The following is a 59,888-nucleotide window of genomic DNA, read 5'->3' on the forward strand; positions in this document are numbered from 1 at the left end:
ATATACTTAATACCACAAGATACACAAAGACGATGAAGGTTTGAAGGTTTTTCTAGTTCGTTGTTGTGTTCATGTTTGAACTGTTTCTGACCCTTTCCTTTAATAAAATTAGGATTTCTGTATTTTGTCAAGTATCTATTGCACGGATATTCTGTTTAATATTCTGTGTCCATACAGGAGTAGGCATGCCAAGAACGAACACACCTTGCATCATAAACCCAAGTCAATTGGTCCTGATTAGGCACTTTATGAAAACTAAAACGCTTACTGCCTTCTCATTGGCCTTATCAGGACCCAGGCCGCACAGGTTCACCACCTGCCTCAGCTGCCTGTAGTCCTTTAGAGTATAGACCTGTGAGAGAGCGAGAGAGAGAGAGAGAGAGAGAGAATATTTATGCAGAAGAATTAAAAGAAAAACCCAAACGTTTGCGCCGCCGTCTGTTACAGCAGTAGCATTCCCCCCCATTACCACAGGAGGACAATTTAAATCCATTTCCTTCTCTTGTCTGGAATTTGTTGGGCTGAAATTAGAGCGGTCCATTAAAAGAGTCTATTTGTAGAAACATCCAGTGATAGTGCAGCGGGGCGGCTGATGGAGTCGAGTGATGACAGACGGATGAATGATGGTTGCAGCCAGTGGCAAAATGGAGCCACTTTGTGAACCCCGTCAGCCCAACCACACCACACCACCACCACCCCTCCAACACAAAGACCTGATCATGTACTCTCTGTCCTGCTCACTTTTGCCATCTCGCCTCTTGGCTCCATTTTGAAGTTAGTGCTTAGACACACATGTGCACAGACAGACACAAAAATACCCAAATATTCACACACACACACAGACAAACACAGTCACACTGTGCACAGCTCACAGGGGCACACATACGTTGTGATATAAACACACACAGAACCAACAATACATAAATCAAGATTATTTCACTCAGTATTTTGGGGCAAAATTTGACTATTTCAGGATTTGTCCATTAGTGCTTCTTCACTGGATCCTTGAGGGTCAGGGGAAGACAGGTCACTTCTTCCGCCTCTCCTTTAAATGTGTGTGTGTGTGTGTGTGTGTGTGTGTGTGTGTGTGTGTGTGTGTGTGTGTGTGTGTGTGCGTGTGTGTGTTCACGCCATGAGTCATACACCTATCTTGGCCATAACATCAACATTGCGGGTGAGTGGGGGGAGCAGGCACAGTAGCTATGTTGTGCCTATAAGAACAGAATCGATCTAATTGATTCCTCCCCACTCCCTGTAGTCATGAAACTGGACGCTATCAGAGAGGTGGCCCTGGCGAGGGTACAACACCTCTTTGCAAACGTCCACATCCAGCAAAATGTCTTACGGGAAATGAACAATAAAACAGTCCAGGCTGTCCGAAAGTGACTAGGGCTGAACTCACACTCTACCAGGGATCTCATCTTCCTCTCACATAAAGAGGGGGGGCTGGGTGTCCCAAATGTGGAATGGGTATACACTGCTACCAGGCTGACACACCTCATCAGCATGCTCAACAATGATGATGCCGCTGTCAGAGAGCTGGCCTTGCCAAAGCAGGCCAGGACAGCTTCCTAGGCGTTGGGAGGAAAAGCAGTGGGAAACTGGACACACAAGCTGCAGGCTTTGGAGTTCGGTCGGACTGGCCGGACCTAAATGATCCGTGCAACAGAATGACAGTCAAACTGGAATGGACACAACACAACTCACACAGCACCACAGGCATCTGATGCAGTTGTCACCGACCCATCTGTAACCGCAGAGGCTACTGTATACCACAACGAGGCAAAACACACACTACAGAACACAACAGCAAGGAGATTCCTTCTTAACATAAAACAAACAGAGACCAAACAACACTGGACTGGACTTAGAATGCAGGGAAAGCTAGCATGCCTAGACTTTGCAGACCACTCTGCTTCCCAATCCATGTACAGAAATGCTGCTGTTGGGGAGGACATCCTCTGTTTTACTGCCAAAACTAGACTGCAGGTGCTACCTACCAAATACAATCTGGCATTATGGTATCCTGCACACCACCATCCACACTGTATAATGCACTCTGGCCATCAACTTGAATCAGTTGCCCATATTGTGAATGGCTGTACTATGTACAAAGGACTGTATATTGCACGCCATGACCGACTTGTCAATCTTATTTCCAGCAATGTTAAAGAAGTATTTCTAGAAAATGTGACCATGTACAAACATTCACGTATCATGCCAGAATGGTTTAACAGCTCTATTGATGTGTTTTGTAACATCCCAAATACCCCTGATGTTGTGTTTTTAAACAAAGACAGAAGGGAAGTGCTCCTACTTGAGATAGGCTGTGTGTTTGATCTGTACATGGAAATTGCTTTCAACGATAAAATCCTTAAGTACCAGCCCATTCTGGAAATACTAAGGGACCTAGGCTACCATTGCAAGCTAATAGTGTTTATTTTTGGCAGCTTGGGGCATGTCCACAACCGTGTTTCCAGTGGGTTAAGGCTGGCAGGGCTCTCCAGCAGAAAATCTGTCTGGCTGTCTGGCAGTGTAGCGGAGGAGATGTTTTTTGTACCCTTGAACAAAGACCTATCTCATCTCTGAAATATTTGAATCCTGTCTCTTGTAATGTGATTGGTGGATTCAAATAAAGAATTAAAATTGTGTGTGTGTATGTGTGTGTGTGTGTGTGTGTGTGTGTGTGTGTGTGTGTGTGTGTGTGTGTTGGTCAAACAAGAGTGTGTGCGTGTGTGTGTGTGTGTGTGTGTATGTGTGTGTGTGTGTGTTTGTGTGTGTGTGTGATGGTCAAACAAGAGTGTGTGCGTGTGTGTGTGTGTGTGCGTGTGTGTGTGTGTGTGTGTTTGTGTGTGTGTGTGATGGTCAAACAAGAGTGTGTGTGTGCGTGTGTGTGTGTGTGTGTGTTTGTGTGTGTGTGTGATGGTCAAACAAGAGTGTGTGTGTGTGTTGTGTGTGTGTGCAGCAGCAGGCGTGGGGGGCATGGGGTGGTGGCGGTCCACAGCCTGACCCAGACAAAGGGAGGCTAATCATTCCAGATTGGGCTAGCTGACTCTCAAGGGGGATCAGTTCACCCAAGAATTAGCTGCTGGTCATGGACCCAACAGGGAGCCCCCCTCTGCTCTCGCTCTCTCTCTCTCTCTCTCTCTCTCTCTCTCTCTCTCTCTCTCTCTCGCTCTCTCTCTCTCTCTCGCTCTCTCTCTCTCTCTCGCTCTCTCTCTCTCTCTCTCTCTCTCTCTCTCTCTCTCTCTCTCTCTCTCTCTCGCTCTCTCTCTCTCTCTCTCTCTCTCTCTCTCTCTCTCTCTCTCTCTCTCTCACACACACACATCTCGTTTGACAACCCTCTTAAGTCGTGCTCGTCTCCTTTCATGGCCGGCCATGATGAACCGCGCTGGTTTAGGAATTTTAAACCAGTAATCTTGTCAAGTAGCCATAGCTAACTTCACAGAGGGAGAGACAAAGTGACAGTTATGCAATGGGTACACGTAAAAAAAACCTCTAAGCTAGGACAGATACTCACACATACTGAAAATACTCATCATGAATGTAGGAAAAATGTACTATTTTCCATCTTTGAGTCACTAAAGAACACTTACACATACAGAAAATATGCCTTTTCTCGAGGGACCAAACACATGAGCTCCCCTGAGTTTGCTAATCGGTTTGCATCTCGTGAGGGGAGATCTACATGACTCCTTTACAGAAGTGTGTGTTTGTCATTTTCCTCTCTAGGGCCCACCTGCCAGGGGACAGGGAGCCAACCACGGTAGCGGAGAGAGATGGGGGGGGGGGGCAGAAAACCCAGAGAACTAAACAAGGGACAAATCATTAGATGCAAATAAGCATGTTAAGGGTCCCTGTGCCTTCACAGACAACCTATTATCCATCTTGTAATCACCTTATCCTCTCGTCCGATGCTTTTCAGCGGCCACCAATCACAGCGCAGCGATCCCGTGTCGCCGTCGTCTCGTGGCGATTAAGTGTATCTCACCGCGGCCGGACAATTAAGATGATGTTTTTTCTATCCTCCACTCTCCCCCTCCTGTGCCTTTAGTCAACGACAGGCCTCTCGTGTTGGATTAACGCGCGTGTAGACAGAGAGGAGGCGCGCAGGGAGTGGCGGAGAGAAGGAGGAGGATTATGCTAAGGCTTCAAAGGAATATTTATTTGGGCAATCTCTTGTGTAGGTGGGGGTTAAAGGGACAAGAAACAGGGGGGATGGGGGGGGGGAGGCTGCGGGGGTAAGGGTTTGGGGGTCAACTGTGATGTTTTCATTTGCGTCTGTTTACGTGATGCAATATGTAAACGCATTGTTTATTTTACTGCACACATTGGAATTTTACGGCCTTTAGTGTCTGGTTTCCATGGCTACTTTGGAGGGAGAACAAAGTCATCATCTTGCGCCCATGGAAGCACGGATAACACGCACACACACACACACACACACACACACACACGAAAAACACACACACGTGCACCCACAAACACACCCCCACCTTGTAGGCAACTCTCTCCTTGAGCTGCCTCTGCCTCTCCATCTGTGCCAGGTAGCCGCTGGGGCAGGGGGGCTCGGAGATCCTCCTCAGGGGGCTGACGGACCCGGAGGGTGGCTGGGGCTGCCCCCCGCCACCCGACCGCCCGTCGTAACCTATGGGTGGCAGGACCGGGTGGGAGCCCGAGCGCCGGAGCTGCACCTCTCCCGTCCACCTGCAGCCGTCTTGGGTGAGGATGTCCTCGTCTACGTCGGGAGGATGGATCAGGCAATGCTCCCGGTCGTGGGAGAGCGCCCTTTGCGGTGCTTGGGCCCTGAGACACAGAATGTGAACAATTTGAGTGCGGCTTTATTAGAGGCACACGGTAAACAACCACCCAACACAGCCCTTATTACTTCAGTGTTTTAGTTTTACCGTTGCACTCTCCACACTGGGGTGGCCTTGTTCTGGAAGCCCAGCGGTGGATACCCTCTCTGGGGTTGGGAGTAGCCAAGCGCCACGAGACCCCGCCCACCGGTGTCAGGCAGCGGTTGCATGAAAGCGCGGGCGTCCCCGGGGAACTGGGCGTCAAAGTACCCGACCACGGTCTGGGGGTCCTGGTGAGGGGCCTTGTGGAGACCCTGAGGCGCGCCTGTGCTGGAGAAGGTCCCGGTGCCGTTGGCCATAGGTGACGGCGATGTCACCGGCGTCTGAGAGTAGGCGGAGTCACCAGAGGAGGAAATGGGCGGCAAAACCTCAGGGGGCGTGTTCTTGCAGATCAGTTCCTTCCTAGCATGTGGTCGAGCACCACCGCCATCAACGCCACCACCGCCACCACCGCCGCCACCGCCGCCACCGCCGCCACCGCCGCCACCACCACCACCGCCACCAGGGGGGGGGCGGAGCCGGGGCCCGGGCCTGTCTGCGGCCCCAGGGCGGGGAGCTCCGGTGGGTCTCCGGGGGCTGGGGTTCCCCTTCTGCTTGGGCCTGTCCCTTCTGGAGGACTGGTAGGCCTGCGGTGCAGAGAAGGATCAGGGAGGAAGATAACATTGGTCCCTGCTGAGTGACGGAACAATAGCGGGGAGACTTAAGCAGGGTTTAGTCATTTCCTCCGAGATCTTCCTTAAACACCCAAAAGAAAACAAGGGAAATAATCGGATAATCTCAAAACGCCAAACAGGAATTATTTTGGATGTTATTTTGTCATGTGTGTTCTATAAGCATGTTATATTGTTTTTTATTTTAGCATATTGATTTCAGAAAGGGGGTTGAAAAACAGAATCCCTCCCATGCCAATGGATGTTGCACAAACCGGAATATTTCTATCATTTAAATATATAAACTAAATAGTTTTGAGTATCAAATGTTTAAAAACTGATTGCATGTTAATGATGCATCAAACTTTATTATTTTTCGACATTCTTAAAAAAATCTAAAAATAAAAATATTTGACTAATTTCATCACGCACTAAATAGCACCGTGCACACACACATCAGCATCGTGCACATCAGCAGCATTCACAACAGCAACGCGCACATCAGCACCGTGCACACACACATCAGCACCATTCAAATCAGCCCCGTGCACATCAGAACTGTGCAAACGTACATCAGCACCGTGCACATCAGCACAAATCAGCACCGTGCACATCAGCACCGTGCACACACACATCAGCACCGTGCACATCAGCAACATGCACACACACATCAGCACCATGCACACACACGAGCACCGTGCACACACCAACATAATGCCCCTCATACACGCCTAAGCACTGCTTCCGGAAAACAGTCATAAGGGAACACTGATTTGTATGTATAAAAGCCCTTTCAGAAGGGCCAGACTGAAGCTGGGCCCTAAAAGACGACTATAAAGATGGGACAAACGCGAGCTGCGGTCGATAGGTGTGATTCTGTATGAAACATGAGCAGGACTAGCGCTCCTCTTTGCATGATTTGGACAAATTATCCTGCTAGCCCCCGCTGGCCTGCGCCTCCCTGCATCTAATGCCACTGATTTACCAGACGCAAGCTCTGCTTATTCCGGTGTGCCTGTGTGCGTGTGTGCTGATATTCGTCCTCATGGCAGAGTTAGGGCTGCCATTCAAGTGCTCAAGAAATAATAATGCTCTCCTGCTCGCCCCCTCCCAACACACACAAAGTCAGACACAAAAAAATAAAGAGTGTGTGTGTGTGTGTGTGTGTGTGTGTGTGTGTGTGTGTGTGTGTGTGTGTGTGTGTGTGTGTGTGTGTGTGAGAGAGAAATGCTGGTACCTTCAGCTGCTGTGTTTTCTGGAGCCACCTTAGATCCTGGTCTAAACCTTCCTCCACTGTGCACTCGGCTCCATGCCAGATGACCTCGTCCTTCTCCTCCTCCTCCTCCTCTTCCTCCTCTGGAGCCTCCCACCTCTTGCCGAATCAAAAAAGTGAATAGAGGATGAATGAAAGTCATCTCTGTAGGCAACAGGATCGGTAATGAACAGTGAAACTGAATGATGATGCACTTAGTGAATTATACTTAGTTATAGTGAAATACACATTGTGAATGTAAAAGTCATAATATGCGAGACGAAATAACAGTGTTCTGTCCATGTTAACGGGCTTTGTAACTGTGTGACGCAAACTTTCGCAGCTAGTGAGTGGGACGGGCTTTTGGAGTATCAATAGCAAGTTTCTTGTAAACAGAGGAAGGGGCTGGCAAGCATTTTTATTTGTAGAATATACCAGTCGATTTTATTGAAAATTGTTCAAATCAATATGGATCAGCAATGACTACAGATATGTCCAGGTAGCTACGAGCTAGTTTAAATCTTTCAAATTGCGACTTTAATAATCTCACTTTTTTGACATGGAGAATATAATGCTTATCTCTCAGTCATAAATATTTGGAGGGCCCTGGTCCAAAAATACCTCCTAGGTAGGTCACAGCACGACCGGTTTGGGGAACCCCTGGCCAAATGAATGTATTCATTTCGAATATAAGGTAGTCTTTTTGTAACATAAAAGGTGAAAAAAGTGTGACCTAGGTCTGGGCCACAGTAAGTACTCAACACTGAAACTGATTGAGGAGGATTTGACCACAGAATCATGCAATGCAATTATTGCAGCACACAACAACTGCTACAGCACTCAACCCCCAGGGCTGACGTAATCATCTACTACACCCACGGCAGGGAAGGCCTTCACCTAGGTGTGCTCACTCGCAGCTCATTTGCTACTTAAACTCTCATCTCCTCCAACCACTGCGTATTATGAGATCAATGCACTGTGTCAGTGGTCCCCGACGTACCCATTTGCGACAGGGAAATATCCTGTGTTAACGCTGTAATGAAAATCATTTAGTTAGCTCGACGCCTCCCCCCCTCCTACGGCTGCTAAGGACAATCTGAGTGGATCGATGGTATTGACGGCCAGAGGACTTCTGCGCTGAATGCAGCTAATTCCGTGCGCTTCAATAGGTGAAGGTCAGTGCAGACGGAGTGGGTGCGGTAGTTATGTAGCCATCAATACACGTGTTTGCCACGTCATCGCGTCTAATGGCTTCAAAGGCCAGCGGAGGAGTGAGTTGTTTGGGGGTTTTGACATGACAAGAAGTGTATGGGGCCTCGTCTGGTCAGACACGGCAATAGGCGTCGACCCTATGGAAATAAGCAGAAGATACTAAATGTCCCTGATGTGCAAAACATGTACAACTCTGTTGTGGAGTTGTATTTCTCAGGTATTAGTTGGCACACAAAAAAATATGCTGTAGAGCTAAATACAATTTTAGTTCTGATGAGCGAATTTGGTTTCTCACGAGAATTGGAGACTTTCAACGGTTTCTTTGAACGATTGGTCCTAAGCCATGGCCACAGCTGCTGTTGATAGTGTCTCAGTTGGGAGACCAGTAACAGGTGTTAGGACTTTGTGTCCGACAGGGCTCACAAACACACCATCCACACAAACACAACCACACACACATGCACTTGAGTTAAGACCTCTGCCTATCCACCATGCTGTTGCCTTTTGCTGCCCATTACGAAGAATCCCAATCAGTTGGGCTAAAGGATCTGGCCCATATTACTTTCCGAGCATGGTAAGCTGTGTAATATCTTTTCGGATAAATTGGAAGGCCCGTAATTGCCTCTCAGCAATACGATGTCACAACAAAGTCCGGCAATTTCAGCTCGCCGTATTACCTCCTGTACCCAGGGAAACATCTGCTTTTTTCCCCAATGATGACTTCAAAGGATCCGCAGATCTTGAATTGCATTTAGCTTCCATTGTTGCGGGCCCAGGTAATCTTGATTAGGTGTTTAGACTGAGGTAGGGTATACAGTGGCACATGGGCCTCCCAACGAATGCTTTGGTCTAAAGCTATTAAAAGATTGTACATTATGCTCCCTTGGCTTTGAAGTGATGGCCCTGCAAAAGGAGCGGAGGCCTCGGAGGGCTGAGTGCAATAGCACAAGATTGATCTGATACTTCTGTCTTTATCAAAGGAGCGGCTGACCCCCGCCCCCCCCCCTCCCCCCTGGCCAATCATCGCTCCCGCCACTCGCTCCACTTGGTCTTTCTAAGCATTTGCGGCATTAGGATATTGTGCGCATTTAATAACACAGCTAATTGTCGCAAGTTACTTTCCGAAGTCCTCTGTTAAAAAAAAGAATAGGGAAGAAAAAAAATGACAAAGCGGGATTCAAAAGAAAGCCACAGACGACGAGGCATTGTGCTGAACGGAGCTGGCGAGGATTAGCCGTAATTGATGCGATTTGGGCCCGATGGTCGCCATCTTTTTAAAGGAACTGATCACATGCCCGACTAGCGAGCTAACGTGATGTGCCCCTGTATGTTGGACCCAGGCACAGTACACAGGCATTTTTATATCTTACAATTTTGCGGTATCCCCTATATTTTACACATAATGATACAAAAACGACATCTCTTTGATCATTATAATTGTCATTTCATTTTTTCGTGGTACATATGTGGGTTTTTGGCCACAGATGACCTCCTTCACAGGCACTGTTACACAGAGGGAAATCTTATCGAAAAATCTTATAATTTAGATGTGGCCTATATGTGATTGAACCTCAAAAACTACAAAAACTAAACCAATAAATGGTTGGTTGTGTTTTTTCTTGTGCTAGCTAGTTATCGCCTTTGAAATGCAATCTTGTTCAAGAATAATACTAACTTAGATAACCCTTGGTTGATAGAAATCCTCTTTTAGACTGTTTTTTAGTCATCAGTCATTTTTGGTTATCCAGATCATAAAGAGTTATCCTGTTTTGGGTTTTTCTGCATTTCAACAATGTCATCTTTTTTAATATATATATATATATATATATAAGTTTGAGCAAATACTACACAATTATAATTCATGTTTAAGATGGCCAACAACAGGCGATGTTCAATAGAGATACCAGTGTTCTGATCTCAATTAACTGTTCTGCTACACCATAATATTGTGCTATCACTCCATGTTTTGTCCTTAACCTTATGTCCAAATGGGGAAGATAAACAAATGCAAATGGATGCCCTGTGCTTCTATGCCATGTCCCCGCCATTAAGTGAGACAAATCTTGTGTATGGGAACTAATAAGCGAATTCAAAGGGAAATGACAAAACACAAGGCTTCAGGAGAGCAAAAGGACTCGGGAGACTCCATTTACCATTGCACAAAGCTAACTGCTCTTGACTATGTAAATGGGGATGATATGAGACATTGTACTGGGTCGGGGCTCAGATGGGTGAACAGAGTTGGTGGGGGGATGGGGATGGGCTATGGGGGGGTATTATAGCCAACAAGCAGTCGTCGCATGCACCGGCAAATGGGGAATGTGGGACATCACGGCCAATTATGCCACTGTGCCAGGTGCAGGGATACCTAAGAGCCTATTGGTAGCAGGGCTTCTCTGATGTTGTTGTACACATCAACTCAATAATAGGCACTGTATAGTCTACCGCCCCCCCCCCCCCCCCTTTCCCCCCCACCCACCCACCCCCACCCCCTTCCGCCTTGACATGGTGGAGGGGCAGGGGCAATGGAAAGTGACCTGGCTCCTTTCCCTTAATGCATTTCCAGGCCCCGGTCAGAACGTAGGAAAGGATATTGCCTGAGCTTCTCGTCGTCTGGGTCGTCCCAACATGAAAAGATATAACGGGGGGCTCATAATACAGAATAAATGAGAATGCGCTTGGCTGATGTGGAATCAATCGGTTAGGCCCATGTCAATGTTGGACGACTCCAAAGGATAGACGCTGAAGTGCTCTGCCGCTGAGATGGCAAAGCTTTCACATGAAAATACATAGAAAGAAAGGTTTTGGCGCATGGCTTGCTCACAATCAACTACAATTTTCCAAGTCGGCCATATAGGATAAACACCTGAAAAACATGCCTTGCAGGACTACAAATAAGGACTGACGAGATCAACTAGACCAGGAACTTACTTTTCGAATTTGAAGCGTCTATGTCAGGATAAAACAGGAAATGGTTGCAATGATTCACTGCGATAGTTGCCATTCACATACAAACATCTCCAACAACCAGGACTACAGACCACTACTAAACCAAACCTGTGAGCAGATATTCTATTTCCTTTATCCGCACTGAATAATTAATTATTATAATAAATAAATGTTTAATGTCTACTACAGTAGGCTAATTGGGTGAGCATTTAGAATTTGTACCCAAACTGTCACACAGTACCATTAGTGCATATATTTTTAGCATATGGGAATTGCACCCCTAACCACTGGCAATGTTGAGCTTTTCAGAGTCAGGACCATGTTAATTCTTCCATTCTTGGAACCACTGAAGCCTATTTAGAAACCATACTTAAGTGACGCTTAATGCTGTACTTTGATATTATAACTCCATCTCTACAGGACAATAGTATCCAGCTGCAGCCTCGGAGAACAACACCCTGGCGTGACAACAACAACCCAGGCACAACGGAAGTACTCTGGTGTGACGGAAGTGATTTATTTGTGAGACTGTCAATATGCTTAATATATTGAGTAATATTCATGTTAACTCTCACTTACTTCCATGAACGAGGTGCAGCAAATTTTTCAAAAAGGGCACGGTAATATTATATTCGAATTTGGCGAAAAGTAAATAAACCACAGCAGGGCTTTAACATGAATATTACTCAATATTTTAATCATATTGACAGTCTCACTTCCATGGTTGATCTTTGGTTTCTGATAGCGGTGTGTAAAAAAGGTTTAAAAAATAAATCACTTCCGTCACACCAGAGTACTTCCGTTGCGCCTGGGTTGTTGTTGTCACGCCAGGGTGTTGTTCTCCGGGGCTGCAGCTGGACCCTACTCCTACAGGATGCCAATCCGAAAGATCAGTCAATAAATTACAGAATAAAAAGAAAAAACCTTTCCAACTCAAATCTGCAATATTGTCCCGCAAACCGAGGGGAGAACTCTGTCACCCAAGATGTTTAAGCTCCACCGGAGCTCGACCCAATTAAACAGGTACGAAACACTGTGAATACAAGCTACTGGCCCCCATAACCTAGAAGCCATAACCTATGAAACTAGGCTAGTGTGGCTCCTTGTGGCTGCATCTGTAACTGCAACCCGCAGAGTGAGAGGAAAGAGGGAAGAGCAGACAGGATGTGAGATATATCTCCTCTTGTTACCACATTTCAATCATGGTGTTGAACCTTCAAGCAGGAATAAAATAGAAAGAAGGACAACACTGTTTTTGTTATTTTCATTCTTCACATACCGTCATATCGTCTGTTTCCTGCTTGTGAGCGTGAGCCTTTAGATAGGAGCCATATTTGGATGTGTTTCGCCCAAGGGTGATTTTGTTGCGCTCGACAATGTCCTCTCTCGTGCCTTCAAGATTTCTGTTCGCCAGAAGAGGACTCTTATATTTTGAAGTATTCTTGTACAGTTTCCCGACCGCCGCCAACTCTTGTGCTTCCGGTATGTTCTGGCTTGGCTGAGCAGGGACTTTGCGGTATTTCCCGATGTCCCTGTGGCTATAATCCCGTTGGAAGGCCGTGTCTCCCTTCCCAAGCGTCTGGTTCCCTACAGGGAGAAAGAGGACTCGGGATCCGGGATGGCCTGGATGGCCTGGATTGCCAGATATGCCTCTGGTGGCCGGGCTGGGCTGAGGGTGCAGATGGTAGGACCCTTGGGCTTCATCCTGGGCCACGCTCGGCGGGCCGGGGGGAAGAGAGGGACTGGAGGTGACGACGTACTCGTAGCCTCCTTTTATGACCAGCTCTTCTCCCGTACCCCCAGACCTCCGTGGGGAGCCCGGCCGATGTGGCCGATGCTCCTCTTGGTGCAGGGGGCTGTCGCTGAAGCGCTCCGAAGCCTCGAGATTGGAGCGCCAGTCGGGGTCATAGCGCAGGTCCGAGTAGGCGTCAGAGGGCAGGTCTCGGTGGAGCCTACAAATGGAGCAAAAGCAAACTGATGGGGACGTCAAGAGGATGGCTGGGTCATGCTCTGCCTCTTACCTCTGGGAAAACCGACAGGAAAGTGTAAGAACATTTGACAAGATCAAAAGGAGATAGTCTGGGCTTCTACGTCTGAGATAGTCCTACATTTTGGTCCAATCTAGTTATGTTTGCAGACATCAGGATTTACAGAAATGCAGAAGTATCCGGCACACGACTAGGAACCAATGCGCAGCAGGCCGGTACCGAGGGGTCTGGGTCAAAAGGACAAGAGCCATTACACCGTTATTGGATCGATGATGCGCTCAAACAAAGACGGCTGCATCTCGTCCCAAGAATAAAAGCGGCCCTGTGAAATCGAAACAGACGGGGAGTGGTGCTGTCTATGGGGCTGTATTTAAATATAATTTAAGTAATTTCACCTCCGGGCTCACTAATGAGAGCATGTTTGAGTACTGGTAGCGGGGAAAATGGCTCACAAACGGCAATTTTCAGCTTATGAGATGGCTCGAAAATGATGGGCTAAAATGCTCCTTCTGATGGTGATGAAAAGATCTCATTAAAATAAATAGAAGAGTGCCTCTTTGTTGTGCTTGCTGGGAGGACGAGGGGAGCCGTGATGCCGGAGGCGGGAGTTGTCGAGGTGTAGGGCCCTTCACTTCTATAAGGCCAAAAGAGTAAGGGATGGCCCGCTAATGATCAGATTCAAACAAGTAGGAGAATGCATTATTGGCAAGCACAGCAGCTGGGGCAACCAATGCCCTAAACATTGGCAAAATACAGCGGTCTATTATCCCTCACCCACCGTACAGATGCCCACATATAAAAAGGACACATGATATTGTGACCAACAAAAAAAACAAGCAAAGGAGCGGGGCAAATTGAAAAATAGGTTATGGGGAATACACTCTTTCTCGAGGGAAATGAAAAAGGGGGAAACTATGATACAGAGAGGGAGATGAAAAGCGTTGCTTGAATAAGAAATCCTTTGGCTTGAATGAGGAGTGGCCGTTGGGCTTGCAAACTACGCGGAAACTGAAACTATTGTGTGGAAAAGGGGCTCACCTGCTTTGATGGGGCTGCTGGGGAAGAGGGGACGGCGAGACTGTGACGATGGGGAAAGGGATTGCGCCTCTAATGGAGTCTTTTGTGGGAATATGTCATGGTCATATTTCTACTGAAACAATGCACTCAAAAAATGAATGCAAACTCACTCTAGTGAGGACCAATCTCCACAGGTTAATGCCGTAAAAAATGAAGAGGTGCTAGTTATTTTTGTTGCCGTTTTTTCAAATATTATTCATAGAAAAACATAATAGATGACGGTGGCTGGGGAGCGGAAAAAAGAGCCAACTGTTTGATTAAATTACTGGGGAGGCGGGGGCGGATGAGTCGGTGTCATGGATTCCTATGTCGGACCCATTCAGACTGAGACGGAAAAACAGACACAGAGAGGGGGAGAGATGTTCTTTGTAATGACGATGATCCTTGTTAATGGACTAAAGAGTGACCACTTATTGTGATCCTGTCCAAACAAAACCCAGATCTAATACCCCTTAAATGAAAGCAGTTATACTAAAAGCACTGAATTAGACCATTCTTACAACTGCAAACTGTCAGCGCTCCCATCTCATTAAATGAGTGACATTGTCGCATTGTTGGGGGATCAATGAGGGCTATCTTTCTTTTATCCATATGCACTGTTTGGAAGTAAAAGGGTTTCTGATGGTGGAGATTCTGCCTTTTGTGTTGCACCCAAGCAGCATAATTACTTTTCAATGTTTTATGTATCACTAGAAAATAGTGGCCTTTGAATGCAATAGGTTGCTTGAATAAAGAATCATCAAAAAATCCCAACATAATATTGTAAGAATAGTATTGATATGGAGTGACGAATAGTAGTGACTCGGTCCATCTATCTTAATACAAATGTTTTCATAGGCTCGATTTGTATTCATATCTTTGGACTCTTATGGTCACTTCATCACAACAAAGTGTATTTTTCATTCTTTCGAGAAAGAAATGAAAGAAGTTAAGCATGTAGGCGGTCGTAGCACAGGTCTGGAAATGCAGAAGTACATGCAGGTTAGAAATATAGGTGCCCCCTCCGTTAACGACCTTGTAACGCCATCTAGTGTCTGAACTACAAAGGTCGTCTACACATATAACAAGCAGCCAAGCGAGCACGCGAATGGGCGCCTGAAATTTCTTAATACCTAGTCTCAGTAGTACCCGGATAAGTTATAGTTGTGATTATCAATGAGAATGGTGATGCATATGCATAAGTTGAATTATCAAACAAAATTACCCTGTTGCTTGTGTTCCACCAATTTCCTGATAGGCATCTTCATCTCTGGTGGGGAAAGGTGTTGAACTCCTCACTTCAAACCGCTCTTCAGTAGACCTCTCGAGGCTTCTCCCTTCACCCTGGTGCATCTCCGACCTTTCTCCCGTTTCAGCCTCCAGGCTGTCCCCAATATCCATGCATCGCACCGTGCGAGCTTCACCGTGGTGCACTGCTTGTCGGTGGTAGGCCCTATCCTGGACCAGGCTCTCCGTGTCAGAGTTTGGCGGAGATTGCGTTGAAGGTGGTTTTGATGGTTCTTTTTGCAGCATTCCCATTTCCTCTCCCTTCGAGAACATTTCCATCGTGTATTTGTTTACATCTCATTTATCTGTGGTCAGATGCCTATGCACAAAGAAATAACATGTTACAGGTTTACAAAATGAAGGGATGGAGGTGAGTGAACAGCGTTGCCCACTTTCTGCTGATGTGTAGACCTGCGTTTCATTTGACGTTGTATCCAATAGCCTACCGGACATATGTTGTCAACATCCCTCACAATTCCAACAAATGTCCACGGATCAGTATGAGCAGTGTGATAAACAAAAGCCAAGTCGGTGTAGTTATGTAGAAATATCTACACGATAACTCCTTGTCAAATACGAAACAGTTCGTTTAATTTAAACACATGTATAACTCACCCACCTCTCCTTCCAACATTTACACAGCGACAATCCTGCAGCCATGGAAACCAAAATGCAAACGCAAGGCGCATGCGCAAGATTTGGTATGTCACCAAATGTGGCCGCGTATAGCTACTTTTTAAATGTATTGTAGCACATAAGTCATCAACCCTCATGTTATTTATCTTTACTTGATCTGTCCCACAGGTTTGTACACTGGTTAACAATCAAGCTCATTAGCTGTTCGTTCAATGATGCCAGTCAAAAGATTACAAAGTTTAGGGTTTCAAGATTTATTGTGTCATTGCTAAAACTGGTATACAAAATATTTGTGGGGAATTGGCAACTTCTTTAAACAAATTTGATCCCTGTAGTGAGGCAAACTAACAGTACAAATACAAATGTGATCCCTTGAACCCTATTTTTTTATTTAGATGACACTCAACAACTCAAATGATGGCAAGACTCAAGCATTGAGGGTTACACTTTAGTGATCTCTTCACTAGTTGCTGGGTTCGATGTTTAGTCGACCTCTTCAATGGTGGGGCCAGATGAGCCACCGCCGCCTGGGGCAGCACCGCCAGCACCGGGGAAGCCACCGGGCATACCGTCGGGCATGCCACCGGGCATACCACCGGCACCCTGGTACAGCTTGGTGACGATGGGGTTGCAGACCTTCTCCAGCTCCTTCTGCTGGTGCTCATACTCTTCTTTTTCGGCAGTCTGAAATTTACAAAGATCTGTGGTTAGCCAGAGTTCCTAAAAACAAGCCAGAAGCCTTGACTGAACATATGCCATTTCCTTTACCTGGTTCTTGTCTAGCCAGCTGATGACTTCGTTGCACTTCTCCATGATCTTCTGCTTGTCCTCGTCGCTGATCTTGCCGGTAAGCTTCTCATCCTCCACGGTGGACTTCATGTTGAAGGCGTACGACTCCAGAGAGTTCTTGGAGGAGACCTTGTCACGCTGGGAATCATCTTCAGCCTTGTATTTCTCAGCATCCTGCACCATGCGCTCAATGTCTTCCTTGCTGAGGCGACCTGGGGTGGTATGGGTAAACGTTTAGTACCATTTCAAGACACTAGTTATAATACTTTAAGACAACCAGATATATGCAAAACCTACCCTTATCGTTGGTGATGGTGATCTTGTTCTCCTTGCCAGTGCTCTTGTCAGCAGCGGACACATTCATGATACCGTTGGCATCAATGTCGAACGTGACCTCAATCTGAGGAACACCACGAGGAGCGGGAGGGATGCCCGTCAGCTCAAACTTGCCCAGAAGGTTGTTGTCCCTCGTCATGGCACGCTCGCCTTCGTACACCTATAAAGAATGGTTTGGTTAGTAAAATGATCATGGCTTCAGATCGGTCAATTGAAGCCTCCATTAAATCAGACCACACTTCGCTCAGACATCCAAGGAAGGGCTGAAAAGCCATCTTTGGTTTTTAAACCTCAGGTGCAAACTGCGAATGTTAGGAGTTACTTCATCACAGCGAAGTATGTTGGTCAGTACACCAATGAAGAGCTCTCACCTGGATGAGCACACCGGGCTGGTTGTCAGAGTATGTGGTGAAGGTCTGAGTCTGCTTGGTGGGGATGGTGGTGTTACGCTTGATCAGGACAGTCATGACACCTCCAGCGGTCTCAATACCCAGAGACAGAGGAGTAACGTCGAGAAGGAGCAGATCCTGGACATTCTCGGACTTGTCCCCAGAGAGGATGGCCGCCTGCACAGCTGAAGAAAGAGCAACCTGGTTGGAACTTGTGGATGAGCCCGATAAGGTTGATTATACAGCAACATTAAGAACTATTTGTATAACCGTTACACTGTTGACACTTACCAGCGCCGTAGGCCACAGCTTCATCAGGGTTGATGCTCTTGTTGAGCTCCTTTCCATTGAAGTAGTCCTGCAGCAGCTTCTGGATCTTTGGGATACGAGTGGAACCACCAACCAGGACGATGTCATGGACCTGACCCTTGTCCATCTTGGCGTCACGGAGAGACTTCTCGACTGGGTCCAGGGTGCCACGGAAGAGATCAGCATTGAGCTCCTCGAAGCGAGCCCTGGTGATGGAGGTGTAGAAGTCAACTCCCTCGTACAGGGAGTCGATCTCGATGCTGGCCTGGGTGCTGGAGGACAGCGTGCGCTTTGCCCTCTCGCAAGCGGTGCGCAGACGACGGACAGCCCTCTTGTTGTCGCTGATGTCCTTCTTGTACTTGCGCTTGAACTCTGCGATGAAGTGGTTCACCATGCGGTTGTCGAAATCTTCCCCACCAAGATGAGTGTCACCAGCGGTGGACTTGACCTCAAAGATACCATCTTCAATGGTCAAGATGGACACGTCGAAGGTACCGCCACCGAGATCGAAGATGAGGACGTTCCTCTCAGCTCCAACCTACAAGAACAAACAAAAATGATATCAGGATTATAATTTTGGAACCATGGGCAAGTCTAAAAATAAGAACCACCATATGATCCACATTTGCGTACCTTCTTGTCAAGGCCATAGGCAATGGCTGCGGCTGTTGGTTCGTTGATGATGCGGAGAACATTGAGGCCAGAGATGGTACCAGCATCCTTGGTGGCTTGACGCTGGGAGTCATTGAAGTAGGCAGGCACAGTAACAACTGCATTGTTTACAGTCTGAAAGTTGGGGAGAAAGCAGTCGACCGGTTGGTTAACAAATTCTATTACCTTAACTTAAATTTCCTCATGGAATGAATGAAGTACCCATCAAAGATTCCCTCCCATACCTTTCCGAGGTAGGCTTCTGCAATCTCCTTCATCTTAACCAGCACCATTGAAGAGACCTCTTCTGGGTAGAAGGACTTGGTCTCGCCCTTGTATTCAACCTGGACCTTTGGGCGGGTGTTGTCGTTGATGACTTCAAATGGCCAATGCTTCATGTCCGACTGCACAACTGCGTCATCAAACCTGCGTCCAATCAGTCTCTTGGCATCTGCAAAATAAAAATATACGCTTAGCTTAACAAGCACTTCGAAAGAAAATTGACCTGTTCTCCCTCACCCCGTCATCCCCAATTGCACGAAGCACAGAAATCAAATGATTATCTGGAACAATGCAATACCCAAGTAGCTACTTTAGTACCTAAAGGACTGTTGTGCAAGTGAACTTATCAATATGGATGCTTCTCAATGTTGAATTGAACCAATTAGTCTTTAACATACTAGTCAAGCAATATAATTCTGTATACTTCCTAAACTGATAAGATAACCAAGCTCATCACCACCTTCCATATCAATACATTTAGTTAAATTTAAGTAAAATGTCCATTCAGTGGGAATCAAAATTCCATAGTCTTACCGAAGACTGTGTTTGTTGGGTTCATGGCAACCTGATTCTTGGCAGCATCTCCGATGAGCCTCTCAGAATCGGTAAAGGCCACGTAGCTGGGAGTGGTCCTGTTGCCCTGGTCGTTGGCAATGATCTCCACTTTGCCATGCTGGAACACACCTACACAGGAGTAGGTGGTCCCGAGATCGATCCCGACTGCTGGTCCCTTGGACATTCTGTGAATGAACCCAAAACAACATTAATTAAACTAATATAGAAAATTATTACAATCCACCAGCGGCCGAAAATAGTTGGTTGCCATCAACCTTCTTCACAACACCGTCCAGTCTTGACCTCTAGTCAATAGTACATGTCTTGACATACAATAACGTCGATACACAGTATTAGGCCAAAAAACTCGCCGACTCGACCCTTTGTTGATTAGCAGTTATCGTTTCAGGATATCGATGTGGGTGGCTAGAGAACTGCACCGATCCGAGTAGTGAAAGAGAATGTAAAGTCACGTGATCAGGACGGTCCCCGAGCTAGATGAGCATGAACTCAAAAACGCCTCGTCCAATAAAGAATTTTAACAGAAGCGCGATGCAATAAACTGCCGTGATAGTCATAGACAAGGGGTGAAAACTAAATCGTAACGTTAACACATTCGGACAAAATGGCCATCACCGGTTAGTCAACGGCCATGTATGAGTCACGACCTAACCGCCTGTAAGTGCACAGGAAACGCCGAAATGTTGAGGAAAAACCCATGATTTCATATCATTCGCCAACTACAAATAGACTTATCGAGTCGACTGTACCAATTCGCATAAGCCATTATTAGATTATAGAGTAAATTAACAATTACAGCGAGATTTTCGCTGATTTGACTGACTTCGACGAAGAGTAGATTTTAGACAATACCGAAATAAATAACGTAATAACCATTTCACAGTAATTTTAATAATTGTAAAATTCCAGAGTACTTCACTTTATACAAAATCCAAATATTTTTTCCACGATGATTTACGACGTTGATGATTTACGACCATGTGACTGGAGCCTTGTTCTAGAACATTCTGAAGGAACCCTCACGCGACAGCACACATGCGCAATCCTTTAAGGGCAATAACGACGATGCAACATTCGATAAATGCGTCGTGTTTTGTTACAGCAAACCCGATTATACATCAGATACTGACGATTACCTAAGAAGTGTCGTGTTAAAACGCGAAGTAGATAACCATGTTCCAACAAAGGCCTAGTCAAGCTATGCTAAATTAGCATGTGGACGAATTACATTACATACTCGATAAAGGGAATCGTTGCTTAGATATTTAAATTACTTAACATTAGCAGTAAACGTAATCTTACATAACCGGTGGGTTTGAGAATCAATTCTTACTTTGTATTTGACGCGATGTTAATGAGATGTTCTTGTTGCGCAATGGAAAGGCCGGCTTGTCCTCGCCTGAAAGAGAAAGACTGTCTTATGCGCGTTAAGGCTTCTATATCGGGCCAAGCAACCAATCAGACGCCGATTCTTCAGCTGTTCTCGAACAATCCACCAATAGCAAACCGGATGGGCCATACGTCCTCCGATTTCATTATCTTTTCATGGTAGTTTCGTAATGCCATTGCAGTGGCCGATAATGATCTTGGAAATCATCTACCTAGGGTTTTGCCCGAAATATGATAACAAATAGTATGTATTAGTATCTAATTTAATCTTGTCTAAATGTACTGACACACACACAAAGACGAACACACTCTATTCGAGTGTGTGCATTTTCGTATCTCATTAAAAGTGCAAATTAAGGCTGTAAAAAGTATGTACATGTATGCTGAAATATGTAAATAAATAAGTTATATGAACAGAACAGTGGTGATGAATACGTTAAAATATGTACAGAAGACTATGAACATGATATCACACTATAGGTGAGATATTATTTAACAGTATGGAAAGTAGTACAAAAGAAGAGTCTAGTGCAAATATTCAGTGGCGGGAGGAAGGCTGTTAGCGGTCCAGGGCATGGACCCTCTTAAAGAAGGGTCACTGGGTCCAGGGTCGCTGGAGGGGAGAAAAGTTCAATCACTGGAGTAAGGTGGATGGGGGTAGGGTGGGGGTATCAACCATGGACCTATTAAAGAAAGGAACGCGGATTAAAAATTGGTACCCATTCATTCCTATGAAAAGTGCTCAATGGCGCAGGGCAAACATGGACCTATTAAAGAATCACCGTGGTGCGGAGCGCATTGTGACAGCCAAGACGAACAAGCTGTTCCTGTACCAGAACCGGCTACTCCTAGACTGGGTAGCCCCGCCCATTCTGCCGGCAATTTGAGTTCGCCCTGCTGTGTTCCAATATCCATACTATCCGCATTCGTTATACTTAGTTTGAGTATGTAGGGCGTTCCAATTAAGATCGGCGCGAAGAGTGTACTGAAAGGACCCGGATGGTATACTCAAAACGGTCAAACCGCTGAGTGTGGATTGATGTACACTTTTCGTACTCTAGGGCAGCCTTCTTAGCTACGTAGCGGAAGAGGCGGAGCCAGGCTGAGCCAACGTCGGAGCATTTTCTTTAATAGGTCCATCAATTTTCCACATAGCCTGCATTAATGGAGCCATACACTGACATCTGAAAATCAGCGCACTTAGTGAGTGCGAATAGTGTACTACGTTTAAGTGTACTCATGGAAGTATGGATATCGGAACACAGCACTGCTGGTCTAGAGAAGAAGCTTCTGATACGTTTTTGCGGGAGCCAATCACCAAGCTGGCTTTTCCCCTTGTCGCGCTATTGGCTGGTTTAACACAATGACGACAGGGAAGCGACAGCAAGCAGCCAATCGCGTACAGAGTCAGTTGAACAACTAGGCCCGTTGGTCATGCCTCTTGTGCTACAATTGCGCTACTCCTATGAAATCGCGCGCAAGGCAGTATGGGTATATCCAGTTTAGGCTACTCCGAGAACGGTGAGTCCTGCTGCAGCGCCTCCCAGGCGGGAGGAGGTGAAACAGTATGTGGCTTGGATGGGAGCCTTCCCTGACGATAATGCACGTCCTCAGCAGACCTCGCACGCTAAGGATAGCCTCAATTTTGGGAGTGAGGCAGCGGTATTTGGCAGTGCAAGAGCCATAATTAGTCAATGACTCATTAGAATGTTTTGGGTTATTTTTTTGTAGTAAATATAATTATTAAGTTTGCATATTAGCATGGACCCATAAGGCTTCCCTTTTTACTAGTAAAATATCAAACTGTTGGTTAGGAAGTCCACTATGCAGTTGCAGAGGGAGGTCACAGAGTTTGGACTCCCTACTTTGGAGGGGCTGATGGTGTTAAATGCTGAGCCTTAATCAATGAACAGCATTCTCATCTAGAGGTTACTGGTGTCAAGAGCGGGGGGTGGAGTGTAACGCCGTGGAGATGGCGTCCTCCATACTCCTGTTATACTCTCTCTCTCTCTCTCTCTCTCTCTCTCTCTCTCTCTCTCTCTCTCTCTCTCTCTCTCTCTCTCTCTATATATATATATATAGTATTATCGGCCTATAGCATATATAATAAGTAGCAAAAAACTTTTAAAGGTAGCATGATGGCACATGGAAATTATTCCTTTCAGAAAAGGGAGTAAAACATTAACAAATATTTATTTACATATGAGCATACATTGACCAAAAATATATTATGTACAAATCTGACAGTTTCTTAATACAAATTTGAATAAAAAAACATCAAGCAATCATAAAAACAATAACATTTTAAAAAGTATTTAAAAAGGAAGCAATGAAGTGATAAACTATAGCTCTGTCTCCTTAACAGGGGCCGGAGCATCATAATGTGGGCTAAAATGACTTGGAGAAGCCTCCACTGGTGGGAGGTTAACTCTGGTTGGCATTGCATCTGGGGTTGTTACAATGGAAACTCCTGTGGGCTCCTCAGTTGCATACTTTGTGAAGGCAATATTGAAAATCCCTGAAAAAAAACACAGGAGTTCTGTTAGAACAGATGTACAAGGGGCTGCTTTGTAGCTCATTCATGTCTGATTCAAATTTTATTTTGGTTAAATCTTTGAAATACCTCTGCACTTTTGACCCATCCACCATCTCTCCTCGTCACTTGATTTTGATTTGTTGCTCTCAATTGACGGAACCGAGTCTTCGTTTTCTGATCAAAAACAATCAACAATGAGAACTCCAGAGGCATTTTTTTTAATACAAACTTTACATCATACAAACCATCAAGATGTTTGCCTTAGATGTTTGCGTCAGTGTTTGCCTCAGTGCTGATAGTAATCTTTTGTGAATACATTTGGTGATTTTGAATGAAAGGCCTGTTTCAGGAATGGAGCGTATACGTATAGATGGTATAACCCCAATGCTTACCTCGCTTCCAGTGAATGTGAGCTCTCCTGAGCTTGATGGCCAGAAAGAGAACAACCACGGAAAGAGCGACTATCAGGCATGTGACAAGGAATATGATCAATGAGCCATTTCTTTGTCCATTTCGTTTTTCCATCTCTTCCAAGTTACCTGGCAACATGTCAAAACACATTTTTGCTGAATTTGGGTTTTCATCATTGGTGTTGTCAGCCTGCTAGTGCATGTTTGAAGTATTGGTTGGAATTGTCATGCGTTGTATTTATGACAATTATATGTAAGCACACTTACTTTTGGTTTTGTTGCCCTCCGTACTATTATGGGATGTGTATACAGTTATGTTCTTATCTGGTGACTCAGTGACTGGTACATGTGCACCTGCGAGAAATACCAAAGAAAGAGGTTACAACCATAGATTGTAAGAAGGTAAAAATGTACAAATACTTTGATCAGCATAACTGATCTTAGCCAAAGGGATACTTGTGATTGATAACAGATCTTAAAAACAGCTCATATAATGTGTGTATGACTTTTATTGAGATACTGCCCCAGTTATCTGACAAGCTTGATTCGAGAGTATGTTCACACAACTTTATGATCCCAGTTCAGATGTGTGATAGGAAACCCAAGTGTAGTTGCTAGGCAACCAAACGTTGTTCGTAAGCCCCAGTTCATATATGTTCACACAGTTCACATGTGTTCATTCGGTTCCGCTTTTACATCTTGGGCTTTTGTGTTGTTTTTTTTAATACATAACTACATAAGGTTAATGCTATGATTTACTTACTAATGTCATTATTGTTTGTCTTGTGATATAATTTATAATGTACATATTATAATAACATGAACTAAAACAATTGGACTCACTAGTGCTGGGAGTCCATCCAGTTGACACCACTGTCTCTGTAATTGTTCCTCTCCAGGAGTCTGTCGGCCCTTGGGATTGGTCTACAGCAGAATGAAAATCCCCTTAAATTCCAAAATCAATGTATCACAACATATAGCATTTACTCGAAGTTAAGCTGATCAACATTCCAAACGATGTGTAATAAAGCAACTTCAACCCGATGACAAAGTAAAAATGTGACCCTTTTTCAGTACATCTACTTTTTTCTTATATTTCAATGGTGTTTCTGCAGGTTGGGTTTCTTCCTGTAATTGTAAAAAACAAAAACAACAATGACTCACTCATAGACACAGTGTTGCCAGCAGTGGCCTCCAGAGTTGTGGCCTCAGGTGAAGCCTTGATCAGGTTGATGGCTTTAATTGTGACTGCGGTGCTCTGGTCCTTTTCAGGCCAAGTTGTCATACTCTGCAAGTCTGTTGATCCTTGAGGTTCTGTAGGTGACCAATTTGTTGTTTTTGGAGGATTTTCTTTGGCTGTGATAGAAAGGTGTAATGATTATTCATCGCATATTTATATTTAATTGTCTAAGGCAGAATAGTGATCACATGCATTTTATTATTCATAAACTATATTAACATTATTGTATTTTCACTATTACTATTTAATTATATCTTTTAAATGGTGTTCATTTCACACCACGTGAGGAATCTGGACTTAGGATTTACTTGAAATTCCAACATGAATAAAGAGGAAATGAAAGAGTTGACATTTTGGTAAGTGAAATTCATGCCAAACCAAATCATGTGTTCCCAGAGCAAAACATTAGAAGGTCAAGTAAGAAGTGAGTGAGAGGGTGATATTGTTTACACTACGAAGTTTTGGAGAAACCCAGTTTGCAATTGCAATGGGGACTTTCACTACTTCATTATTTTATATCATCTAAGTCATTATTTTTTTATCAAATTGTCCAATGTATCAAAGCTGTTTCAAGGAAAATAAAAGATGTTTACTCACAAGTTGGTCCGACTTTGACACAGTTCCTCAGAGGTTCAGTCTTTAGATGTGGGTGCTGCACAATGCAACACAATGTGTCTCTCTTGAGAGACTTGAAACTCAACATGTCCTCAGAGTTGTATTTCCCTGAATGGTTTTCATATGTGTAGTGTGGTTTTGCTGTGATACAGAGCGCATGGGAGGGATAAAATTAAATATAATTAACATACAAAAAGGCTTGCAGTGAAGCACTCTGAAAAGTTTACTTGCTTATTATTACACTTATTTCTTAAAGCTCATATAGTGTTGATATAATCAACCATACCCTTCATAATATTGACCATAGAATTTTGCGAAACCTACCATCAAATTGGATCCCATCACCTATTTGCCAGGAGATTTGCGGAGGATGAGAGCTTGCCCCTGCCATGCATTTAATGATTGTCCTGTTGATCTCAACAAGCTGCACTGGACCTTGAAAAGTACAAATTAAAAAAATACTTAATAAATAAGATCTGTTTAGTTTCATGGGCCTTGTTTGCCTTTGGATTAAATTAAAGAAAACAAAATTGTCCTTGATTATCCTAGATTATACTAGTATTATACTTCACTACTGTAAACATGTTATTTTTATATAAATAACATTGGAATGTAATGTGACATTTTGCAACCTACAAATAAATAATTAAATTAACATTATAACCCCAACCAAAGATGGTATGCTTATTGCAAAAACTCACCGAGCACTGTCACTCTAAAAACCTTCGTCGTGACCACATTGCCGTACTGAGTGCATCTGTAGTCGCCGCCATCTTTGTAGGTGACGTCAGACACGCTGATATTGAACCATGTAATGGACAGCTTTTCTATTCTGAAACGCCTGTCCTTTACACCTAAACCTCAAGTAAAAAAAGAAAAATAAGCAAATACTTTAAAACCCATAAATTCACAACAATCCATCGGCATGAACAAACTCCCTTATTCTTTATCACTCTCTCCCAATAAATATAAATGTATTCCTTTACCGTACCTTTGATGGCATTGAAGAACATGATGCCATGGGGGTTCTGCCACTCCGCACTGCTGGCATTGTCCAGGGGACAGTTCAGGGTCAACGTGCTGCCCTTCATCAAGGTTACGCTCTCCCACATGGCCAGACACGCTGGACAGGAAAGAAAACAACACTCACTCGTTACACCAGCTCACCATTGCATGCATGCCGTGGGCAGATGCATTCATTCATATACGCCCAGTGCCCGATGCACGAGGATTGGACAAAAACAACCCCTTCATCTTGAGCGGTGTAATTGTATGTGTAATTGATTTAAGATGTTATATGGGGGGGGGGGGGGGGTAATGTAATGTAATGTGATGTAAGTTTGAGTGTGGGGGTGGTAGATAGGTTCGATGCTGGGAAATGAATCATCTAAATGTGGGTTAGTAAAACCCACTGAGAAGGTGCCGTAGTTCAAACTTTCCTTGACCTGGCACAACCTTTAGAGAATGGAATCATGAGCAGCCCAACCTCCATACACAAACACACAGATGCAAATTAATTGATTTTGACGCATAGGACTTGCATTTGCACCTCTTCGGGGGTTGTTCAGGAAATTGTGGTAAGCAAAAGTTTCCTTTTTTGGTTGCGGATGAATGTGAAGAGCCCTTTGCACCAGCCAATGATGAGACAAGTACTTCAATTGGTCTGCCCATATATCTCTGACAGGAAGTCATGTGGTCAGTCAGCCAAGAAGTAAAAGAGAAAGCAAGAAAAGGTAGGCCGATACTTTGTCTCTGTTGAAGTTTACTTTTGATTTTCTTTCCGATGGCTTTCCAATGACATTGTGTTTGGAAACTCTGTGTGTGTGTGTGTGTGTGTGTGTGTGTGTGTGTGTGTGTGTGTGTGTGTGTGTGTGTGTGTGTGTGTGTGTGTGCCACAAGGTTATTTACTGCAATTTCCTTTCGTATGTGTAGGAGTTGTGAACAATTTCACTGCACTGCAACCCGTTCCACGTCTGACCGTATCCCTTATAGCATCTGTGAATGCCTGAAGACATTATTCTACCCGGTATCACGCTTTGGCATGATACCGGGTTGCATTATTTACATGATTTCTTGTAGATTTGTAGTTGCACTGCAAATGTTTGTTTCTGGGTCTACTCTAAAGCGTAAATCATTTCAAGTGCATCACATTTGCACTATTTCAGAAGCATAAATCCATTACTTTTAATAAAAAAACATACATCCATTAAGATCTGTGGTTTATAAGAAGACTTGTTAGAGTTTGTTTATCTTTTTGTTTTGTTTGTTTTTGTAGAAGTACCCTGTTCATGTCTATATAATTCTGATTTTATGTACTTTTACTAAGCATCAATGATGTTATTGAAAACACATCCGTTCGTTGAAGACATTGTTAGGCATATTTTTTCCCCCATAACCATAGCCGAATGCCATTAAAAATAAGAATGTATTGTTCAAATTGAAAGGCTGTTTTGAGGGGTTATTTCCCAAATACTTTCAATAAACAAAATGACAATCCTGTCACATGAAATTTACACATTTCATCATTCAAACAATAACTCAATAGCAGCTTCCTAATACACATATCAAATAAATGTTTCAAACCAAATACATACATTCTGATTGGTTAAGGCATCATTAAAGTACTCACAGTTTGTGAATAACATCAGTAAGGTAAGCTGGGTGGTTGTCGCCATGGTTGTAGCACTTGACAATGCCTGCCGCCTGCCTTCTGCACCACTTCCTCTCTGACTTCAGCTCTTCGTACACTCGTGTGAAAGGGGGCCTTCCGTGACATCACTATATTATTGGTTTTGTGTAGTTTCCACAGGAGATCATCTCACATGATCATTCCTTATAAAGTAAAACCCCACCATTGGTCAGATGCTACCAACAAGCAAAACTCAAACACAAGCGATTTCCTGAATATGATGAAACTACTGGACTTAAGAGGTCAAACGACACCACTGGACACTCCTTGTCTATAGATAAATAACGTTTTTCTGAATATTTTTTGTAGTTCTCGCCCATTTTATAATTTTAAAATCTATTTTCAATTACTGTCATGTACTTCTGCTGTGACACCACCACTTCCCACTAGGATTAATAAAGAACATCTTATCTAGTCATGTACAACTAGGGGCCAGGTTTGTTCACTGGTCTCCAAATGCAATAAAGCCTAGATATTCTTTTTCTTCATGTCAGGAAAAGATAATAAAGTGGTGATTGAATGATGTTGCTCTTAATTATTGGTTGTTCCTAATCCAATAAAACATGATAGCCAAAACCGTTTACAACAAATGTGAAAACATATGGCAAGAATAAGGTCTCCTTTATACATTAAGGACCGTTGTTGGGAGAAAACATAAAAAAGCTGTCAAGAGCCCCGTCCATGTCCATCCCCTAACATCGGTTTCTAATTTCTATAATATATCTTATTCATCACACAATTCTTATATAATGCCCTTATATTTCCTTCCTTATAATGCCCTGAAACAATCCTGCTATTTCTGTCTCTAATCTCAGCGTGACCTCTCTTTATTCTTTATTTAGTGAATACCATGTGTTGCACCTTCGAACCAATCACAACATGACGGAATAAACTGACCCAGAGATAGTGAAAGCGAAAGGGCGTCATCTCATGGCACAGGGCATGCCATATGCAGATCTGACTGTAGGCCAGTTTCACCCTGTTGGAATATTCTGGAAGACCTCTTTTATTTTTTCTACTGCAACCCTATTGGCTCAAAGACATCCGGAAGGTTTTGACTCGCCGGCATTTTACTGTCCTCATTCAGTCTGCAGCAGAAAGAGTGAGCATCACCAGACAAACCTTCCTTCAGGTAGGAAAAAAGAACATTTAAACTTACAATGTTTATCTTCAACGTCAATGTTATTAGAAATCGAACTCTATAAAGAAGATACATGAAATTATACGATTATCTCGGGCAATTCTAAGGATGGTTTAGCCCATATTAATACGATATTAACAAAATACCGTCAACAAAACCATAGTTTTGGAAGTAGATAGTAATGGAAAAAATCGATTCTTGAAACCAGATATGGCATTTTATATAGAGAGGTTAAGACGCAACTTTGCGCATAGATGCGGGAGATGAGCCAGCAGCCTAGGCTGTGCTGCAGCAGCGGAACTTCGCCCTTCAGACTGACAGCTGGGCGGAGCTCCCGATGCTCCCAGATGGTCGGGGATCATCTTTGATAATTCGCTTAAGGGAACTGCGTGATGTTGCAAATGACTACTGTTACCACGGACTACCTTGGCCGAAGCGCCATTTTTAAATCGTTGAAATTGACGTCGGAATTGAATGAGTTGACCCACATATCCATTCTGATTTATAACCGGTTATTCCATCAACATATTTTCTTTATAGATTGCTTTATTGCATCGGGCCTGTAAATCATTTGCTCTCACCTAAAAACCATATAAAAAAAAACATATTTTCTATGGTTATTTCAGCAGGTTATTTTTGGCAGCGTTTCATAGGCTCTGTCCATCGCAGCCTAATCTTTCTGTTGCAGCAACAGCTTTAACATATAAACTGTTACAAGGATGCTGTAGGTCTATGAGTAGGAACCAAACATTTTTTTGAAAGGCACTGTATATCAGGACTGTTGCTCCGAGTCCATTCCAAACTAAAATTTATTAATTGTATTTTAGAAAAGCCATGTCCAAGGGAACGGCAGTCGGGATCGATCTCGGGACCACCTACTCCTGTGTAGGTGTGTTCCAGCATGGCAAAGTGGAGATCATTGCCAACGACCAGGGCAACAGGACCACTCCCAGCTACGTGGCCTTCACAGATTCTGAGAGGCTCATCGGAGATGCTGCCAAGAATCAGGTTGCCATGAACCCAACAAACACAGTCTTCGGTAAGGCTCAAGCTGGTCGTAAAGGATATGCGGCATGAATCATTGATTCACTTTGTACACCGCAGTACTCAGTTTCCTGCCTGGATCGCCGATGAATGATTGATTTTTGGTTACCTAATGTCACCATGTGATATGCATTATCAAATGTTGCGATCCAGCCAAACTAATTTAGTTTCTACTTTTGACAATCTAGATGCCAAGCGGTTGATCGGGAGGCGATTTGAGGACACTGTGGTGCAGTCTGATATGAAACACTGGCCATTCAATGTCATCAGCGACAGTGGACGCCCAAAAGTAGAGGTTGATTACAAGGGGGAGACCAAAAGCTTTTACCCCGAGGAGATCTCATCCATGGTGTTAGTGAAAATGAAGGAGATCGCTGAGGCTTATCTTGGAAAGGTACAGAAAAATAAAAGCAGTTTATAGATCAAGAATATGATATATAAGTCTCTAATAACACTGTTCCTGTTCTTTCTTATAGACTGTGTCCAATGCTGTCGTCACAGTACCCGCGTACTTCAATGACTCTCAGCGTCAAGCAACCAAAGACGCCGGAACCATCTCTGGTTTAAACGTACTGCGAATCATTAATGAGCCCACTGCAGCTGCTATAGCATATGGTCTGGACAAGAAGGTAAGCCTCAATATCAGTCTTATATAACGATGTGTCCCACTTTCTGTACAGGAGAAGGCTAGTTTTAATTTTTTTTTATAATTACCATCCCCCAATGAAATGACCAAAGCATTGGACAAAACGGGGTTATAGCCTGGATGGCAAAGTGCTTAATACAATTGTTTTTTGTTGCAGAAAGACGTTGAATAATGCCAGCCTTATACTTTGGACACCTGTAAAATGTTATTACTTCCTGTGTTAGGTTGGGTCAGAGAGGAACGTCCTCATCTTCGATCTCGGTGGCGGTACCTTCGACGTGTCCATCTTGACCATTGAAGATGGTATCTTTGAGGTCAAGTCCACCGCTGGTGACACTCATCTTGGTGGGGAAGATTTCGACAACCGCATGGTGAACCACTTCATCGCAGAGTTCAAGCGCAAGTACAAGAAGGACATCAGCGACAACAAGAGGGCTGTCCGTCGTCTGCGCACCGCTTGCGAGAGGGCAAAGCGCACGCTGTCCTCCAGCACCCAGGCCAGCATCGAGATCGACTCCCTGTACGAGGGAGTTGACTTCTACACCTCCATCACCAGGGCTCGCTTCGAGGAGCTCAATGCTGACCTCTTCCGTGGCACCCTGGACCCAGTCGAGAAGTCTCTCCGTGACGCCAAGATGGACAAGGCTCAGGTCCATGACATCGTCCTGGTTGGTGGTTCCACTCGTATCCCAAAGATCCAGAAGCTGCTGCAAGACTTTTTCAATGGCAAGGAGCTCAACAAGAGCATCAACCCTGATGAGGCTGTGGCCTACGGCGCTGGTAAGTGTCAACAGTAACAGTAACATTTAACAGTAACTGTTAAATAGACCTTAATGTTGCTATATACTCAACCTTATCGGGCTCATCCACAAGTTCCAACCAGTTTGCTCTTTCTTCAGCTGTGCAGGCGGCCATCCTCTCTGGGGACAAGTCCGAGAATGTCCAGGATCTGCTCCTTCTCGATGTTACTCCTCTGTCTCTGGGTATTGAGACCGCTGGAGGTGTCATGACTGTCCTGATCAAGCGTAACACCACCATCCCCACCAAGCAGACTCAGACCTTCACCACATACTCTGACAACCAGCCCGGTGTGCTCATCCAGGTGAGAGCCCTTCATTGGTGTACTGACCAACATACTTCGCTGTGATGAAGTAACTCCTAACATTCGCAGTTTGCACCTGAGGTTTAAAAACCAAAGATGGCTTTTCAGCCCTTCCTTGGATGTCTAAGCGATGTATTGTGGGTTGCTTTCGTCTATTTAAAGTTTCTGTGTTACTAATGCCCCTTATAGGTCTATGAAGGTGAGCGTGCCATGACCAAGGACAACAACCTTCTGGGCAAGTTTGAGCTGACGGGCATCCCTCCCGCTCCTCGTGGTGTTCCTCAGATCGAGGTCACGTTTGACATTGATGCAAACGGCATCCTCAATGTCTCGGCCGTCGACAAGAGCACTGGCAAGGAAAACAAGATCACCATCACCAACGACAAGGGTAAGTCACAGAGAAAACCTGCAGGCAAACAATCTTCAGCATGTCTCAGTCATTGCATGCTAACCATATCTGACTTGTCATAGGTCGCCTGAGCAAGGAAGACATTGAGCGCATGGTGCAGGAGGCTGAGAAATACAAGAACGAAGATGATGTCCAGCGTGACAAGGTCTCCTCCAAGAACTCTCTGGAGTCGTACGCCTTCAACATGAAGTCCACCGTGGAGGATGAGAAGCTTGCGGGCAAGATCAGCGATGAGGACAAGCAGAAGATCATGGACAAATGTAATGAAATCATTGGCTGGCTTGACAAGAACCAGGTAAGACATGGGGTCATAAACTTTTCAATGCATTGGGCTGAATTTGTGTTGACACTGTTGACACTCAATTTAATTATTTTATTAAATTTAATTTAACTTAATAAATTATTCAGAATTAACTGAGGCTGCCTCTTCCAAGGGGTATTATACATCTCAGAAATAAAGAAATTGCTTCAAAAGTCTGACACTTTTACTATAATTAAAAATGGCATTTAAATATTGTTAAACTCTAATGGTTTAAGTATGCCTCAGGGTTGTTTGTTCAAGAGAGCTATGTCAACACAAACCTTTACAGTTGCAGGCCTATATTGGAAAACTGAACCATCTGGAAAAACTAGTATAGTGACATAGCATATAAACGCTGCCCCAGTAGAATATTAATGAATGAACAAAGGCTAATGTTCCCAAAACCATTTGCTGTCCCCCAATACCTATATGGATGTTAAAGCTTAAGTGTTTGCATATTGAACACATTGAGCATCAAGAGTATTGGGAAATATTTTTTTAAATAATGTAGTTTAACTCTTCAAACTGTTTCTTAACATTTCATTTACGTGTGCCACCGATGGAACGTTTTGAGAACTGTTCCTTTAACAGAAATAAAAAAACGCCGCTTAAAAAAGTGCTCTATATTTCAGACGGCCGAGAAGGAAGAGTATGAGCACCAGCAACAGGAGCTGGAGAAGGTGTGCAACCCCATCATCACCAAGCTGTACCAGAGTGCTGGGGGTATGCCCGGAGGCATGCCCGGTGGTATGCCCGGTGGGATGCCCGGTGGAATGCCAGGAGGCTTCCCAGGTGCTGGTGGCGCCCCCTCTGGTGGTGGATCCTCTGGGCCGACCATTGAGGAAGTCGATTAAATACAGCATCTGTACCTAACTTTGCTTCCCTAAGGCAGTGGTTCCCAGTGTCGTCCGTCTGTCCGTCCACCCCCCCCCCCCCACATATGATGGTAAACACATCAAATTACTTTCCTACCCCCTAGGAGTTGCAGAAGAAATGTGATGTGATGCAGAAGAAAAACAAGATCCTTTCAAAAAATGTTTACAAAGTGAAGTAATGAACCACAGTATGCTGCTATTCTACTGTATATTTCGGATGGACATTTATTTATTTATATACATTTACAACTATGATTTTACAAATCAAAAAGGCTGCACTAGCTCAAGGTCACACAGAGGTTTGACCCTTTCCGTCGCCCCCAGATTGGGAACCACTGCCCTCAAGTAACCAAAGCATGAACCCAACCCCCCTAACCCTGTCTGCAAGCCAAGGCTGGTAACTGGCTAATAATGAGGAACTGGATAAAGTTTGTATGTTTGAATATCTCATGATGGAACTGCTTCCTTTATAGTTTGAGTGCTGATGAGTAAAAGCATTACTGTATCACAAGTACTGTGTGTTGGATGCTCATTATTTTTGAATATTTAAGATTTGGTCTTCATTTGATTGATACCAGACATTGGTCCGGTCAGATTGGATAAACCATTGAAGCAATACAATTAAACGAAATACATTTGAAGAAAACGTCCCTATTGCTTTTGGTCGGTCTTGTTGTGTTTATTCTGTGTGTTTTATGCAACCAGATTTTTCCCACTGTAGCTATTAAATTGAAAAGACACATTGGTGTGAAACAAAGTCGAATCCTTGAGCCTAGGGCAGAAGAATACCAAATTAGGGCTTTCCTGTTTTATGAACAAATTACACAAATCTGCATATTAGGTTGCTGCACTTTTTGGTTTCCCTTTTCCCTTGAATTTTACTTCTAGTTTCCGCCCCTACCTGACATAGCCTACTACTACTACTACTACTGTCGACCTAGTGAGAGGGATAAATAAAAAAAGCTTGTCTGATTTGCCAAAATAAAAACTATGCGAGACTGCATTGTCCAATTATTTGATCGGATCACAATCTAATATAGGTGAGATAGTCCTTCTTTACATACACGCGACTGATCGTTGACTAGATGGTTTCGTCCCTGACATTCCACAAAAACAGTACGCCTTGTTTGATAGGCCTGGATCAATTTATCCATTAGCCTACTTAAATAATTACAAAATGATTACTTACATGGTAAGGCCAAACGACCTATTGAAATCAGAAGATCAGCTAGAGACCGTTCTAGACTTCTAGAAACACGCCACCTGGTAAAAAACAGAAACTACCCTTAAAACCATTTTTTCTTTTGATGGCCAGATAGCAGAAATTGGCAGAACACCGGCACCTGATCTCCAGGTGACCAGCCCGCGCTTTATATTCCGTCTTTCAATTTCCCTTTGTATTTACAACCCAAACAAAGTTCGCTAATGGAAGTCCTGCCAGAAACATGTGTCCTTCGAGAAGGACTCCTTCGAGTTAGGTCCTTTGACTCCGAGTCTCTTCTCCAGCACTCGAGACTCCCCACTCAGACTCAAACCCTGAAACTCCCCTGCCGCCTCCGCTGGTGACATTTAACCCTAATGAGCACCTCAACAACGCCCCCTCTGTGTGATGTCAGTACTGACCCTAACCATAAACACCCTAAAGCTAAACCTAAACACCTCAACCATTGCAGAACTGTTCTACTCAATGGTACTAATTAGACACCCCCCAAGGATAGGGGTGTGGTAAAAATATAATGTTTTTTTTATTTTTTTAAAAACCCATGGGATTGGACCCAGTGTTTAATTAGTACCACCTGCATTGGTTTGGTGTGTTTGGGTGCCATACCATGGAAGCTATTTTCCATAGGAAATTAATAGGATTCTTAAAAAGATCTAATAAAATTGCAGGTCCAAAAAATTATATTTTCCTTGGGTTTGTCTAGTCTCTTATTCTATTATCCACCCCAAACCTGCATTGGTTATGGGTGTTTTGGTGCAATACAATGGATATACATATTAAAATGTATAGGAGTTGTATAGAAGAACATGACGGTTGATTGAGCCAGGAATGAATTCATTGTTTTTGTGCTACTGCATTTTGTAATGTTATGTTACTTCGGGATTTAGAGATGGGTCACGTGGATATTGGTGGTTTGATGGCAACATTTGATCGATGTGATTACTTTGATTATACTTTGTGGACGTTCTAAGAGGTTGATACTTTTTCAGTAATAAAAGTTAGTTCAACATGTTTCAGATTATCTTTAAATAAACAAACTATATGTGGCTGAACCTTTGATTTGTGGACAAAGTGTGCTCTGTTAATATAGCCAAGTTGGCTCCTGATTTTGCACTTCTGAGACTTTATTGTTTGTAAGTCTGTTTCTCTGTGACTGCTACTTAATAAATGTGTTAAAGAATTTAAAAAAAAAAGTTGAAGTAACTTATTACCGAAAAAGTATTGAATTCTGTTTGAAGCCTCCTCTTCATTCGCAAAGCACGCTGCTCAACCATTCTCTTGTTGTTTGGCATGCTAAGCTCCTTTTTCCTCAATGGCAAATAAATCTGGTCGTGACCATTCACTTGTTTTGCTTGAGCTTTTGACTTACTTCATGAAGTTTGTTTCACACAGTCGCTACAACTATAATGTTTTTAGAAGTACAAGTAGGACATGAATGAGATCACAAAGATTCTGTTACAGCACACAATATGAGATTGGTTTTAAATACCACATGTTTACCCGTATTAATATTGTACTGCCTGCAGCTGCAGCAAACCAAATAGGGATGCACGATGTGGAAACCAAATTATTATTTTGTGGCACACTAAACAATCATTCACTTTTGAGTGAATGATTCACAAGAGTGAATTCAATTTGAGTCATGAAAAAAATCCCTTCCATTGAAACCCACTCCATGTTTGCGGTATAAATAAGACAGCTCTTCATTTTATAGTGTTATTATAGTCATGGAGCTTTTCTTTATAGAAATACTCCAGTCTGAAATGGATTTTCTTAATAAAAGCCAATGAGATATCACCTCTATATAAATTCCCATAACTTACTCTTAAGAAACACCCACCACCCACCTCCATCATTCATTACCATGGCTGACGGAGCTGAAGAGGACCCGTGGTTCGGATGTCTCCGAGCGGGGTAAGGGTGGGGTGTCATGTGGCAGGGTGTGTGGCAGTGTGTGACCTAATTTCTCCACAAAGAGTGGAAGCCCCCTGGCTAGTAAAACATAGGTATGGTGTAAAGTGATGCAAGATGACGAAAACAACCCTCGCTCACGCAGCGGTTAGGTTCTAACAACCATTTGTCTGGATGTTCGGGCATAAAGGCGTCTGAAACAATGGGGCAGGGGTCTTACATCCGTGTCCCTGTGAGGAAAAACAAGTCATGTAACTGGTCTGCGACTGGAATGGCCAGTCGCAGACCAGTTATCATGTTTATGCCTTTGATACTGCTTATACAATTATTCCATTTTCAATCTGATGTATTGGGGAAATATTGAGCTGTGTTGTTGCCTGAAGGTCAAACTCAAATAAACCTAGACATTTTTTTAATGGACGGCACAGACCTCCATTATCTTTCAATATTCAAATAAAATCTAAAGATTAATGCAGAATAAAAATAAAGGGAAACAACGGCCTTAATTCTAACCCTAAATGTTGACTGCCTCTGAAATTTACTATAAGTAGTAGATGATTCAAGATGAGAAGAACTGTTATTGAAGAAGCAACTTGACATACCACTAACCGTACGTGACTGAAATCCGTAGATTCAAAGTTTTCTCAAAATGTACTACAGAAATATTTGCATGCGTGCGTAACAGGCTGAAGCCAATGGCACTGCAGCATTGTTCTAAAATACTTTCAGATGACGCCTTTCCTGGATGCATACGATCTCTCTCCCTCTTTCTCTCTCACCCATGGTCTTCCGCCCCCCCTTCCTCCCCCATCTCTCTCGCCACTTCCAGAGAGCACAATCAAAGCACCTGTGAAGAGGGAGGCCAGTATAAGTAGCCGGGACCCTGCAGGGCGTCAGGAGGATCACAGTGGGACCCAGACCGGACGGGAGAATCCCATGTGAGGATAAAACGCCAAGGTAAAGGCATTCCCTGTCTTATACGAGCGTAGAATAATCATATAATCATAATCATCAGTGAGTCGTAAAACTGTTTACTGCTACTTTATTAGCATCGTTTTAACGATTTCTAAATATAATAAATAATATGTATGAAATAACATATTATGTTCAGGAGCTAATTTACTTCCATAAATACATTAAGGGTGACTGTTGGATTTTCTTTTACTGAATACCGATTACTGAAAATAACCATCACTCTGTCTGAAGTTTTCACTTGACTTAAATTCTCGGTGATATCATGCTTGTGACGAACAGAAGCCTTCACATATTTGTATCAATATTAGACCTGAAACATATAGGCCTATTGCAAAACATTGGGATGGATATGCCTGCTAATCTCTTGTCAAGATAAGCGCGCAAGAGGAGCCATAAATGATGATATGGGGTTGATTCCTTCTGCCTTCATCCATAGTGAGGGGACAATGCGGCTTACCTTGCTCCTGTATCAGGTTGCCACGCTAGTCCTCGCGAACGCACAGCAGGACTGCTTCACTCATCCCACGTTCAGAGAGCCAAGTGAGTGTTTGGAGAGAGTAATGCATGCTGGCCCACCATTCTTTTATAATATAGACCGATACCATGATTCACTTTAGGCTGCTATCCTCTCTACACACGTGTGTTTTATAAGATCAGTCCCTGTCCGGGTCCGAATGTTGTTTATATTAGACCTTCCATAAATGTCTCAATTGTTTGGAGATAATCTGCAACTGGGGCTTAATCTGCCCATGACCATCTTAGTCCAATGAATCTAATACACATCGGAAATATCAGATGCGCATAATGTATACATGCAGCGTAACTTTAATGGAGGCCCATCTCCTGCCTTCCCAGCTAATGCAGACATCGAAGTGTCATGTGGTACGCAGCAGATGGCCATGAAGATGCTGCTGTGTCCGGTCTACTTCTGTGGATACAACGAGTCTCTAATGTCCCTCAACGGGGAGCACGACAAGGAGTACTGCAAGGGCGTTGCAGACTGGACCGTGGACCCCCCCGTGCTCAGGTTCAACTTCTCCATCACCGAGGAGGAGATCACAGTGTGCTCAAATAAGCTGACGGTACTGTCAACCTCTTTCTTACCTTTTACCACAGGACACACACACACACACACAGACACACACACGCACACACACACACACAAAATGGTAGCTCAAATGGTCAACAAAGCAAGGACTCCAAACGTAAACAAAAGAAAGATATTCACCTTTCCCACCACCATCAGGTGACGGAGGAGATGGGGAACGGGGTGTTCTCTGACTTCTCCAGCCTCCAGTACATCAACATCTCCGGCCAGATCAAGTCCCGGGACCCGATCGTAGGAACTGTGGCCTACCGTGAGGAGATGATGTACATGTTCTCCTGCCGCTACCCGCTACAGTACCTGGTCTCCAACAGCACAGACATGAGCGTGTAAGCGACTGCCACAACACCTTGATCCAAATCTATTGATCCAAAATGTAAACATCCAAGAGCCAACCAAAGACACTAGAGAATTACTTCTTCGTGTCCATATATCCTCATTCATATGAACTCAAGTAAACATCTGAATCAATACATATTTCGTTTTTACATACTGTAGACTCCCCTTGTTATTGAGTCCAATTCAAACGTTACATTGAGAACTTATGTCAACTTTTGAACACTGGGAAACTTTACCCAGTGGCCCTTCAAGTGCGTTTACCATCATGCACAAAAGACACCGTCGGGTCGTTAAAGAAATGGAGAGTCTGAAGGCTGTGTTTAGCGAAAGGTAACAGGCTTTCGACAACGTAAGGGATCTCGGTCTGGATTCTAAGGGCCGCTCAGAGAGGATTAAGGCGTCAACATTAAGCCTGTCACACTAGCTTTTAAATACCCTGCCCTGAACGGTGTGTGTTACCCCTTACACACACAGAGCCCCCCCAACCCCAACCCCCTGTCAGTCCCCTGTGGCCCCCCAGGGGCCTTCAGTCAGGGACCTTCAGTGAGTTGTTCCCCTGTGTATCAAGTGAATGCTGACCTGGTTATGGGCACCGCAGGGGTTTTCCCCACCAGGCTGAGGAGGGCTGACAGGCCCAGTCGTTGTTCCCACAGGTTCTCTTTACCAGGGGCTGTTCTTCTACCCACAGGGCAGGAGCCAGCCTGTCCATGAATGAGGAAAGCGGCAGCTTCAGCAGCACGCTCAGGATGGCTTTGTTCTCGGTGAGTGAGGGAGAGAGAGTGAGTTTGTCAGAGTTAGTGGATGCTTGGGCGATTTGGCCTTCAATAATCAATGGCTGGAATTTGTGTACACTGAAAATGCGCGTGGCAAGTGTTTCAAATAAATAATAATGCCCACGTCTTGCAATTCTTATTCACTGACCAGTACCGTTTCTCTGAATTATTAAAGAACAGACACCGCTTTGTCGAAAGCGACGTGAGCCAACTTGAGATAAATGTTCATTAAGGTGTAGAGAGGGCCATCTTACTCAAGGACGCCCACAGGTCAGGCTGCAGACATTGGGGTTCAAAGCTAGAACCTCTTCGGCAGGGAGTCAAACACCTGTACCACTAGACAATCCTGTAGTTGTGCATTACACTCATGTGTTTTGATTGTCCTGCAGGACAATGCCTATTCCTCCGCTCTCAGGATCCCTCAAGGAGGACTCAAGCTGAAGACCAGGATCTTCGTCCAGGTGGCCGCCAGCAACCTGAGCAACAGGTAGATCGACTCCCACGGGATGGGACCTAGTCACCTAGGTGGGAAACTGAAATCTGTTTCCACTAGGCCCATTACAAACCAGCAGGACTCATGAAAACGAGGGGGACAGTTTCCGTTGGGTGTAGATGGTAGGCCTGCAGAAGAACGGTAAATGGCATGCGACAGATATGGTGGCTCCAATGCGACCAATTTGCATATCTGCTATGGGGGATTTCTTATTTCAGGTCATTTGTTATACTGTTTGAGCCTTTATCCATCATTCACTTTGGAATTCAATCTAACATGTGTCTTCAAATTAGCCATGAGCTATTCAAAAGTCATTTTCTGCATTGATTGCAACCAACCCTTCCCCAGATTCAACGTTGTACTGGACAGGTGCTACGCCTCGACCACTTTCTTCTCCGTGGACAGCATCACACATGACCTCTTTGTTGGGTGAGTTCCTTTGGCCTCAAAGCACAACAGTCTGTTAAATGGTAGTACAGTCACCCACCTATAGGACGGTATCATAGGTCAATATCAGGAGAGCGGATTGTGATTTAGATTGAAGTGAAGTAGACCACCTTTTTACACAACCCATTGTGGTCCACACAATCATCTACTCATCCGTCGAGCTAACCCCTCCATCAGCAAAATATCCAAAAAAATAAATCACCATGAAAATGACAAGTGAGTTAATTAACAAAAGCATTCGTCCTCCTCCTGCTGCAGGTGCAATAAGGACGGCCAGACGATCATCGCCATCAACGGGATGGATCAGAACGCCCGTTTCTCCTTCGAGGCGTTCCGCTTCGTGCAGCAGAGGACCAGCGCCACCTTCTACCTGCACTGCTCTACCCGGCTCTGCGAGCGCTCCAGCTGCCCCGCCCTGGTTGAGGTGCGCGCGTCCGTCCGTTATTGATGTTTTTGTTGTTTTTGTCCTTGTCGTAGTGACATATAATACTGCAATGCAAGTTGTCAAGAAGCATTGCAGTATTATATAAAGCTAAACAGGTTCTGGATCATAAATCACTACACATCCTCTATTGTTCACTGCTTTCACCTTATTTAAGTTACTGTGTAGAGATTTGGGGCAACAATTACAAAAGTACATTACATTCACTGTTTATTCTGCAAAAAAGAGCTATACGGACCATTTTCAATGCTGGGTATAGGGATCATACAAACTATTTATTCATACAGTCAAAAATACTCAACATATCTGGTTGAATTTCAAACAGCACTATTAATGTTTAAAGCAAAAAATAAACTACCGGCAAATATTTAAAAAGAATTCACACAAAGAGAAGGGAGTTATTTTTTACGGGGATTGTTTAATTTTAAAATGAAAAAGGTGCGTACAACCAGAAAATATTTTTGTATTTCTGTCTGTGGGGTAAAACTGTGGAATAGGTTAAAAGAAGAGCTCAAGCAATGTCCAAACATAAAACTATTCAAAAATAGGTTAAAGGAAATGATTCTCGCAGGGGACAAGGATGAAGGTGTTTGATTTTCATTGGGTGATAATTGTTTATTTATTATTTATCCTTTTTTGTATTTGTTTTTTTTAATTATTTTTTGGGGAATTTCTGAATTAAATTACAGTTTTGATACTAAAATAAATCAATATTGAGATAATGTATATATACATATTTTCATGAATGTTTTTTATTTATTTTCTTTATTTTTTGAGAAATGTGTAAGAAATTATAGTATATATTTGATATGAAAATATAAGTAACACATTTTATTTTTAGAAAATGATATATTTGGATACGTTACAAAAATAATATATATAGCTAGATATATAGATATAATTAATAATAATAAATGAAAATGTTAATAATAATAATTATGACTAAGGAAGATTAACTACAATGAGTTACGGAGAAGGGGTGGGATTAAATAAGTGTTCAAACGTGTATAACTCTTTTTATACACGTTCAGCAGCTAAATAACTCTTTTTCAAACGGGTTGTTACAATTATCAAATATTTGTCATTCATGTATCTAATTATGCTTTATTATTTTCTGTATGATATTTTCTGTTTTCTTTTACATGTTTGAAATAAATTTCCATCAAATCAAATCAAAACATTCAACTTCACGTACGTCTGGTGTAGGCCTGTCATGTACTGCATAATGCAAAGACAATACTTGTCTAAAGGTCCCATGACATGCCATCAGGTGTGAGTGTGATTAGCTGTTACAAGCCGTTTTGAAAATCTGTTTCTTATGACATCAAAAGTGGGAGTGTCCACCTAGATGTGTGATGAATAGATTAGCAATGTTTGCTACGGACCACTGGGTAGGCTGGTAGACTGATCTATCCAGCACACATCTAGGTGGACACGCCCACTTGTGATGTCAGAAGAGACAGATTTTCAGAACGGCTTGTATCGGCTAATCACACTCACACCTGGTGGCATGTCATGGTACCTTTAACCATGTTTTTGGTTTACCTTTGGTCATCTTCTTCTCGTTTCCGTCTTCCAGAACTGTTCCACCTCGACGGCGTTCAGAAGGCGGCGCAGCGAGGGCGGTGGCGGCGGCTGGAGCACGAGGGTGAGCAACGCGGCCACCGTCAGCTCGGGGCCCATCACCACCCGCATGGACACTGGTGAGGAGGATGAAGATGATGAGGATGAATGCCAGATACCAGAACCCCCAAAACAAACCCATACACAATCCATGAAGTAGAGTGAACATGAACTAACTTTCTTTTTGTTTTTCTCCGTTGCAGGTGAGTCCTTGGACCTTGCAAGTAAGTGAACATTTTGGCCATGATTTAATCATAACTATTGCAAACGGAAGGGTTTGCTCTTTCTGTTCCACATGCGATACAAATCCTCCTTTGCTCATTTGTATGACTCAGTCAGAAATTGCGCACCTGATTTCAATAACAACCCTAATCACTGATTTTTGTTGCGCTAGATTGGAGGGCAACATGCACAGCCATTCAGGGGGGGCTCCTTAGCAATGTAAAGAAATATATTCACTAAACAATTATTCAGTTCTGTTACAGTCATTAGGTTTATGGACGGTTTAATTGAAAGTGTGCTGAAACACACTAGGACCTCGGGGCCATTGGTTGTTATTTATCATTGTTTTGACTTGTTATTCTTTTCCTTTTCTTTTCCTATTTAGTCACTCAGCAGACGCGCAAGAAGAAAGTCATGCTAGGGGTTGTAATAGCAGCAGGGATCCTAGTCACCATCTTCCTCTCTCTGGTGGCTCTCATCACTTGTCTCGTCTGTAACTCTGAAAGATGGTTCAGTAAACCGGTTCTTTACCGACTGGATTGAGAGAGACTTTTTCTTTTACTACGAAAGACGCTATGTTAAATCCGATTTAAAAAGTAAAGGTCCTGCCATGTTTTAGGAGCCAATGCACGGAGTGAGAGAGCTTATTGGGAGCTGCTGATTGGCCCATTGACTGGAAATACTGGGAAGGGCTTTTACTTTGTAACATGGATGGAGTGTAAACATGGATGGGTCAACTCTGATTTAAAGATTTTAGAATCTCATCATTTGTAGTCGACAATTATTATTTACAAATAAGTCATACTTCTCTGTATATATTTCTGTGAAAGGTAAATGGAGAAAGTCACAATGAGTATTTTTAACAGTTTTACCTGCTTATGTATTGACAACAAAATAAGAAAACATAATAGCATTAGTTATTCCTGACCAATAAAATATTTTCAGAATATATTCTGAGTCATCTCAGAATATGACTCAGTAAAATATATTCTGGAATGAGGCATTGGAATTATATTTTGTAAACTAAGATCTAAGATGTAAACTAAAATCTTCCATTCAATTTAATTGTCACCAATTCTTCCTGCAATTGTTTTCTTTATATATATATATATATATATATATATATATATATATATATATTTGCTTGTTGCATTGTGATGTCCTCATTGATTATACTGCAATCAATTGGAAGGAAGAGACAATATGTATGCATGACAACAGCATTTCTTCTGAGGTTAGGAAAGTAATTAAAGTAATTGGTAAATTAATTGCAAAATACTGGGGCTTTTTGGGTTGCATTTCCTTTTTATTAAAACTATGAATGTCACAGAATATTTTACAAACCCAGAAAAACCTCAAAGCCTCATCATTTTAAGTACTTCAACTTTAACAGCATATAATATGATCATCTGATTGTTTTGCCTGCAGCAGTAAGAAAAGTCATGGCACACAGGAACTACAAGGTTAAGTTTTATTTCTTTCCAACAACTGAGATTAAATCAACAACTAAAAACAAAACAAAAGAAAACAAAAAAGAAAAGTTTTGTATCAACAGTTTAGCAAGAAAACATCATTAGCATCTTTCACTCCTGACACTAATCCGAGTCCTGTTTGCCCTACTGCCTCTGCCAACCGTTTCAGAGGTAGAGGATTCCAGAAGCATCAAGAGCCAAGATCTGTGCTGTGTGTGCGGTGTGTGTGTGTGTGTGTTTTGGGGGGGGGGGGGGGGGGGGGGGGATGTTACATCATGGCCAGAACACTGAACACAGATGAAACCTTCTCTTCCAAGCGTGTTTAGCAGCTCGCTGGGCATCCAAAAACACAGGGGGCCTTGTCCACTATCAGTGCAGCGAATTCATAACAGCTCCTACAAGGTTCTAATCGCCATCCATTGAGGAAGAAAAAAAAGGCATAATCCAGAAAAAAAAAAGAAAAAAAAGAAAGTACACCAATGATAATGTAGGTAGAAATGGGACTGGTAAACACTTCTTTTTGCCTCCCTTTAGAGTTTCACAGCAGGCCAACAGGAGAATGTACAGGATATTTCAAAGCAGTATGAAAAAAGTTGAAACACCGCAAATAATTTTTGCGGTGGTTTCAACCACATTATACACCAAAGTATATCACACGTTTCATGTTCCAATTCAGATGCAAGTTCACTGAAGGTCGTTCTTCGAAACCAAGTTGAACGAGCCTGACACCTCAAAAGAATAGCCATGTTTGAAATGATCGGATACAATCAAGCAAGCTTGTGACTCACTGCTGGCCCAGTTCAAACCGGGATGGGATTAGCGTTGCCAAAGTCCATCTTTGCTGGAATCTGTATTCAGCGTGACGATGCCCAACGCACATCTGGAGCAGGTCTACACCCGAGACAAATCCTTGAGAGTTCTGCTCATTGGCTCAGTGCGCGTCCGCATTTAGCAAAGTGGTCACGAACGGTGTGCCACCCTCCCCCTCCCCCCACCATCTCCACTTCCGCCAATGAAAACACAGGAAAATAAAAAAAGACAGTTATGATGCACACAGAGATGGAGAGCGATGGACAAATGCACAAACAACCGTGTCAACCTTCCTTAAAAAATGAAAAATACAAAAAAAGATTGTGTGGTTTGTTGCCGGGTTTGTTGCTGGGTAAAGCTGACGCATCAGTGATGCGGTCAGTTGTACGTGACGTAATAAAGAACCACGTCCTGTTATGTTAAAAGCTGGCTTTGCCATCCCACGACATTGGATGGATTATTTTTACTGGGTTGCTGCTGCTGTCATGGCAACTATAAGTGCTTGGTTATCACAGCATCAATGACACATGAGGGGGGCGAGAAACCGAACAGCACAGCCAATGAAGAAGGAGGAAAGGGGGATGGGGGGGGCAGGGAGAGCCAATGAGGTTGAGGTCTCCAGCTGTATCCAATGAGGGTCCAGAAGGTCAACAAAAACGGGTTGAGGAGGAATTCAAAAGAAAAAACAACAACATTTACACACTGTCAATAAATATCGCAAAATATTTCTTTCCCAGTTCCAGCTGTTATAATTCATCGCCCACGTGGTTGTCAGGGGTTGCCTTCGGGGATTCTGAAAAAGATAAGAATTATGATGATTATTAAGTGGATGGAGAGCATGTTTGGTCATGAGAACATGTCTCAATGATGCACCAGACCAAAAAACAATGGCATTCAACATCCCCTGGCACTCATGAACAAAAGTATAGATTATTTGCTTACCAAAATGGAATAGAAAACTATCAGATTTAAATTGTACATGGGAACTTTAATAAATGGCAGTGGAACGCTTCTCAGAGATTTCAGCACCACTTCACCACAAATAGTTGTACACCTTTAACACAGCCTGCTTTGGTACATCGGTCAGTGAGCACATACCCGTTGCCGCATCGTCAGTGGACTTTGATTGGCTGGCCGAGTCTTCCACGCCTTCTACCGTGGCCTCGGTGGGCGGGGCCGCCTCCGGCAGGGCTTCTGGGGCCGCCTCTGAGTCCAGACAGAACCACATAACACACAATTAAAAAACTAAAAATGCCTGCTCATTACGATTGACACAACATGGAACAACAATGAACATTACAAATCGTAAATAAAAAGTATCTTTGTAAGCATCAAGCAGACATTCAGTCAAGTCAACAAATTAACCGAATTCCTCCCCATCCACACACACACGCACACACACACACACGCACACACACACACACGCACACACACACACACACACACACACACACACACACACACACCGCTGTCCTTGACGGTGGCCTCCTCCTCTCCCGTGGCAGCGGCAGGGGGGGGGATGACCTTCTCCTCGGCCGTGGCGTTGGCCTTGGCCGACTTCTCGGAGGAGGAGCTGGTGGCGTTCTTGGCCTTGGGCTTGGCCTTGGGCTTGGCGAACTTGGCCTTGTTCAGCAGGTAGTTGACCTCGCGGTCCAGCAGTGCCAGCTTGGCCTCCAGGTCCTTGGAGAGCAGCACGGGCCGCTCCGCCAGCGAGCGCTTTTCCTGCTCCGCCACCGTCTCCGTCTTCCACGTCTGGAGTCGCCGGGGGCGGGGGGGAAACGGCGAGAGAGATCGTTGAGTTCGTGTTATGGTAGAGGTTGAGATGTGTGTGTTTTATAAGGGTGATTGGAATGGATGTTTTAACGATGCCATTGTTGATGATGGTTTCGTGGACTTGGATTCTTTAACGCATGATTTGAAATGTCTGTCGATTTATAAGGTCAATCCGGCTGAATGCTGAATTAAGATCACTAAAACGTATAGAAACAACTGTACACGGACATAACAACATCAGACGGTAGTAATGACACTTCTGAAGGGCATCGAACATTCACCGTGATCCAATTACATTTGTTTGGAGTTATGAACTTAAGAAACGCAAAAAGGTATACAAACATCATGGAGTAAACTAGAGAACGTAGTACAGTGATATTACATTATAACTTGAAGAGTGTGAATACAGTTGTACCAACCGTGGTGTCGTTGATCACTTTTTCCAACGTCTTCAGCTCCACATCACTGAAGATTTGGTCATCCTCTGGAATCAATTTGGCACTCCTTTAAAAAAGGGAAGGAAAGAAAGCATGAATACCTTAAAACGCACTGCTGAAAACGATTAAAACGGTTACATGGTTTATTATTTTAATAAATTTCAGTTTCATAAAAAGGTCAATATTCAGTAGCGTTTGCCTTGCCTCGTGCAACTTAAATATGCACATTCAAAAGTCTCGGCCAACCTGACCACCAGCAGTCCCTTGACATTTCCCCTCCATCGCCACACACTCACCGCAGGAAGTAGTTGGACGTGTTGAGCATGCTGGTGAGGGCGGCCAGCCGGTCGGGCCACTTGCGCCGCTCGTCCACCCTGAAGAAGAGCGCCTTGCAGAGGGTCTTCAGCTCCGACAGCTTCTCCCGCAGCTCCTTGGTGGTGGCCGCGTAGCCCTCCTCGTCCATCCACTCCGACGCCGCGCTCAGCTTGGCCACCATCTTCGCCTTCTCCTCCTCGCCCACGGCCTGCTTGTACTCCTTCTGGTTCAACTTGTCCTGTCGGGACGAGAGACAGAGAGAGAAACAGAAAGAGAGAGCGCGAGAGAGAGAGAGAGAGAGAGGGGGAACAGAGCGGTCCAATCGGTTAGGGTCTTGATGCCTGTTCAGTGATATAGCACTACAATCACTACAGAGTACCTACAAGCAGTATGCTAGCCAACGATTACAACTCCTCCATCCTAATAAAAGAGCAACTGTTGGCATTTAACCAAATGCATGGCATGCATTTCCCAAACATGATCCTCAAATTAAGCTACCTCCAAGAACCAGTGAGACCATGGAAGAAGCAATTGGCAGCCAACATTTTAAAAGACAAATTACCAAAAGGATTCAGGAGCTATATATATATATATACACACATACAAATTCTTGAAATCTGCATTTTGGATCGCTAAAATCTTCAGTGCTAATGCTGAGATGTACGGTATGTACCTGCGTTTCAAAGATGAAAGCTTCCAGATTGTTAAGCGTCCTTTCCCTTTCCTGCTTGGCCAGGTCTCTGTTGGTCAGGTCCTGTAGTCTGGAAACACAGAGAGACAGTGAGACGTGTATCCTGCACACATCTTTTACAGGGACATTGTGTTGGATTTACAATGTTCTGCTAATGCAAACAATACACAATTGTTATAACATAAGCTGGTCAGATAAGTTAAAGACAAAATGCATTCTGATTCGACTCAAGGGTTAGCCAATGTTCAAAAGAAAATGTACTGCAAACTTATTCTAAACAGCGAGAGGAAGATGCTCAAACACTGTTCTCCATTACAATGTGCAAAAAACCCATGACCCAGAATGTAGTCACACGCCCACACTAACAACACATACTTTTTGTTTGAAGAGAGGATATCTTCTGTGGTGGGATCAGAGATGTCGTTGGCGAGAAGTTCCACGGCGATCTCCTCAGAGATCTTGGTCTTCTTCTGTGGTTTCTGCTCTGTTTTCTCTGCTTCCTTCTCTGCCTCAGCATCTCCGGCCTTCTCTTCCTCCTTCTCTCCCTTCAACCACAAAGCACATCTTGTTATTCTACGATGATTAGCATGGCGTCTTGTAAACACTCAAAAAAATTAAATAAAATGGCAGGATAATCCTGATTTGCAAAAAACATGCCAAAAAAAAAAAAGAAAAAGGTTCTGAATGCTACCTGAGCGTCTGCGTTCCCACTGTCCGAGTCGTTCTTCTCCTGCGCTGCCTCCTCCTCAGCAGGGGCCTTTTCTGCCTCCTCTGGCTTCTTCTCCTTCTCCTCCTCCTCCTTTGGAGCCTCCTGCTCCTCCTTGGGTTGCTCCGGTCCCTCCTCCATCTTCTGCTTCTCCACCTCCTCCTCCTCCTTACCCGCCTCTAGAGGAACCTCCTCCTCTTCCTGTACATGACACGCGTATAAACTATTTGTAGACAAATACTCTGAGCTGTCTCATATGCCGCAAAGCAGAGCTGTCCGATCTCTTCCTGCAGTTGGATTCTTCGGAGACATCAACGCTAGTGTTGTTACAGTAATGTAAATGGAAACATTGTACAAAGTGCAGTCAATCCACCGGACATGGGTAACTGCAGGTCATTCATCGAATTAGGAAGACAAGGAGTAGGCAGTCCCTAAAACGGCACAGTTCAGAGGGTTCCTATAGTGTCCACAACGGGCTGCGGATCAACAAGTTACCTGGACAGACTCGGTCGCATTCAGACTCGGTTCTGCAGATCCACCCCCGAACAGGTTAGAAATGGTATTTCCCAGTTCTGCAGGAGACAAGGCCAAGTGGTAGGGGGGTTAACCCAGGTCGGTAATGATGGATTGGGTAAGTAATACAAACTGTATGAGGTAAAACAGTAAAGATGTCAGGGAAAGGCATAAATTCAGGATAAACCCACTTGTTAGCGTTGACTCCTCCTCCTTCTCCTCCACAATTGTTTCAAAGACGGACTCAACCTGGAATTGCAGAAGAGATTTGAGCTTTTGGTGACCTTGCATTCCAACGCACAGAGTTGGAACCCGAAAATAATTTGGAGCAGTCGAAGGCAAAGCCTTCACTCCTGGGCAGGGCATACTTTTGATTTTTGTATCTATTCTTCTGTTGCCTAGAAACAGACAATAAGTGCAAAGCACCAAGTGTATTTTACAGCCAGTTTTTCCTTTTAAGGATGGAGCATTTCTGCACCAATACACCACAAAACATCCCCTGTATCTGAATTCATACAAGGCGAAAATAAGTCTGATTCTAATTATTGGATTATTTGACATTTTGTTCAAGTCGGTTTTGTTAAACAGAATGCAACCCCCCGAGAATAACAACAATAACAGCAGTAAGGCAGAGGCCTTGTGTCCCCCAGAGTGACTCACCCGGTCCAGGAGTAGCACACCGCTGTCGTCCATGTTGAAGTGGGCCTTGATGCCCTTGGACTCGGCGTCGGTGTGCTTCAGGAAGCTGCTGCCCACCTCCGACAGCTTGACTGTGGTCAGGTTCAGTGAGCCAAACACCCTGCAGAAAACACGCAACAGTCCAAATGAGCTAATGTTAGCTAGCCTTCTGGCGGTTAGCCATTAGCTAGATATCAACCCATATTAGATCTGGAAATGTTTTTTATGAATATGATTGTACCGAGTGAAGCAAATAGGCTTATTAGCTTAGTGTGTATCGTCCTATACGCCCTAAACTAAAGCGGTGTACCTGTAGGCTAAATAATAAATACAGGCTAAGCTGAAGCACAGATCGTTGTACCCACTAAGCTAAAGCATGGAGCATTAACGAGGCTAAGCTAAAGCATGGAGCATTGAACAGGCTAAGCTAAAGCATAACGCATTGCACCCGCTAAGCTAAAGCATGAAGCGTTAAACAGGCCAAGCTTAGGAAACACCAGCAACGTACCCAAGGTCCTCTTCTCCCAGGAAGGTGAGGTCGCCGTAGTTGATCTCGAAGCTGAAGTCGTCGGTGTAGCGGTTGAAGGTGATGACCTTGCGTTGGGGGTAGGGCGCCATCCTCTGGAAGAGGATGCGCTTGTTGTGCTTCACCGTCTTGGCGCCGTCCTCGTCCGTCTCGCGGGTGAACTCCACCTGGAGAAGGTGGGTGGACAAGTTACACATTGGTTTTCCCATTGAGATGTTTCTCTTCAGCAGGTAATGATTGTTTTTGACAAATCCTTGGCCAGAGGGCTAAGTTTAATCGTCAGGTACTTCCAGAAATATCCACAAGACCAAGACGTCTGTTTTTTTTTTTTTTCATTCGATCCATGTGATTACCCACTGATAACCATAATTGTATTACTGCCCAACAAAATTACGAATCAATGAATGAGTCAACAATGGCCTCAATGTATCCCTCACCGGCAACTGACGGTCGCTCTCCATCACCCAATACCTCCCAGTGACTCATTGACCAAAAGCAGAAACAAACCTGTCCCTGGCAGAATGCAGTGAATGCCTCAGACGGTGAACTGACCTGGATGGGGTAGACGGTGGCGTCCCGCACCAGGAAGGGCTTCACCTTGAAGGCCTTGCTGAGGGCCGCCGCCTGGTACACGGCGCCCATGGCCGCCGCCTCGTCGGCGTTGATGTTCTTACCCAGCTCCTCTCTGCGCACAAACCACCAACACGAGTCAATACGCACAGGCTTATAGCTGAACATAACCTGTGTGCACAATGTACAATGGGTTGTTTTTGGTGGAGCTCGTGCCACTTACTTATTCACAGCCTTGAGGAGCACTTCCTGAACCTTGGGCACCCGCGTGGACCCGCCCACCAGAATCACCTGCTCGATGCTCTCCTGTTCACATCAACACAAAAAGGGAAGGCGCTCAGCTTCCTGCATGGCTCAATATGCCTCGTAAGCACAGCGGCCGTGCCAGCATTTCATGCCTGCAACAGCAGCATTCTCGATTTCGCAATGCAACGATTGTTCCAAGTCAAACAGGATATAAAAGGAAGAGCAAACGTAAGAGGGGTGTGTATGAGTTCAATCACTGTTTGCGATTGCAGGGAGGCTTGCAGGCTTCGCTACTGACCGCTGTCATCTCTGCTGTGGCGAGGGCGTCCTGCACGGGCCGCGAGACCCTCTCAAACAGGTCGGCGCACATGGCCTCAAAGTCCACCCTGGACACCCTGGCTTTGAAGTCGATGTCGTCCATCAGACCTTCCACCTGGAACAGAATGGGATGTAGAACATCACTGTGCGTCGCCTCACCTGGGGCGGCCCCCACTGGGCAACAAAGAAAGACTGACCTACATTATGTATTATCCTAGCCGTGTGAACAGTACGGTTTGTATATTTTACATTGACACTACATTTAGGGCAGACAATTTTACCGGAAGTGACTTACATAAGTACGCACGGTTTTGTTTTTGAGTGTCAAAGATTTTAAGGTTTTTATTTGAAACGTACTCGTACAGGATGTGCAGTGAAATGTTTGTGTGACATGTATTTTCTGTTCTTAAAAGGGTAATTCCGGTGTAAAATGGTTGTTTGTTTTGTATGATAACGAGTTGAAACGTTCATTTTGGAGCACAAAAAACGCATATAGAAGCTTTCTTCAGTTGGCTGTTTTTAGCCGATTCTATCAAAACGCTATAAACTTGGAACAATGGGGGCATTTGTTATGGTAAAAACTAAATCGTAGATTGGCGAACACAGAGCTTGCGTGTTGCTGACAGATGTCACAATCTCTGTGTTCGTCAATCTACCTATCAAGTCTTAAAAACAAAATGGCGTTGACGGGTGATCTACTGATGGTATTGTGTGTATAAAATGTAATTTCTGTACTGTATCTGTACACTTACAAAGTTTTCAATGCCTCGTTTTATATGTTAAGACCCTTATTATACTACCAAAGAAGTGTCGGGCTACTTTTAGCCTTTTAAGTGGTTTAAAATAGCGATTTAGTTTTTACCATAACCAGTGCCCCCATCGTTCTAAGTTTATAGCGTTTTGATAGAATCGGCTATAAACAGCCAACTGAAGAAAGCGTCTATATACGGTTTCTGTGCTCCAAAACGAACGTTTCAACTCGTTATCATACAAAACATATCCCAAATCCATTTTACACCGGAATTACTCTTTAAGAAAAGAAATAAAATACAATAAAATAAGATGAAATACAATGAAATACAGTATAACTTTTAACAGAAATGAAGAATATTATAAATATATATGAATTGAAACGTGGATAAACAGGGAGAATCAACTAGTTTAATGCATGAACAGCGACTCACCTGGGCGGTGAACTCTGCGTTGGCGCTGAGCACCATCTTGAGTCTCTGGGCCTCCTTGAGGAGCTTGGCCATGGCCCGGTGGTTCTCCCGCACGTCCTTCTTGCTCTTCTTCTGCTGGTTGAACAGCTTGGCCAGGTGGTCCCGCAGGCGCAGGTCCAGCTCAAAGCCCCCCAGACCGCGGTCGAACCTGGGAGCCACAGACACACAGCGACGCACGCTTTAGAATACATCAATTAAATAATACGAAGGCAGCGAATGCAGAAGCAAACAGAGAATATAAACAAAAGCACATCTTGATGCAACATACTTGCCCTCGTCATCACATCGACACCAGTGATTATAAAGGCCATTCCCACCTCCCCGGCCTCCCTACTGCCACTGAGTATATTTGTATCTTTTGCATTCACAGTGAGGCACCGCCGGAAGGCTTTATCCAGCAAAGGACACTGTGCCCTTGGCCTGTACACTCTCACAGGCATTACATAATTAGGGGACTGGGAGGCCCATGTTACTGAGCATACACTCTGTATCAGAGCTGGAGGTCGGAAAATAGAGAGATTTAACTGTTCTTTTAACTTATTTGAGGCAATACTGCATCATATTATTTATGATATTAAATATGCATCCACATAAATAAAGCTGGCCTGAGCGAATGGATGCATCACAGATCGAGAAAAAAAAAACAGTGTGAAATAACTCCTGAAAGGTCCCATCTTTGAAAGGGAAGCCTTGCCACCATAGTGAGCTACAGTTTGCTTCATGCTTGGAATTAAATCCAAAGCATTTGTAAATCAGGCTCCTTAAAAAAGTAAAAAATAAAAAAAACTTCCTGGGAGAACATAGTGGTCTCTTGCAACACCCAGAGCAAGTTGGCCAGTGTCTGATTATAAAACCAGGACGGAATGCCAGCCGCTCAGAATACACCTGTGAGTCCTACTTAAGTCTGCAGAACACAACCTGTGATTTTAGCTGTGACTCACCCCACTCCGCGGACCTGCACTTGAGGCTGCACGCCCATGTCCTTGGTCTTCACCGTCTGGTAGGTGACGATGGTGGCCGTGGTGCTGCTGGCTCCCATGTCGTAGAACATGATATTCTGCACAGGGACACAACGTGGCGTCATACGTAGTCTCTGACCGCGTCACACAACTGAAGACTGGTAGGAAACTATTGGCAATAGGAAACTATTGGCACTTTCGCCGTTTTTCTTATGGATTTTTTTTACCTTGGGCGTGCTGTCGATGTCCTTCCTCCTGAACACCCCGTAGTTGATGGCCACGGCGGTGTTGTCGTTGATGAGCTGCAGCACCTTAACGCCCGCCATGTTGGCTACCTTCAGCACCGCCCGGCGCTCTGCCTGGTTGAAGAAGCACGGCACGGTGATCACTGCGTCTTTGATGGGTTGCTCTAGGGGTTGGGTGACAGTGGGAGGAACAACAGAAATCAAACTCAGCATGGTATAGCATTTCATGCATTTAAAAAGGGCAAATTCACAGAGTTTGCGGTCGTCTGAGGTACCACTAACCACACGTTATAGAAAAACAAGTTCTCATTTAGAATTTAATCACTTCAATTCTAGTATTTTCATTGACTTGTCAGCCAAGCCTGATCTCTCCATCACAGAAAAGTGTAAGGTAAATAAAGTAAATAAGAAACGTACCTGCAAAGTCCTGCGCCAGCCCACGAGAATAATTCAGGACCATCCCGAGGAGCTCCTCGGGAGTGTAACTGAGATCGCTGAGGGAAAGGCAAAGGGAAAGCCTTTAAAGCAACGTGCCGTAAACCTGTTTCACATCCCTGCTGAACGTTAACGCCTCAATGCCTCGGAAGTACAGACATAAGGCTGAGATAGTCTCTGGAAGGAAACATATGCACTCGCATATGGTAAGACGCTTAGGATAAAAAGCGTCACACATTCCATGTAAAACATCTTCCATTAAATAAGTGTTGCCCCGAGTTATTATAAGACACAACGGAAAGATGGGACGGAACGGGACCAGGGGCTCACTCTGCGTATTTGAAGTAGGGGGTGCCCCTGACGGGGTCCTCCAGGAGCTGGTGCTCAGGGAAGGTCTTCTGGTAGAGCCCCACCTGCGGGTTGTCGTGCTTCTTGCCCAGGAGGCTCTGGAGGTGCCTGTACACCAGCTTGGGGTTCTTCACAGACTGCACACAAACAGAAAGCAGAGAGAGGTATACATTTCTGTGCTCACCGGGGACATGATTTGTGTTTTTATTAGATTAAGGTGGTGATGAATTATAAAAAAATGATAACACAATTAAAAAGTAATTTAGTTTGTATGTTTGATATAGGTTTCTTCCTACGCTCATTAGGGCAGTACAATTCTTGAATGAAATTAGGATAATGATTTCTTGCTTGGAGTTGGGTTGATTCTCTCCAATTTTTTTTTTATTTCAATAAAAATGTTGATAGCACTGATTTACCTGATGACATGAGAGATGGACAACCTATAGTCTACTCAAGACGTGCTCATGCTCTTTAAAGAATAAACCTTACACTTTTTAATCCAAGTGTAAAATAGTGTAGCGAATGGTAGTTTGCGAATGAGGGGTACTGAAATAAATGGGTCTGCATTCTTTAATTGATCCATGTTTTGGGGACGTCCTTTTTGAGGTAGGGGCTATCGTCGTCCACTATCACTCTTTCGGAGATAGGTGGTATCCAAAACAAAACTGTTGCGATTCAACTGCACATGTCATGTTATCAAACGCAACCTATATTCACGAAACGCAGTGCAAGTAAACATGGGCTTGTAGCGCCGACTGTTATCAAGATGAATGATCAGCACAAGAGATTGCAATAATTCAATGTCTATAAATGTAGTTTACAACTGGGGATGCAATAAGAGGACTGTGTTTGAGAAACGTAAATAGGCGATTACATTCACCATCTCCAACAACATGTACAGTGACCATGGTGCCCATCATGACAAAGGTACGAGATTGTGTAAACGGATCTGTTTAACCAGATTGGTTAAACGGATGGAGATCACAAGGTAAATAAGATTAATCGTGCAGCCCATGCAAACAAACTGGCTCCTCAGAATATCATGGCTCATTGTGTTTGACCAATCAGGACTAATGGTGTGCCCCTGAGGTTACATTTGAGGAAGTAGACGAGGGAAAGTAGAAATCATCTGCACCTCGATTTTAGGAAATGGTAAGTTTGACTATCTTTAGCAAACTGCAGTAGATGTTAGTTTTGTTCAAGAAGAAATCGACATAGCACCCACATCTCTGTGTAATCCGTTACTGTATCAGCCCACATTAGCTACCGTTCGGCCATGGCTTCAATATTGAACATTTTGACATTGTAGTCCCGTAATGAAAAGAAGGGTCGTACCACTCCTAAGGCGTTGTCTCCAAAGAGCCTCTCGGTTTCCTTTAAGCACACGGCTATCGGTGTTTTCCTCCTCGACTCACTGTAAAAACACGTTCAAATATCATCACTAAATGACCGTAACAGAGGGATATGCATCACCTTTTCCCTGTCTCTTCAATCAGGCAATATGGAACAATTTCTTTGTCAACGTAGAATAGGAAATAGGACTTTTCTTTTTACATTTGCTCTTATAGAACTGTTCAGGCAACATGCTATATTAGACCGAAGCATAAACACTTGAGATTATCACAGGTACATCCTACCTCTGCCATCAATGCTTATAATGTGCAAGAAGACATGAGGAGGGTTTGTGCTACATAACAGGATTTCAAAATCAGCAATAATAGCAATTAGCAACAGCTCTGTGCACCACATCCTGCCCATTGACTTGGGTTTATGCAAAATAACATCCCGGCCGACGAGAAGGATTTCCATACCACTGATGGACAGGAGCTACTAACCTGTTCAGCGCAATCTCCATCGGCACACCTGGTTTGACAATGGCGATTTTCATCCACTCACTGCCCAAGTCAACTGACATTACAGCTACGGAGGCTGGGAGGACCAAAAAGGACAAAAGGACAAAGGGGAATGATCAAAACGGTGCGAACAATGCCTGAACATACAAGGTCTGTGCATCAGAATGCATCATGGGATATTTCATTGGCATTACTATGCCATATATCGAGAGGGCTCCAAAGAGGTGCAGTATTTTAATCCAAAAATTAAAGCCTGAGCCTAGGCTTATGAAAAAATAGTTTTGCCACGTCTAGCATGAGAAACTATGTGAGAAACATTAGACAGGAAAAGGTATTCCCATGAGGATAAATAATTTCACGATTTATTACTAAACAATGTACGATGTACAAGTCCTATAGAGTTAAAGACCCCCACAGATAACCAACCTACAGTCCCTAGTACCCTTGTTTACTGTTGTTGTGGGTTTGAGACTGTAAGTTGTGCATATGACTGTCTGTTAATTATATATAGTCCATATCTTATTGACAAGTATCAAGCCATGGTATAACTTTCCCTTTGTGATGCAGGTACTCTTTGTCCATAAGTGTTGTGTCTATATGTGATGTAATTCTGTTAAATCTGTCCAAGAACTAAAGATGTACATTGGCCTTCCCAGCTAACTCGTCGCTTGACATATTCACTGAAATTATTAAATGAGAAATAAAACTATGAATTGCAAGTCTTCAGCGGCTCATGATGACATTCATAAAACATTAGCATTCATTGTTTAATTGAGGTTAGCAGTCTGTGTAATGACTTGATGGCACATCTCAAGACACGGACATGGGTCTGTTGTTTATGTTACCTGAGTGGGAAGGCAACATCGCCAGAACCACGCAGAAAAGTGCGCACACCGCCAGCTTCCTCCTCATGATTACCTATCAGAAGTGAAGAAAAACAAAGAAAAACATAAACACCATGACATCACACATGTCCAATAAGGCATCTCGGTACACACTGATAAAACATATACATTCAGCCGTTGATTATGTGCTACTTTAGTTTGGATACATATTATAATGATCTGCACGATTCATTCGTGATTCCACATAACACATTATTGTAACATGTTATTTCACAGTTTTACAGAGCCAGGCCTGATTGACTTTAGCTGACAGTTGACCGATAAGGTATCCTACAGAGTCAGGTAGACTACAGGTGATGACCTCGATCCTGGACGCAGCCATTACAGGTGTGCACAGTGTACACATTGTACACACACGTGGCTGTGAGATTTGTGTCCATCTTGATGCTGTTAGAAGGTGTGAACAGGACCACAGCAGTAATGCTCATCATCGCTTTATGACTTTTCATTTAAAAGGGAGCAGGGTTGTCACTTTAGCCAACAGCTGTGCCATCAGGATGATAAGCTAGGTCGGCTTTTTCTCGGTGCAAAGGAATAACAAAATAAAAAGACAATGAGTCTGAAACCACATAGAAACTTCCAGTCCCTTCTGATGCACTAATCGCACGGATGACAGACGGATGCACAACTAAAAACATGACCGCTCATAAACAAAGACCTGGCTCCTGACAATACCTCGAGACCCTTAGAAAGTTAGGTTTTGTACCGTTTACGTTACAAAAAAAGCACAATAGTGTCGGTTCAGTAAGATAGACGAGTAGAAATGGTCCTTTCGGCCATTTAGAGATGCGTTAACAAAAAGGTGTTAAGGTTCATCAGTGGGAATGTTTCATTGTCTCATAGCGGTTAGTTCACTTGGCTAGCTCTGTAGCCAAAAGTCATTCAGATGGTCGGCATGTACAGCTCAGTAAAGGTGATATACATTCATTCATTGACACAATGTGTAGTGGTATGGCACAACTTACCTTATATTAGCCCACAGCAATGAAACAGCGTCTAATCATACACACCGAGAGAGGAACTTTACAATGAAGCTACTATTACAGGGAGATCCTGTCCCTGGTTTCCACGCCGTTTTTTTTGTTACCAACGCCTTGCGGTAGCTTAATGTGTGAGTTTGTAAATTTTTCTTATCGCCGGCTAGTTCTTTCCACCGGGCCCGGAACGCGGCGTGATCTCATTGGATCCACGCAGCGGCCGCTAGGCGAACGCGGACCTGTGACCCTCTACCCGGCAGAGCCCGCCCCCTCGGATCCACGCACTGCGCGCTGATTGGGCCACGTACATTGAGTGGCGTGGGGACGAGACCCTCGCCAGCACCGGATAGGTCCACGTTAAGTTAGGGGGTGGGTTGGGTCTGATGATGACATTTTAGTTCAAACAGGAGTCTGCGCACAGAACGCTTCCTGCATGCAACATTTGTGGTGTCTGTCTTCCTTATTAAAACGATGACTTGCAGATGGATACACTGATCTGTGTGTCGGTATGGAGAGAGGTCAACTGAAGTTACACATGGACATTGAAATATAGTCGCATGTGTCAAATCAAAAAGAAGCATGATTGGTATAATTAATTTAAAAGGAATGGCCACATTTCTAATATTTGCATTTTAGTATTAATAGGAAAGGTGCATTTCCTTATGAAGACCATCTCTCAAAGATGACGCGGTGATGCTGTTGGCGGAAGTAAAATAAA

The 59,888-nt window shown here is 43.9% G+C and overlaps 5 protein-coding genes across 7 annotated transcripts; 2 read left to right on the forward strand and 3 right to left on the reverse strand.

Moving 5' to 3' along the window:
• Window positions 1-16,127: 16,127 nt before the first annotated feature.
• LOC307076980 (heat shock cognate 70 kDa protein) lies at window positions 16,128-20,675 on the reverse strand. Its single transcript, XM_079738213.1, has 9 exons — window positions 20,555-20,675; window positions 19,180-19,385; window positions 18,609-18,814; window positions 18,346-18,498; window positions 17,695-18,250; window positions 17,386-17,588; window positions 16,976-17,174; window positions 16,658-16,890; window positions 16,128-16,573 (listed from the first exon to the last, which is right to left on the reverse strand). The coding sequence occupies exons 2-9, from the start codon at window positions 19,382-19,384 to the stop codon at window positions 16,373-16,375; spliced, it is 1,956 nt and encodes a 651-aa protein (XP_079594339.1). The 5' UTR covers window position 19,385; window positions 20,555-20,675; the 3' UTR covers window positions 16,128-16,372.
• Window positions 20,676-22,784: 2,109 nt separating this feature from the next.
• On the reverse strand, window positions 22,785-28,503 carry crtam (cytotoxic and regulatory T cell molecule). Of its 2 annotated transcripts, none has more exons than XM_079738663.1 (11): window positions 28,041-28,503; window positions 26,403-26,534; window positions 26,113-26,265; window positions 25,736-25,846; window positions 25,394-25,552; window positions 24,721-24,912; window positions 24,400-24,480; window positions 23,824-23,910; window positions 23,539-23,685; window positions 23,234-23,320; window positions 22,785-23,128 (listed from the first exon to the last, which is right to left on the reverse strand). In XM_079738663.1, exons 1-11 carry the CDS (start codon window positions 28,084-28,086, stop codon window positions 22,953-22,955), a joined length of 1,371 nt encoding a protein of 456 aa, XP_079594789.1. In that variant the 5' UTR covers window positions 28,087-28,503; the 3' UTR covers window positions 22,785-22,952. The 2 variants fall into 2 exon arrangements, with proteins under 2 accessions (XP_079594789.1, XP_079594788.1); XM_079738662.1 differs by having other exon boundaries at window positions 26,113-26,271; window positions 28,041-28,483.
• A 583-nt stretch (window positions 28,504-29,086) lies between these two features.
• Window positions 29,087-34,517, forward strand: LOC307077291 (heat shock cognate 71 kDa protein-like). Its single transcript, XM_079738661.1, has 9 exons — window positions 29,087-29,232; window positions 30,069-30,280; window positions 30,474-30,679; window positions 30,762-30,914; window positions 31,156-31,711; window positions 31,831-32,033; window positions 32,223-32,421; window positions 32,505-32,737; window positions 33,376-34,517. The coding sequence occupies exons 2-9, from the start codon at window positions 30,076-30,078 to the stop codon at window positions 33,595-33,597; spliced, it is 1,977 nt and encodes a 658-aa protein (XP_079594787.1). The 5' UTR covers window positions 29,087-29,232; window positions 30,069-30,075; the 3' UTR covers window positions 33,598-34,517.
• A 3,077-nt stretch (window positions 34,518-37,594) lies between these two features.
• Window positions 37,595-43,773, forward strand: LOC307077337 (zona pellucida-like domain-containing protein 1). 2 transcript variants are annotated; one of them, XM_079738723.1, is made up of 11 exons: window positions 37,595-37,708; window positions 38,163-38,266; window positions 38,582-38,808; window positions 38,973-39,160; window positions 39,859-39,931; window positions 40,333-40,430; window positions 40,785-40,865; window positions 41,142-41,307; window positions 42,905-43,028; window positions 43,152-43,172; window positions 43,556-43,773. In XM_079738723.1, exons 2-11 carry the CDS (start codon window positions 38,173-38,175, stop codon window positions 43,711-43,713), a joined length of 1,230 nt encoding a protein of 409 aa, XP_079594849.1. In that variant the 5' UTR covers window positions 37,595-37,708; window positions 38,163-38,172; the 3' UTR covers window positions 43,714-43,773. The 2 variants fall into 2 exon arrangements, with proteins under 2 accessions (XP_079594849.1, XP_079594850.1); XM_079738724.1 differs by lacking the exon at window positions 43,152-43,172 and having other exon boundaries at window positions 42,905-43,063; window positions 43,564-43,773.
• An 854-nt stretch (window positions 43,774-44,627) lies between these two features.
• On the reverse strand, window positions 44,628-59,370 carry hyou1 (hypoxia up-regulated 1). Its single transcript, XM_079738871.1, has 24 exons — window positions 59,159-59,370; window positions 58,134-58,206; window positions 57,271-57,364; window positions 56,771-56,849; window positions 55,418-55,572; window positions 55,070-55,146; window positions 54,635-54,816; window positions 54,390-54,505; window positions 53,410-53,596; window positions 52,206-52,340; window positions 51,885-51,967; window positions 51,644-51,776; window positions 51,074-51,258; window positions 50,548-50,686; window positions 50,079-50,136; window positions 49,870-49,946; window positions 49,360-49,575; window positions 49,044-49,213; window positions 48,651-48,738; window positions 47,959-48,215; window positions 47,645-47,729; window positions 46,919-47,204; window positions 46,551-46,658; window positions 44,628-46,245 (listed from the first exon to the last, which is right to left on the reverse strand). Exons 2-24 carry the CDS (start codon window positions 58,198-58,200, stop codon window positions 46,199-46,201), a joined length of 3,024 nt encoding a protein of 1,007 aa, XP_079594997.1. The 5' UTR covers window positions 58,201-58,206; window positions 59,159-59,370; the 3' UTR covers window positions 44,628-46,198.
• Window positions 59,371-59,888: the final 518 nt, after the last annotated feature.

The sequence above is a fragment of the Pollachius pollachius genome, assembly GCF_949987615.1.
Source record: "Pollachius pollachius genome assembly, chromosome: 6".
Classification (NCBI taxonomy): Eukaryota; Metazoa; Chordata; class Actinopteri; order Gadiformes; family Gadidae; genus Pollachius; species Pollachius pollachius.

Excerpts from the sequence above, each read along its gene's own strand:
- hyou1 (XM_079738871.1), bottom strand. The coding sequence starts at position 58,200 with ATGAGGAGGAAGCTGGCGGTGTGCGCACTTTTCTGCGTGGTTCTGGCG. Across the intron at positions 48,216-48,650 it reads CTTTCATCTTTGAAACGCAG|GACAAGTTGAACCAGAAGGA; the intron begins GTACATACCGTA and ends TCGTCCCGACAG. Across the intron at positions 47,730-47,958 it reads ACGTCCAACTACTTCCTGCG|GAGTGCCAAATTGATTCCAG; the intron begins GTGAGTGTGTGG and ends CCTTTTTTAAAG.
- LOC307077337 (XM_079738724.1), top strand. The coding sequence starts at position 38,173 with ATGCGGCTTACCTTGCTCCTGTATCAGGTTGCCACGCTAGTCCTCGCG. Across the intron at positions 39,161-39,858 it reads AACAGCACAGACATGAGCGT|GGCAGGAGCCAGCCTGTCCA; the intron begins GTAAGCGACTGC and ends TTCTACCCACAG. Across the intron at positions 40,866-41,141 it reads ACACATGACCTCTTTGTTGG|GTGCAATAAGGACGGCCAGA; the intron begins GTGAGTTCCTTT and ends CTCCTGCTGCAG.
- LOC307076980 (XM_079738213.1), bottom strand. The coding sequence starts at position 19,384 with ATGTCCAAGGGACCAGCAGTCGGGATCGATCTCGGGACCACCTACTCC. Across the intron at positions 18,815-19,179 it reads CCCAACAAACACAGTCTTCG|ATGCCAAGAGACTGATTGGA; the intron begins GTAAGACTATGG and ends TTTATTTTGCAG. Across the intron at positions 18,499-18,608 it reads CAGAAGCCTACCTCGGAAAG|ACTGTAAACAATGCAGTTGT; the intron begins GTATGGGAGGGA and ends CCCAACTTTCAG.
- crtam (XM_079738662.1), bottom strand. The coding sequence starts at position 28,086 with ATGGCGACAACCACCCAGCTTACCTTACTGATGTTATTCACAAACT. Across the intron at positions 26,535-28,040 it reads ACTGATGTTATTCACAAACT|CGTGTCTGGCCATGTGGGAG; the intron begins GTGAGTACTTTA and ends TTTCCTGTCCAG. Across the intron at positions 23,321-23,538 it reads TCACATTCACTGGAAGCGAG|AAAACGAAGACTCGGTTCCG; the intron begins GTAAGCATTGGG and ends GTTTTTGATCAG.
- LOC307077291 (XM_079738661.1), top strand. The coding sequence starts at position 30,076 with ATGTCCAAGGGAACGGCAGTCGGGATCGATCTCGGGACCACCTACTCC. Across the intron at positions 32,422-32,504 it reads CACCATCACCAACGACAAGG|GTCGCCTGAGCAAGGAAGAC; the intron begins GTAAGTCACAGA and ends GACTTGTCATAG. Across the intron at positions 32,738-33,375 it reads GCTGGCTTGACAAGAACCAG|ACGGCCGAGAAGGAAGAGTA; the intron begins GTAAGACATGGG and ends TCTATATTTCAG.